Source organism: Gigantopelta aegis, chromosome 15, assembly GCF_016097555.1.
Source record: "Gigantopelta aegis isolate Gae_Host chromosome 15, Gae_host_genome, whole genome shotgun sequence".
NCBI classification, from domain to species: Eukaryota; Metazoa; Mollusca; class Gastropoda; order Neomphalida; family Peltospiridae; genus Gigantopelta; species Gigantopelta aegis.
In genome coordinates, this window is record NC_054713.1 from 1929550 (window position 1) to 2001638 (window position 72089).

The 72089-nt window shown below is 39.7% G+C and overlaps 1 protein-coding gene across 1 annotated transcript; it reads left to right on the top strand.

Moving 5' to 3' along the window:
* Positions 1-8840: 8840 nt before the first annotated feature.
* Positions 8841-53195, top strand: LOC121390580 (vigilin-like). The gene is made up of 25 exons (XM_041522430.1): positions 8841-8909; positions 9001-9075; positions 11470-11693; positions 15704-15812; positions 16243-16358; positions 19579-19785; positions 21557-21772; positions 24105-24311; positions 25882-25989; positions 26380-26484; positions 27036-27114; positions 29512-29651; positions 30095-30313; positions 31369-31455; positions 31910-32041; positions 35576-35794; positions 36963-37049; positions 37664-37798; positions 39256-39474; positions 41757-41898; positions 43117-43256; positions 43673-43912; positions 46883-47104; positions 49449-49667; positions 51325-53195. The coding sequence occupies exons 3-25, from the start codon at positions 11511-11513 to the stop codon at positions 51550-51552; spliced, it is 3759 nt and encodes a 1252-aa protein (XP_041378364.1). The 5' UTR covers positions 8841-8909; positions 9001-9075; positions 11470-11510; the 3' UTR covers positions 51553-53195.
* Positions 53196-72089: the final 18894 nt, after the last annotated feature.

Sequence of the window (72089 nt, forward strand, 5' to 3'; positions counted from 1 at the left end):
TCATTAAACAAAAGAAAATGCTCTGAAATTTGAATGCATTTACAGCAAATAGCAATAATAGCAATAATATGATCTAGTCATTAAACAAAAGAAAATGCTCTGAAATCTGAATGCGTTTACAGCAAATAGCAATAATATGATCTAGTCATTAAACAAAAAAAAATGCTCTGAAATCTGAATGCGTTTACAGCAAATAGCAATAATATGATCTAGTCATTAAACAGAAGAAAATGCTCTGAAATCTGAATGCGTTTACAGCAAATAGCAATAATATGATCTAGTCATTAAACAGAAGAAAATGCTCTGAAATCTGAATGTGTTTACAGTAAACAGCAATAATATGATTAATTGGTCTTCCTCTGTCTACCTTTCTATCTTGTCATATATTATTTGTTGTTCATAAGCTGACATACTCATTTTACTTCTGACTTTCTACATGTTTAGTATACCTGGTTGTTCATAACCTGGCATAATTATTGTATTATACATGTTTACTGTATTGTTCATAACCTAACGTAATTATTATATTATACATGTTTACTGTATTGTTCATAACCTGACATAATTATTATATTATACATGTTTACTGTATTCTTCATAACCTAACGTAATAATTATATTATACATATTTACTGTATTGTTCATAACCTGACATAATTATTATATTATACATGTTTACTGTATTGTTCATAACCTGACATAATTATCAGTGGCGTAGCTTGGGCGGGGCCACTGGGGCAGTTGTCCTGGGTGCAAAATTCTGGACTGATGGAAGGTGCTAACTGTGCACTCGTTAGGGGGCGCAATACTTGCCTTGCCCCGGGCGCTGACAACCCACGCAACGCCATTGATATACAGTGATAATTATTATGTTATACATGTTTGCTGTATTGTTCATAACCGGAGATAATTACTATATTCTGCACATTTGTTATATTGTTCACAAACTGACATAATCATTGTATTATAATTACAAACATCTCACCGTTGTACGATTCACTCTATTCTGATTGGACGACGTTGCTATAAAACTTAATGTTATCCTTGATAAACCTCATAAAATTACATCGTTAACGTCAAATGGGACGTCATTACGTAAAACAGGCCATGGAAAGGATGTTAGAAACTGATTTATGTGTATTTTTAACTAAATAATTCTTGTTGTTTGTAATATATCAAAGGCTGTGGTATGTACTACCCTGTTTGTGGGATGGTGCATATAAAAGATCCCTTGTTGCTAATCGAAAAGAGTAGCCCGTGAAGTGGCGACAGCGGGTTTCCTCCCTCAATACGTGTGATCCTTAATCATATGTTTGACGCCATATAACTGTAAATAAAATGTGATGAGTGCGTTGTTAAATAAAACATTTCCTTCCTTCCTTCATATGAGACATGGGGGCAGGGTGGGGCAACTGCCCCCCTAGTGCTGGAGCAAATCCTCAAATTCGGGCAAAATCAGCTGGTCTGAAACAATTTCACCATGCATTTGCATCAGTCTACCCGCAACATTAGTTGTAATACAGGCTAAGATATGTAGGAATTCGTTTGCAACCTGAAATAGCTTTTTCTGTGTTTGGCAGTATTACTGTTTAGTATGAATAAATATTGTTATCCAGATTCGGGCATTTCCATTAATTAGGGTAAAAGTGAGGTTCTTTCCACCTATGTTAGGTGATGAGTATGAGGAGACAAGCCAACCGTACATGTGATATATATATAGAGAGAGAATAATACATAAATGGCCGTTAGATACCATTAAATTTTATCTCATGAATTGTTTTAAAATCTGTCTTAACGAGCTAAAGCAAGTTTGATACGTTTTTAAACAACAAGTTGTGAGATAAATGGTACATGTATCTAACGGACATGTATATATTATTCTGTTTCTTACATATCCTCAATTTTTTTTTTTTAATCACTGATTAGACACTTACCCCAAGGTCAGGGCTGCTTTAACTATAACCCTGGGATAGGGTATATTTAACTCAAGCTTAACGCTAACCAATGTTCGAACAGTGCAATTTGTAATTAGTGATTAACTTTAACCCAGGATTAGGCATTTAACTCAGGGATTAGGCATTTAACCCAGGATTAGGCATTTAACCCAGGGATTAGGCATTTAACCCAGGATTAGGCATTTAAGCCAGGATTAGGCATTTAAGCCAGGGTTAGTGCTAACTCAGGCCCCCATGTTTGTGTCATTGCAAGTTACAATTCCATGTGCACTGGGTACCACATAGATCTCTGTAAGTTTAACCTGACATAATAATATTCACTGGTGTAGGTGATTCAGTAGCAGCAATGGTTTATTTATATATATATATGTGTGTGTGTGTGTGTGTAACCCCCCCCCCCCCCCCCCCCAACTTTTTAGCACCTTCCTACATCACTATTATACTGTTTTATTTGTACACACATAATTATATCCATAATAGATCTATGTAAGTTTAACCTGACATAATATGTTTTTTTAATTAATTAATGTATTTATTTATTTTATTTAAATATATATATATTTTTTTATTCCCAGCCCCTTGTTGACAATTAGAACAACACATGCCAAGGGTAAAACATGGGTTGTGTACATAAAAATAATAAAACAACACAATATAATAAGTTAGGGTACTGGCTTCCAGTTTAAATAATAATTCCAAAAGTTCTGAACAATTTTACATTACCAAAATAAATGTACTGTAGATTATTTTCCTTCATGATAAAAAGTAGATGTTTCACTGTCAATTAATTTTAATTTATATGTGAAACTATTAGTAGTTAATATTCTATGAAATATCCTATACTGGAACCATCTAAGTTTTATTTTGTGTGTGTTTACAAATGGTTTTAAATAGTGTGGAAAATAAGGTCTGACGTAGTAATATACTGTCATTTTATTTGTAAATACATTTTTAAATGTGTACATTCATGTTATACCGCTTATGAACTGATACAATATTATACAGTCTTTGTTGTATTTGTACAGTGTACATGCATAATTACGAGTATATACATAATAGATGTGTGCAAGTTTAACCTGACATAATGTTATTCTGTCATTTTATTTGTTTATACATTTTTAATTGTGTACATTCATGTTATACTGTTTATGAACTGATATGATATTATACTGTATTTACTGTATTTGTTTAACCATAATAATGTTATACTGTCGTTTTATTGGTACACAACATATTAATTAAATATGTGCATGCATGTTATGCTGTTTATAACCTGACATAGTAATACGCTCAGACAGAAGAGTTCAGCAATTTGGTGTCATGTGTGGGTGGGTAATTGGTTGTATGCTTCCATCATAGTGCTGTTCAAGCACGCCTGTCATGGGTAGAGAGTTTTGGCCAAGACAGATAGGAGAGGATGGGGGAGATTTCAAGCTATGGCTTTAAGCTGCCGTTTAGTAATGCATGATTGATAGATAACACAAAATATAGATATACATGTGTAACAAAATAAGTAGATAGAAGCACAAAAAAAACCACACAAAAAACCACACCCACCCAACAGATCAAAAAACAACACAAAAAACTCCAGCAATTTGGTTCTGCTGCGTTGTTCTTTATAATGCAAGCTACATTCACCGACTGAAAATCTCCAGTTTCTTTTACTCAAATATGATGTTCCAATTAAAGGTGATATGTCCAAGTTGCGATAATGGCAGTTCCTGCAAAACATATTTATTAAATTTTGCATCGAAACATAAGGTTTATACCTTATACCTATAACAGGGCCGTACCCTCCACCCACCCACCCACCCACCCCAGAATCTCGCCCTTTTTTTTCACTCCAGAAAATAGCATACACATCTCAGGGTTTAATTTGTATAGTGTTTTATTTGTTTATAAACAGTATTGCCCCTCACCCCCCCCCCCCCCCACCCCCGGGATCAGGGTACTGCCCTGTGTAACAAATACAACCAAGTACATATTCAACACAGCACATTTACTCAGAATTATTTGCGGTCAGAAAGAAATGTTTTATTTAACGACGCACTCAACACATTTTATTTACGGTTATATGGCGTCAGACATATGGTTAAGGACCACACAGATTTGGAGAGGAAACCCGCTGTCGCCACATATGCTACTCTTTTACGACAGGCAGCAAGGTATCTTTTATTTGCGCTTCCCACAGGCAGGATAGCACAAACCATGGCCTTTGTTGAACCAGTTATGGATCACTGGTCGGTGCAAGTGGTTTACACCTACCCATTGAGCCTTGCGGAGCACTCACTCAGGGTTTGGAGTCGGTATCTGAATTAAAAATCCCATGCCTCGACTGGGATCCGAACCCAGTACCTACCAGCCTGTAGACCGATGGCCTGCCACGATGCCACCGAGGCCGGTATATTTGCGGTCAGCTGACAAAAGAAACAAATATGGTGGCCATGCTATATTTAGCCACACATTATTTGGGAAAACCCTCTTGTCCCGGACAAGACTTTAAAAAAAATATTATTCCAGAATTAATTATGGGAAGATTATTCAAGGGATCGATTAATTTGTAGTTCTTTATGACAAATAAATGTAAAAATGAAGAAATATTGTACTTTCAACTTTAACATAGGACCGTTATATCCATTCGTGGGCGGATCCAGGACATATTTTTAGGGGGGGGGGGGGGGGGGGGCAAGAAAAAAGGGTCACATTGGCTCGTTAAAAGGGCATCTTAATAAAAGTTTTAATATGTACAGTTAATATGAATGCGGTTGTGTATATATCACAGTGTACGAACTAAATGACTAGCTGCGGTTTTCTGTAGCGCTAGCTGCATTAATAAAGATTATTATATGAGCTTTGAGGACCGTCGGAGCATTTGGTTTTGTTTTTTTTAAAGTGGGAGGGGCTAATTATCAGGATCGTTGTTGAGCATGGCACGAGATGTGTAGGGGGGGCTTTTAATGCCTTTTCTTTGCATCTGAATCGCAAAATTAGCTATTTTTAAACAATAATTTTAAAACTATTTTAAGCATTATTTTGCAGCGTACACATGTATTATAACCCAAGAATGTGTTGTTTTTTCCCTTTGGCATCTTGATAGCAAAATTGCCCATTTTCAGACAGTGATCACTTCCTCTTTTGGAGTTTTATAGCCCAAACATTAATTAGAAGAGTTCAAATCCGTTACTCTTAGATTTCTCAATCACTAAATCGTGAATTTTAGTGTGACGGGGGGGGGGGGGGGGGGGGGGGGGGGGAAAAAAGCCATAGAATCACCTTTGCTTCGTATATAAGTATGACTATCATATATATTTCAAAGTAATTTGGCTTTGATAACTTTTTTTAAAAGGCACTATTTTAGGGACGGCTCTGTCTAGGTAGGGCAGTTATACATTTTAAAAAAAAGACTATACAAAGGAGCATTTGTAAATTATAGCTGTAAGGGGCACTATTCTAGAGACAGGTGTCTAGGCAGGGCAGATATACATAAAAATGAAGGAGCCTATTGCTCATTAGTAATTTTGAAAATCTATACAATTTCAAAGCAAGAACTATTAGGCTATCATTATTCAACTTTGATCACGCAACTTTAAGGCTCTCATTACTCGCGTTAGACAATGTGGTGAACCCCATGTAGACTCGCTAACACAGACACACATCTGCAAGCTTGCGCATACATGCATAACTTAACTTCTTGCAGCTAAAAATGCTTACGTGCAAAACAATTTTTATGTAAACGGCATTTGAACATTATAAGGGCACTTGAAAAATTGGGGGGGGGATGCGTCACCCTGCCTCCCTCCTTTCTCTCCCCCCCCCCCCCTCCTGGATCCGCCTCTGCCATTGTCTTGGTTTCAATTTGCAGGTCTACGGTTTTCGTTTATTTAAGCATCTTTACCAAATTACTCAACCTTTTTTGTCTTTCTTAGAATACTATACTGTCTTTGTTTTGTGTTAATGTTTGTACACGGATGCTGGTTAAATGTGTGTGTGTTGACAGTGTTGTTCACTTCAAGCTGTTAATTAGACTGCCCTGTATATGATTTTTTATTTCCTATTGGACAGAATAAAAGTATTGTAATCAACTTGGCTGGCGGTGTTGATTTGATTTTTAATGTCGGCATGATGATGATGACACTGCAGTGACATCATTTAAGATGTGGGATATGTAGTCCTATGCTATAGCGCTCATGATATGGTGGGTTTCAGCATCGATGTCTCCTGGTAGCCTCGGTGTTTTTGTTGAGGGGTTTGTTTGGGTTGGGTTGTTTTTGTGGGGTTGTTGTTGTTTTTTTGTTTTTTTGGGGGGGCGGTCTTGTTTTGGGGTGTGGGGTTTTTATTTGGGGGGGGGGTTGGAGGGGGGCATCGCAAATCAATCAGTGTACAAGGCTGGACATAGCCCAGTGGAGAAGCAATTGCTTGATGCCCTGTCAATAGGGCCCATCAGGCTATTTTTCGTTCCTAGCCAGTGCTCCACGACTAGCGTAACAAAGTTCAGAGTATGTACTGTCCTCTTAGCTCGGGTGTTCTGTAGCCGTCCCCTGTTTATTATGCTGTCTCCCCGACAACCTAATAAAGAGAGGAGGGCTAGAGGACACACGAGCTACTGTCCTGTCTGTGAGATATTGCATATAAAAGATATCTAGCTGCTATTTCAGAGCCGGTTTAAGGATCCGCGGGGACTAGCACAGGATATATATTTTGCAACCCCGGGGCCACGTAGCACGTGCTACATGTGCTACTATGATAAACTGGCTCTATGCTAATTGGATAGACTAGCACATTGCAGGTTTCCTCTCCCATTATGTGTGTTTTCATTAACCATATGTCCAACGCCATATATCGGTAGTATAATGTGTTGAGCGTGTCGTTAAATTCCTTTCGGGGCGGAACGTAGTCCAGTGGTACAACGCTCGCTCGATGCGTGGTTGATGTGGGATCGATCCCCGTCGGTGGGCCCTTTGGGCTATTTCTCGTTACAACCAGTGCACCAAGACTGGTACATCAAATGCCGTGGTATGTACTACCCTGTCTGTGGGATGGTGCATATAAAAAATCCCTTGCTGCTAATCAAAGAGTAGCCAATGAAGTGGCGACAGCAGGTTTTCTCTCAATATCTGTGGTCCTTACCCATATGTCTGACGCCATATAACCGTATATAAAATGTGTTGAGTGCGTCGTGAAATAAAACATTTTTCTTTCTTTTTAAATTCCTTTATTCAGCCACAAATGTAACAACAAAGACATGGTATGTAGTGTCCTGTCTATGACCAAGTGCGCTGAATTTACCTCTTGCTGCTTACTTGGTGACAGTAACCAGGGTCTGATTACCCCCGCACCACCCCCACCCCCCACAATATAATTCTCAAATAAAAAATATTATTGATATTAAATCTTAAGGCAGAGATGAATTGTACTTGTAGAATGCAGGAAATTCCATTTCAGGGCATCTAGTTTTCATTTTTGTTTTACGGGGAAACATAACCCCGAACTTTGCTTTGCACCCTCGGTCTCAGTTATCCCAAGTACTAGAGTACTCGGGATAGGTCTCAGTCAGATCGATCCCTGTCGGTGGGCCCATTGGGCTATTTCTCCTTCCAGCTAGTGCACCACGTCTGGTATATCAAAGGCCGTGATATGTGCTATCCTTTCTGTGGCATGGTGCATATAAAGATCCCTTGCTACTAATGGAATTTTTTTTAGCGGGTTTCCTCTAAGACTAACCTAGGCCATATGTCAAAATTACCAAATGTTTGACATCCGATAGCCGACCGGCCTCGGTGGCGTCGTGGCAGGCCATCGGTCTACAGGCTGGTAGGTACTGGGTTCGGATCCCAGTCGAGGCATGGGATTTTTAATCCAGATACCGACTCCAAACCCTGAGTGAGTGCTCCGCAAGGCTCAATGGGTAGGTGTAAACCACTTGCACCGACCAGTGATCCATAACTGGTTCAACAAAGGCCATGGTTTGTGCTATCCTGCCTGTGGGAAGCACAAATAAAAGATCCCTTCTGCCTGTCGTAAAAAGAGTAGCCTATGTGGCGACAATGTCAGAATGACCATATGGTTGACGTCCAATAGCCGATGATAAGATAAAAAATCAATGTGCTCTAGCGGCGTCGTTAAATAAAACAAAACAAAACTTTTTTCCGATAGCCGATTAATAAATCAATGTGCTCTAGTGGTGTCGTTAAACAAAACAAACTTTAATTTGTTGTGCAAAAATTTGGGAAAAGCCCGAGGAGTAGGCTATGACATGATTGCGGAGAACAAAAAAAAAAAAAACATACATTGGGGGGGGGGAGGGGGCAACTGTTTTCCCACCCTTGCCGGACTTATAATAGGGCCTACTATGTTTAGGACATCCTACGTAGACGTTGAAACATTTATTTATTTTAATTTGCAAAGTCCTGCTATCAACAATTAAAAATCCATTGGCTAAATTGGTTTGATTGCGAAAACATTTGATTAGTTATAGATGGGGGGGGGGGGGGGGGGGGGGGGGGGGGGGGGGGGGGGGGGGGCACCCCACGGATGCCCACGATGGCCAGGGAGAAAGGTCACTACAACTATGAACTTTGAACTTTGGATAAAGTATCTCCGCCATAAAAATAACACTAGATCTTCAAAGAAGGAAACAAATATGAACATTATAAACAACAAACTTAGCTAAATATGCGTGGACGATAAGTATTTATTGACCAAAAAAATTATGATCACTCGAGATAAAACATTCGGTTCTTAAAAAAGATGAAACATGTCACCGTCCCTAATACCTCACAAAACACAATTTATCATTGGTTTGTATTAACCGGATGTGCTAGAGTTGGCACATTCCAGCCAATCAACATTAATCTTTCATTTAAGGTGTGTATTGGCGTATGAATATCGCGCACCGCCTGTCACGGTTTGACATCGAATGGGATAGCCTTCTTGTAGTTCTTTGATACGTGGTTTGTGAGTAGAGCATTGGCTATTTTTTACTGTCTGCGATTTCGATTAAATTGTCTCCTTATACATGTATGTCATAAATTTATTTTTCTTTCAGAGCTTACACTAGCCACATTGGAACCAAAGGAAGACAATAGGATTCCCTAGGACGGAACTTTGCGGACGCAGTACGGTAAGGTGGTCGGTAGTATAGGCATTGACACGTCGACTGGTTTTGTCAGTTTATAAAATTAATAGACGTGTTACGTGTAACCGAACATACATGGCCACGAAAACATGTTGACACAAATAATGTACATCATTAACTGCAGATCAATGGGAGGCAGTGACTACAAATCAAGAACTAAAATTATTTGAAAATAAAGTGTGAAGAACATTGGAATGTTGTGAATTCCACAAATGGTTTTAGAATCGAGCAATATGGCATTGCATTAGGGTTGGTGTCGACTGTGAGACAAACCCAAGCATTCTTGTAAAACAGGCATTTTATTGCTTTGAATAATTAATAAAGTGTTATGAATGGATAGAATCAATGGCAAGACTTCCGAATGTTTCAGCATTCAGTTCATTCAGGCTTAGGTTTACAGTTTGGGTTAGTGATTGTACATATAATATATTAGCATACATGCCAGAATGTTTGGAAGTCTTTCCCTCGCATAGTATAGTTTTGCATTTTTTCATTTGCATATCGAATTTATGACATCATTTACATTGTCATGATGGGTTATTAAAGGAATGAGTTTGACCTGTACCCCTCTGTATCAAAGGCTTTAAAGACTAACCCTAAAACTACCCTAACCAATGAAAGGGGGTATGGGTTGAACTCGTGCCTATGATAAAACCAATCATATGTTTTTGCAGGCTTACACAAATTTCAATTCTCAGAGGTGTATTAACTATTTATAAGTGTTAAAACATAGTACATTGTAATGTTACCTGTTCTACTGCAAGGCAGAATGTTTGGAGTAATGTTTCGCATGAGTTTTCATCAACTTTGTCACTGAAACCAGGCCATAGGATTTCAAGTTTCATAGGAAACACTTTTACGGTTCCGTACCTTGTGATCATGGGAACCTATCGGAATGTATTATTTTCGTTGAATAGTTGTACTCGATATAATAATCATGGAAAATGAAATTTTGGTTCCATGATTTCCAATATTTGCCAAATTCAACTTTAAATCACCTTAAACCAGGCCTTGTGATTTCACAGAAACCATCGTTTCCGGTACAATGATGGTAGCGTGTCTGTAAAATCACAGAACCGAATGTTTGTTTCCCATGATTAGTATATCGAGTACAATTATTCAAAAGAATCTAAAAACAGTTTCCGATCGGTTCTCATGATCACAAGGCACGGAACCGAAAAGGTGTTTACCATGAAATTTTAAATCATATTGCCTGTTAAACTCTGGGTTATCCAGTGAACAATTAAAAAGTATACCTAGAGAATTTAACTAGTTAATGACGTAGGATATCAGCTTTATCCTGTGACGGTAAGAATGGGGAAATTACACACGGCATAATTAAACTAATTTCCCATTCTGGCTGAACAGGATAAAGCTGATATCCTACGTCATTAACTAGTTATTATTTTTATCCTGCAGACCATATACATTAAGGGGTAAAGCTATCATTTCTGTTATTTCGGCTACATTGTACAATGTCCTAGAGGTTAAATGAGCGATTTTTGTAATGTAGCTATGCATCTGATGTCGAGAGTCATAATCTGCTAGTATACATAAAATTTATGACTTTGCTTTAATCAGTCATCCTAATCGGCCAATATAAACCATAGTTGCAGGATAAAAAGAAGTATCATAATTTTGTAGCAATTGTGTTACTTGAATAAAACAACGAAATTGGTGGTATTGAACTGCAAAATGCAGTACAAATATCGTGGGTTGGGAGGTAAACAGTCTTGATGAGTCCAGGCTCGTAAATATTCATAATTAATACAGATACATTTTATTTTGTTTCATTTTAAAATGTAATAGTTGCCAGTTTTACCATAAATGTGAAACTTAAAGCCAGTTTACTTTGATTTTGTGAATTAATTGATTATATCATTTATCGGTAATGTGACACAATGGAAACCTGTTGAGACGATTAATCAAACTAAAACATATATTAATTAGGTGTAAATTATGAAATACTTCGCTTAAAATTAATTTTATATGACAAAACAAAAACATTTCAAAATTGCTGTAGGTACCAAACTAATTTCTTAAGTTTGATTCAGTGTTTGTAACATGCTGGGGTGTTGTTAAACATGAATTCATCCAGTGTTTGTAAGGTGTGGGTTTTTTTTTCTCTCTTTCAGTAATTTACTGTTGACAGCCAATAGCCAATGTGTATATATGTTTGTGCTGGGGTGTCATGAAACATTCATTCAATCAGTGGGTTTTTTTCTTCTATTTTGGTAATTTACCTTTGTTTGACGGCCAATAGCCGATGTGTATTTTTTTATTCTGATTGATTTATCTTTTTTAGCCACTAGCCAATGTGTATTTTTTTGTGCTGGGGTGTCGTTAACATTGATTCATTGATTGATTTCTCTCTTTCAGTAAGTACTGTACGACTCGGATCTGTCTACTGACTTCTGAACATGGACACGGCAACAAACTCCGAGGTGGTGCCGAATGTTGAGGACGAGGCTTTCGACGCCGAGCCTCCGACCTACGACGATGCCTTCCCCGCCCTGCAGACCTCTGAGAAACGAACCGACCCCATTCTCAATCAGTCGTCATGGCAACCGGCTAAATTTGTCAACCGATCAAAGTGTACTCAGGTCAGTATTTTCACTGGGAACATTTTACCGGCCTCTGTGGTGTTAAGCCATCGGACATAAGACTGGTAGGTAGTGGGTTTGCAGCCCGGTACTAGCCTCAGTGGTGTCATGGTTAAGCCATCGGACATCAGACTGGTAGGTAGTGGGTTCACAGTCCAGTACCGGCGTTGGTGTTGTGGTTAAACCATCAGACATAAGACTGGTAGGTAGTGGGTTCGCAGCCCAGTACTGGCCTTAGTGGTGTCGTGGTTAAGCCATCGGACATAAGACTGGTAGGTAGTGGGTTCGCAGCCCAGTACTCGCCTTAGTGGTGTCGTGGTTAAGCCATCGGACATAAGACTGGTAGGTAGTGGCAGGGCTCGCGCTGTCGGTAGCCAAATTAGCCATTGGCTAATTTTTACAAAAAATGGCTAATAAAATTTGCAAGTGGCTAAAATTTTGGCTAAGCCATTTTCTGTCTTCTGATGTGAACAAACGGTTACATAATCTATCCGACACCTCAAACATAATAATACTACCAAATATTCAATTAGCGTAATAGCGATCTCGTGACCGGTAACGAGAAACAGTGTCATGCAGAATACAGCGTAGGACTTATTATGTTTGCTTATTTTAATAATCACGGTTATTAATTTTAACGGCATGCATTCAACATGTATGACAGCAATGTCTGGAAAATCTGTAACTTGTTATTTTTACGTTATAAAATCTTTGAACCAAAGTAGGCTAATGAAAACAGACCGACAATGCGTGTCAATTTGAATACACATGCCAGTTCAGGGCCGAAAGACATGTAGGCCATCTCAAGGTCCGAGTTCAGCCAGACCGAGCGAAAACAAAACGTTCGCCTGACTGGTTTGTGCGCTTCATGTTGAACCAAATGGACACGACGAACACCAATCAAATAGTTCGCGAACGTTAGGAAGAACGTTCGTTGGCTGAACTGAACAGCTCTCGGTGGAATATACGTCACGTCTGTCAGCTGACACCCGAGTGTCAAGAGACATCGTTGCGGACATTAAACAGTACGATTACGCAAAAGTAAATCTTGATGTAAATTTGTAGAAAAACAATAGTTATTTGCATCAATGAATACCTAACTGCAGTTTTTGTTTATTCCTTTGTCTTTGTTAATTTCGTACCCATGTTCAAGAGCATGCAAGCAGATCGCCGGAAATAAACATGCAGCATTTAAATTATACAAATTGCAGTTAAATGTACACTGAATAAAATTAGTTTACAATAATCATATTTGTTAGATAATTTTAGATATAAATTGTTAGACGGATTTTAAAAAGACCGTAAATTTGTATTTTATTAAAGTTTTTATTTTTTATTTTTTTTATTTTTTATTATATTATAAATGGAGTATACTATGAAGTCGGCATTCTTAGCCGAGGTATTTTGTAAGCAGAAATCACAACAAGCATTTAACACGACGCTGAAATCAACCGCAACAACATGACACAAATTATGAAATTATTTGTGGTGGGGAATTAATGGGTCACTTAAAAAAAAACAGAGAGAGAGAAAAAAAAGCAATTCAAACTAACATAAATATTGCTATTTAAAGAAATAATGAGCTCTATATATATAAAAAAAAGCTCTCGAATTTTTATTTGGAAAAAAAGGAAGAAAAAAACAACAACATCCATAAACATCCAACCCACCCCCATATTTCTGTATGTTTGTTAATTTAATGCCATATGCCTTAGAAGTGGGGGTGGGTGTATGGGGTACTGGCTTCAAACTCTGAAGATATTGCATAACCCCATCCCAACCCCACCCCCGCTGAAAAATCGAAGTAATATATTAACTGCCCCTACCCTCATTGAGGTTTTGTTATTCCTATTTATTCCAGTTTGTACACAATTAGCTGAAAAATAAATATTTTCATATTCATATATAAATACTCTATACAGTACTGCGTAAAACAAATTTGGCTAAAGCATTTTCAATATGGCTAATAAAAATTCCATTTGGCTAATATTTTGGCTACAGGTATTTTTGATCCAGGGTGAGCCCTGTAGTGGGTTCGCAGCCCAGTACTGGCCTTAGTGGTGTCGTGGTTAAGCCATCGGACATAAGACTGGTAGGTAGTGGGTTCGCAGCCCAGTACTGGCCTTAGTGGTGTCGTGGTTAAGCCATCGGACATAAGACTGGTAGGTAGTGGGTTCGCAGCCCAGTACTGGCCTTAGTGGTGTCGTGGTTAAGCCATCGGACATAAGACTGGTAGGTAGTGGGTTCGCAGCCCAGTACTGGCCTTAGTGGTGTCGTGGTTAAGCCATCGGACATAAGACTGGTAGGTAGTGGGTTCGCAGCCCAGTACTGGCCTTAGTGGTGTCGTGGTTAAGCCATCGGACATAAGACTGGTAGTAGACTGGTAGGTAGTGGGTTCGCAGCCCAGTACTGGCCTTAGTGGTGTCGTGGTTAAGCCATCGGACATAAGACTGGTAGGTAGTGGGTTCGCAGCCCAGTACTGGCCTTAGTGGTGTCGTGGTTAAGCCATCGGACATAAGACTGGTAGGTAGTGGGTTCGCAGCCCAGTACTGGCCTTAGTGGTGTCGTGGTTAAGCCATCGGACATAAGACTGGTAGGTAGTGGGTTCGCAGTCCAGTACTGGCCTTAGTGGTGTCGTGGTTAAGCCATCGGACATAAGACTGGTAGGTAGTGGGTTCGCAGCCCAGTACTGGCCTTAGTGGTGTCGTCAAGCCATCGGACATCAGACTGGTAGGTAGTGGGTTCGCAGCCCAGTACTGGCCTTAGTGGTGTCGTGGTTAAGCCATCGGACATAAGACTGGTAGGTAGTGGGTTCGCAGTCCAGTACTGGCCTTAGTGGTGTCGTGGTTAAGCCATCGGACATAAGACTGGTAGGTAGTGGGTTCGCAGCCCAGTACTGGCCTTAGTGGTGTCGTGGTTAAGCCATCGGACATCAGACTGGTAGGTACAGCTCCCACCCAGAGCATGTAATGACTTGATGATACAGTGTAAAACCACCACTCCGACTTCTCACACACTAACAACTAACAAACTAAACCACTGTCCGGGACAAACAGCCGAGATAGCTGAGGTGTGTGCCCAGGACAGCGTGCTTGAATCTTGATCGGATATAAGCACGAAAATAAGTGAAAATGAAATGAGAATGTTTTGTTTTCAAAATTTTGATTCTAAACGCACAGCTGCTGATTAGTTTGAGAATTGTTACTTAATGCTTTAGGATTGTATAGTGATCTCTGGAACTCCATATAGTAAATTACAGCCTGGGCACCACGACTGGTACATCAAAGGCCATGGTATGTGCTATCCTGTCTATGGGATGGTGCATATAAAAGATTCCTTGCTGCCAATCGAAAAAGGTAGCTCATGAAGTGGCGACAGTGGGTTTCCTCCCTCAATATCTGTGTGGTCCGACGCCATATAACCATAAATAAAATGCGTTGAGTGCATCGTCAAATAAAACATTTTCTTCCTTCAGGGGTGGGAATTCTCCTCTGATCAGCTGTTATCCTCTCATGGAACATTGCATTTCCTCGCATTTTAATCGTCCTTTCCTCCAAAATGTGTCAGATGGCACAGATTTTTAACCTAGGATTTCAAGAATTTCAGGGACCCCTCTAGAGATTTCCTTTTTTTAATTTTTTTTATTATTATACAGTTCACCAATTCCCACTCCTGTTCCTTCCTTGTTATTTCTTTAATGGCAGCAGCTTTTTTGTTTTATCTCAATGTTATTTTTACGTTTAACTATATTTCTCACAAACTGTAAGTCCTGGATCAATGAATCTTGGTTTATAGTTGTACCTATAGATGTTCACCACAATGAAGGGGTGGGGGAAGGCAATGTAAACATTTAATAGATTTTGTTTTGTAATGGAATTTAACTCTTCTTTTTTATCCCCTCCGTTGTTTTAAACATTGATTGAGATGAACATGTAACGATGATATACCCGTCACATTGAATAAGTTCATGGTAGGCAAGCCATCTAATTGTGTGTGATTGTTGTTGTCAGGTGTTCACAGTCCCTCTCGAGGAGCGGCGGTTCAAGGAGATGAAGGAGTCTCAGTTTGGTGACGAAAGTGAACAAGCGAAAATCTGCAAGGACATCATGGCCAGGAAAAGTAAGCACTCTCTACATTGTGTTTGTTGTGGAAAAAAAATACTATTAAAATGTCAGGACAGCGTAAATTGGTCTACAACATACACATACAGGCCCTTGAATATTGCGAGAACGATAATTCCGTTCTCGCGTCGCTCACACAAACATAATTTTGTTAATGTTCGTTTTTGTTTGTGCAAGACTAGGTTTGCATGACTAATTTTTAATATAAAAAAAATTGTGCATTAAATTTGGAACATCATGGTGCTTAGACTTGATGCCAACGCCGATGGAAATGATTATCACTGAAATATGAAGGCACTGTTCACTTTAATTTAAATATGCATAATAGATTAGTGGTTGTTGTGAATTTAAATTGCGACTTGTGAACGGGAGCGAACGTTATCGTAAAATATGTCGACTTCTTTATAGATTAATATTTTCTTGTTCAGATGTGACTATTGAGATCAGTTTGGCTCGAGACCAGAGTCTGACGGTTGTGATTCACGGCAAGGCTGATGATGTGATGAAAGCCAGACGAGATGTGGTCACCAAACTTCAAACACAAGTAAGGAACCTTTCAATCCTCGCTCAGACCAAACCGGAATAAATGAGCCGGGGTCCAGTCTTTATCAATCCTCGAAATGAGCTGTAGTCGGCGTAACCGATGAGCTGCAGTCGGCGTAACCGATTAGTAGGTTGCTTGGTATTTTTCACTTGTAACTGATTTAGTTACTACAGTGAAACCCGCTTAACTGCATACCCTAATTGCCCAATAAAAAAATGTTAATATCCGGGCTATGCTAAAAGCTGGGCTGTAATAAATTCAAGGGAAGTAACTCTTGTAAACAAACCCGACAATTTTATTATGAAGTTGCAAGTACATATGCATGTATAAAGAAAACAAAGCATCAATAAAACGTTTGTACATGTAATAAACAAGGTATTTTACAACTACATGGGGTTAATATATTGCTTGCACGTTTACTACTTGCTAAAAAAGTCATTTATTTTCTTCTGGCTGACTGAATTTCTAACAGTTTCCTGAATGTGTGTTTCGTATGCATAAAAAATGTCACAGTTCAGCGCACCATGACACTCCAAATATCGTCTCAGTGCCTTTACTCCCATCAGTGCACCGGATGCAGTAAGCACAGGTTCGTCATCGTCATCGCTATCTTCTGGCACTTCAAGCTCACACGGTTTAGCCTGCAAAACATCGGCACAAATCTCCTCGTCGGCTCACATTCCAAAACATTGAAGGTTATTGTCAACGTTCACATACGTGTCCAACTCTGATTGGTCGATTCCGTCTGGCGGTGTGATGTCACTCGACGTTTCTTCGTTCCCGCTGTTACAATCAGCTGACTGGAATCCGGCTTTGTGATAACAGTTCACTAATGTTGCTTTTTTCACTTGACCCCATGATTTGTTCAGCATATGTATTGCGTCTAAAACCACGATTTTCTTTACAAACGTATTGGTCTTTATGTCTTGACCACTGTCAATTTCCGTCACAATGCGATTCACGATCTGTTGTCTGTAGAAATACTTCAGGTTGCGAATGATCCCTTGGTCACACAGCTGGATGCATGATGTAGTGTTGGGAGGCAGGAAAATAAGTTTCAAGTTTTTTAGCTTTGCATCAGCATCTGCTGGGTGCGCAGAACAGTTGTCGACAATTAAGAAAAAAATTCTCTTTTCTTTTCGGATGTCTTTGTCCAAATCACAACACCACTGTCTAAATAAGACCCCCGTCATCCATGCATTTGCGTTGCTTTGATAATCAACAGGAATGTCTGTTACTCCACGAAAACAGCGTAGGTTTTTACTTTTCCCGATCACCATTAAGCGTCTTTTATCTGTCCCAGACATGTTACAGGCGACAAGAGCTGTAATTCTTTCTTTCCCACCACTTAATTTTTGACTTTTGTAAGTTAAGGTGCCCTCTGGAATTGCTCAGAAACATATTCCAGTCTCATCGGCATTGTACACATCGTCTGGACTGTACCCTTCAAGCAATTTTGGAAGTTGTTCTTTCACCCAATTGTCTGCGGCTGGCAAATCTGCATCTTTTTTCTCTCCATGAGCTTTTTTGTAAACTATGCAGTTTCTTTCCTTCCATCTGCATAGCCACCCATTCGTTGGTTTGAAATCAGGTTGTTTCAGCCAGTTTCATTGCTTTTTCTTCCAAAATTGGTCCTGAAAGTGGAACATCGTGACTGCGAGCTTCTGTAAACCATGTTTTTAAAGCTGTTTCTACATCGGCATCTTTTCCGGTACGACGTCTTTTTCTGTCCGGATTTTCATTCCGTTCCCACTGCAAACAGATTTTGGATTTCTTTGCTGCTATGCGTGAAACCTGGGACTGTGAAATTCCAAAACGTCTAGCGATGTCAGATTGAGAAACATTTTTATCAAGCTCTTCGATAACACCTATTTTTTGGGAGAGAGACAAATCAGTTCGTTTTCGTTTCACACTCATTTTCGTAATGAATGCATTGCGTGCGTTGGGTCTAACACGTTCATTACAGACTGCGCAACCGATATGATAGGTCTACTCATTATGTAAGTGTTGTTTATTAAGTAATAAACATCTAATTTAAACAAGACACTTGAGCAGACAGAGAGATAACGATATCTATCGCATATGTTAGTTTCCCTCCTCACAATAAAGGTTTTAATTAATCGAGAGTGATCGTTTCCGCTACAGGTGTAAACAGTCGTGCCTGCTATTATACTTGCGGCAATGTATTCAGCATGATCACGGTGCGGTCTTGGCTTAAAACAATACGACTTGTTATTCAAGGCCAGTTGGCAGATAAGCCACCAGTTAATCAATTAACTGTGTTTGGCACGTGGAATTCAGTGTTTTTGCTATGACAATAAGCAGGATATGTTAATAACAGGTAGTCGATTATCCGGGTGTTTTTGTACAAGCGGCTATGTAAACGGAACGGTGCAGGGACTTCCTATGTTTATAGCAGGGCTATTCTATTAAGCAGTATGCAAATAAGTGGGTTGCACTTGCACTGTACTCTTATTTTCGAAATTTCAACCTGAAGGCAACATAGGCTGCACCTCGATGTTTGGTAGGACCCGTTTAATTCCTGCAAGATGTTGATGCAATTAAAATGATGTCATTTAAGGATTTTCAGCACCATAAGAAATATAATTGGAAAGATTATTTCGTTATGGGTATTATTTTTACAGTAAGCTCCATCATAAAAACTTAATTGAAAACGAAGCATCAGTTACGGGAAAAGACCTGACCATATGATATTGGAATTCTTTTTTAGTACAGATCATTAGTCATGTCAAAAGTTGTTATTAAGACTTTTATGGAAGCCTTGTTGGCAAACAGAAATAGTGCTAACGTTACTTCATTTTCCAATGTTGGCAACTTTGGCTGTATTTAGATAATATTTTGTTTTCAAAAGTTTTGATTAAAAACAGTTGTTAGTTGATTGAAAATGGATTAGCAAATACTATTTAATGTTTACAATTGTTTAGCGATCTCTCAATTTTGCATAGCAAATTGATACAGGATACTGAACAAAATGATACCTGGTATTTATAAAATAATTCTTTTAGGTGAATATACAGATCAAAATTCCATGTGGACATTTTGCAGTTTTATTTATTGATTTTATGGTAGAGTATATTACACACCACTTTCTGTTAACTGTCATAACTCTGATATTGAATTTGGTATTCTTACATTGCAATTTATAATTTTGACATTTCCTGTGTGAACATATCTTTTTGACAATAAATTATTGTTTCAGGCAAACGTGCAGATGAAAATTCCGCGAGAACATCACCGATTCATTCTTGGCAAAAGTGGCAAAAAACTTCAGGAACTGGAACTTGCGACTGCGACAAAGATTTCCCTGCCACGGCCGGAAGACGGTTTAGACATTATTAGGATCGTGGGAACGAAGGACGGGATAGACAAGGCACGCCACGAGATCCAGTGCATCTCTGACGAACAGGTAGGTAACACTGCACAACAGTATTACACAGGTTGTCGTGAGATCCAGTGTATTTGAGACGAACAGGTACATGTGTAGGTAACACTGCACAACAGTATTACACAGGGTGTCGTGAGATCCAGTATTTGATGAACAGGTACATGTGTAGGTAACACTGCACAACAGTATTACACAGGTTGTCGTGAGATCCAGTGCATCTCTGACGAACAAGTAGGTAACACTGCACAACAGTATTACACAGGGTGTCGTGAGATCCAGTGCATCTCTGACGAACAGGTACATGTGTAGGTAACACTGCACAACAGTATTACACAGGTTGTCGTGAGATCCAGTGCATCTCTGACGAACAGGTAGGTAACACTGCACAACAGTATTACACAGGGTGTCGTGAGATCCAGTGCATCTCTGACGAACAGGTACATGTGTAGGTAACACTGCACAACAGTATTACACAGGTTGTCGTGAGATCCAGTGCATCTCTGACGAACAGGTAGGTAACACTGCACAACAGTATTACCCAGGGTATCGTGAGATCCAGTGTATTTGACGAACAGGTACATGTGTAGGTAACACTGCACAACAGTATTACACAGGGTGTCATGAGATCCAGTGCATCTCTGACGAACAGGTAGGTAACACTGCACAACAGTATTACACAGGGTGTCGTGAGATCCAGTGTATTTGACGAACAGGTACATGTGTAGGTAACACTGCACAACAGTATTACCCAGGGTGTCATGAGATTTAGTGCATCTGACGAACAGGTACATGTGTAGGTAACACTGCACAACAGTATTACACAGGGTGTCGTGAGATCCAGTGTATTTGACGAACAGGTACATGTGTAGGTAACACTGCACAACAGTATTACACAGGGTGTCGTGAGATCCAGTGCATCTCTGACGAACAGGTAGGTAACACTGCACAACTGTATTACACAGGATGTCGTGAGATCCAGTGCATCTCTGACGAACAGGTAGGTAACACTGCACAACAGTATTACACAGGGTGTCGTGAGATCCAGTGTATTTGACGAACAGGTAGGTAACACTGCACAACAGTATTACACAGGGTATCGTGAGATCCAGTGCATCTTTGACGAACAGGTAGGTAACACTGCACAACAGTATTACACAGGGTGTCGTGAGATCCAGTGCATCTTTGACGAACAGGTAGGTAACACTGCACAACAGTATTACACAGGGTATCGTGAAATGTAGAAATATTGATGTATTGCAGACCAAATTCTGAAAATGTAATAATAATGTCTGTATTGCAAGCCTAATTGTTGGTGGAGGGACTGTCAGTTCTGAAAGTCTTCCAGCCATTTATCCGAATCCTGATTAATATTTTACAATGAAATCTGGCATTTCGGGCCAAGTTGTCATTTGAACGACTGACTGTTACGAAAATGTTTTAACATTGATGTCTGTATTGCAGGCCAAATTGTTCATTTAGCATCTGACTGGTCTAAGGGTGTTTCGACCCATTTTACTGTAATTTCCTCTTTTTTTTCGAAATTGTCGTTTAAGTTGCTGCCAGTTCCAAAGGTGTTTTATTATTGAATTGTATATTTCAGGCGAAACTGTCATTTTGGGCGACTGTCCGTTCTGAATGTTTTAGTATTAAATTCTATATTTCAGGCGAAACTCATTTGAGCGACTTACCGTTCTGAATATGTTTTGATATGAAATTCTATATTTCAGGCGAAACTGTCATTTGAGCGACTGACCGTTCTGAATATGTTTTGATACTAAATTCTATATTTCAGGCGAAACTGTCATTTGAGCGACTGCCGGTTCTGAAGGTGTTCCACCCATTCATCTGTGGGCCGAACAACGTGACGATCAAACAGCTGATGGAGGAGACCGGGGCGAAGATAAATGTCCCACCGCCGAGCGTGATGAAGGACGAGATCGTGGTGTCGGGCGAAACGGAGGGGGTCAATAAGTGCAAGGCCACCATCATGATGATTTACGAGGAAAAGGTCAGTGCAGGGGCAGGGCTCAAACTTAACAATTTGTCTCCCACGGCAATTTTATTTTTTTAAAGTGACATTTGTAGAAAATAAATATGACTAAAAGGTTATTTTGCTGTATGTAAACATATTGCAAATGTGAAAGTGTTAAATATTGGCAGATTATGTACACCAGGTGTATATATTTTGCCATTGTTGAGGAGTTTTACCGACGGCACAAAAATGCCATTTCCAACAGAGGGTATGGAAGGTAAAATTGCTTGTAGGTGGGTGGGGAGAGACGTCAGGAAGTGCAGCGCTTTGTTTTGATTTGATTTTTGTATTCACAAATAATTTTTTGATAAAGCATGGCAAAAGGTAAGTACAGTTGGTTACTGTCAAAAGTTGAAATGTTGTGGTTATTTGTCAGTGGAGTATAGCACCTGTTGATGCTCAGTCGGTCTGGGATCAAATCTCGTCGGTGGGCCTATTGGGCTATTTCTCGTTCAGCCAGTGCACCATGACTGGTATATCAAAGGCCGTGGTATGTGTTACCCTGTCTGTGGGATGGTGCATATAAAAGATCCCTTGCTACTAATGGAAAAATGTAGCGGGTTTTTCTCTCTAAGATTATATGTAAAAATAACCAAATGTTTGACATCCAATAGCCAATAATTAGTAAATCAATGTGCTCTTGTGGTGTTGTTAAACAGAACAAACAAACTGTTTGGTTCTTAACCATATCTGTCTGATGCCACAAAACCATAATTAAAATGTGTTGTGCATCATTAACTAAAACATTTCTGCCTGCTTTCATTCAGATAGGTAAAACCTTGCTCATAATTACCAGCTAAATATAACAGTTCTGTTCGTATTGATTAAACACTATACTTGGATAATAAATATGCTATTAGCGTGTGACAGATGGGCGTTTGTATTTCTCTCGGTAAATGAATTTGATATCAAATGAATGTGATCTTGGTTGTGTATTAAAGGGCGGGACGTAGCCCAGTGGTAAAGCGTACTCACGATATGCGGTCGGTCAGGGATCGATCCACATCAGTGGGCCCATTGGGATATTTCTCATTCCAACCAGTGCACCACGACTGGTATATCAATGGCCGTGGTATGTACTACCCTGTCTATGGGATGGTGCATATAAAAGATCCCTTGCTGCTAATCGAAAAGAGTAGCCCATGAAGTGGCGACAGCGGGTTTCGTCTCTCAATATCTGTGTGGTCCTTAACTAAACGTCTGACACCATATAACCGTAAATAAAATGAGTTGAGTGCATTTCTTTCCTTTTTTCCCCCGACAGCAAGGATGTTGGATTAAATTTATTGCTGTCAGTAACAGGATACGTTTTTACTTTTTTTAAGTTGTATTTATTTCTTGCAAATTTATGTTACTGATTTAAAATTACTGTAGGTAGGCTCATACCTGCTGTAGGTCAACATTTTGCATAAGGCAAAACATAAAAAGTCAAATATCAAATTTTTAAACTAACGGACCCTATTTTTTAAACACTACAACATATGTTTCACATAGATTAAGGCGGGTTTTGATCATTTAAATTAGAAGTACTCACTTTTTATTATTTAAAATATTCATTTACGTACACCTGAAGTGGTTCTGTTCTTTCAGGTTTTGGTAATACCCCAAAATGCATTTGTCATAATTCTAAAAACACATCTGAGAAGTAGCTGTTGTCGAGACAAGCTCTAGTCCTTTTTAGACGGTATTTCCCTATTTAAACATCAGACTTGTCTCTATTATAACTTTATCCAAATGTGTTTCAGATTTGTAGATGAACTAAATTTATAGAGTTCACGAGATGATACTAGGGTCTGTGCCTTTAAGCCCTGTAATTACCACACCTGTAATTACCTTACCACACCTGTAATTACCTTACCACACCTGTAATTACCACACCTGTAATTACCTTACCACACCTGTAATTACCTTACCACACATGTAATTACCACACCTGTAATTACCATACCACACCTGTAATTACCTTACCACACCTGTAATTACCTTACCACACCTGTAATTACCTTACCACACCTGTAATTACCACACCTGTAATTACCTTACCACACCTGTAATTACCACACCTGTAATTACCTTACCACACCTGTAATTACCTTACCACACCTGTAATTACCATACCACACCTGTAATTACCACACCTGTAATTACCTTACCACACCTGTAATTACCATACCACACATGTAATTACCACACCTGTAATTACCATACCACACCTGTAATTACCTTACCACACCTGTAATTACCACACTTAGACTATGTAAATGTTAGCCATGATCATCTTCTAACGACGGCATCGTTTGTGTTTCAGAAGCGGAAATGCCAGACGGTGTCTGTGGAGGTGGGCAAGTCTCAGCACAAGTACGTGATCGGCCCGCGCGGCAGTGGCCTGGCGGAGATCCTGGCAGCCACACAGGTGTCGGTGGAGGTGCCCCCCCTCGACAGCCCCTCCGAGACGATCACACTGCGAGGAGAACAGGACAAACTCGGACCTGCGCTCACCATGGTCTACTCGAAGGTAAGCGTTTTGGATGTAGAATTTTGTATGGAGCACTTTCATTAGCCAGGGATTTATCCAGGCATTCTATGAGTCCAGAGCCCTCAAAAGTACCCGGTCTCCGGCGGAAAATCGCCGCCTGAAACAGCTTTTGCCGCCGCCTACTTTTCGTTGATGGTAAAAAAAAGTGCTTTCTCTTCTTTAATAAAGTCTCGGAGGTTCGATTTTTCAAATGTTTCTTGGGGAGGGCCCCCAAACCCCCCGCTTTGCCCCCTGCTATCATCACTGTTGTAGCCTGCTACTTCTTAAACTATTGAGGGCGCTGTGAGTCCCAAAAGAAAGTGGTATTGTAAATTCCCAATTTCTATGCTACAAATTCCCAATATGTATACAGTTGAATCCCGTTGGCTGGAATCCTGTCGGTGCTTGAGAAAATGTTCTGCCTAACCATTCAGTCAACAACATAATTCGGGACTTTTTGATTCAAGCGTTGCAGTGTATTTGACCCTTCCAAGTTCGACCAAACGAGATACATGTACTGTGTGTGTGTGTATATATATATATATATATATATATATATATATATATATATATATATATATATGTGTGTGTGTCTCTCTCTCTCTCTCTCTCTCTCTCTCTCTCTCTCTCTCTCTCTCTCTCGATCGATGTGTCTGTTCCAATAAGTTAATTCAGCAGTGTTTACTGCATCATTCAGTGGTGTGAAAAAATATCCTATGATTTACTAATTTCCCAGTCCCATCAGATGTAGGACCCTTGCAAGAAAAGCTTGCATAAATCCCTGTTAGAGGTAGTGGGGGCAGGATTTAGCTAGTCGGTGAGCATTGACCTGAGAACCTTAGGTCATAGGATCCAATCTCCTTGGTAGATCAACTGTTTTGTTTTCCCCAAATCTCCACCAGTTTGTCAAAGGCCATGGCATGTGCTGTCTTGTCTGGGAGAACATTGTTGCTTATTGAAAAAAATGTAGCAGGTTTTATTACAAATACGTGTAAAAAAAAATAGTGAAATATTTCAAATTATGGAACCCACTTTTTAGTATATTTGCAATTCATGTGACACTAATTTCTCGGGATTTTAATATTTTTATTCCAATCTCTGATGGTAATTTGTGTAAACTGTTTCCTGTAAATCATTGTTCTTTAAATGTCTGAACTAATAATGTCTGTCCTAAAGCATTTAAAAAATATATTATTTACGGATTGTCAGTTATTTCTTTGCATTCATTGGGGTATGAACAAAACAAATAATCCGCAAAGTGTGAATCGGCGAAGCCGTTGTCACATAAGTTTGCGGATGATTTTTTTTTTTTCATACCCAGATGAACGTAAAAGAAATACCAGACAATACTTATAATTAAATTTGAATCATACTTGCTAATAATAACACTAAAACTTCATGCTCAATAAGACAACATGCCCACATAAAATGACGTTCCCTGAAGACGTAATTTTTACTTTTATTGATAAATGAACAACCTCCTGTTGCTATGTCTAGAACCATTGTGATGACATTTTGTTGTGATGGAAATTTAATTATAATGTAATGTGCTTGTGTTTTTCTGTTACAGGCGAACAGTGTTGTGTTTGCTAGTGTTATGGCACCACATTGGCTTCATCGATTCATCATTGGCAAGAAAGGACAAAACATTCGAAACGTCACTGGCGAGTACACAAAGGTAATGTCTCCTCCTAATTCTACACAATAGTAGTCACCAGATTACATGTTTATCCAGTTTGGTGGTGAAAACCTACAATTGATTAAAACTGTATATGTGTTTTTTATTTCGATGGTATGATATATGAAGTGAGATTGTGAGTTTATTAAAATTGAAGGTGTGGGTGTATTTTTACATTAGTAAATGATGGTATGCTACATGAGGCGAGATTGTGAGTTTATTAAAACTGTAGGTGTGTGTGTTGTTTTTACATTAGTAAATGATGGTATGATAGTGAGGTGAGATTGTGACTTATTCAAACCAGATGTGTTTGTATTTTGCATTAGTATATGATATAATGTTGTGAGGTGAGATTATTTAAAATTAATTTTGTTTTGTGTGTGTCAACAGGTTCACATTGAGTTCACTGAAGGCCAGGATAAGATCACCGTGGAAGGACCGCCGGAAGAAGTTAGCCTGGCCGTCAAGGCTCTCGAAAACATAGTCCAAGACCTGGTGTGTATTGACCCCTTTCCTTCTCATTTTACCCAGCATGCTCTCGTTCTTTCTCAGTCAGGTCAGTTCAGGTCATAGTGTTTAATATGCACATTCAGAGCAAGCTGTTGTAGCACACTCCAGTCGTGGGCACAGGAGTCGACTTTGTCAGATCATAGGGTTTAGTGTTCACATTCAGAGCCAGCTGTTGTAGCACACACCTGTCATGGGCACAGGTGTTGACTTAGTCAGATCATAGTGTTTAATGTGCACATTCAGAGCAAGCTGTTGTAGCACACACCTTTCATGGGCATAGAAGTCGAAAGGGACTGGTGGGAGAGGGACTGCTCACGCTTGCTTGTGCAAGAGAAGACCAGCAGCCCAACTAGGGTCTGTAGTGGGTGGGGTGGTTTGAGGTGCTATTGAATTTGGAACTGTCCTGTACAATTAAGTGTAATAGGAATTAGCTTGGACTGTGGGCAATAAAATAAGTATCTGCATATTGAACAACAATCAAAACAATATCTGTAGATGTTTATAGAAATGTTACTCAAACACTGTTATATTTTCAGAAAAGTCGAATGGACTTCACTGAAATTAAGGTTGACCAACGATTCCACAAACATATCATAGGCAAGGGTGGATCAAACAGTAAGTAGTTTTGGTTTTTGTCTTAATTATTTTAATTATTTGTTGATACTATCGATCAAAACTCAATATATATATATATATACATACACACACACACACGCACACACACACACACACGCGCGCACACACACACACAAACCTCTCAAAACCGCATCCTCTGTAAACAGGAATTCCCTCAAAACTGGATATTTTTTGTGGTCCCTTTATAAATAACGGTGCAGAAGAGAACCTCTGTAAACCGGACACCTCTTAATACTAGACTTCTTACTTGGTCCTGAGGGTGTCGGGTTTAGAGGAGTTGCACTCTGTGTGTGTGTATAAATCAGGGTTGAAAATTAACATGAAAACCATGGCCGCCAATAGGGTCAGTTGAAGACAAATCTTACTGGACCTTCTCAAATTCAACTAGCCCTCCAATTATCACATTGAAATTTAACTGCACATGTAAAATTAATACTATAATGTTGAATAATAACTGTTTGCGTGGAAGAAGAATGATGAATTGACATTTAACTTCATAATGAATAAAGTACAAATTGATATAAAAACATGTTTACCCATACCAACTCAAATAAAAAAAAATTCAAAAAGAAATCCAGTATAAATAAACATGTTTCTTTACAAAGTACCATTAAATTAAACATACAAACTCATTTTCAATACAGCGTAAAATGTAATGCAGTAGAAACAGACTAAATGTAGAACTGCCCGTGCTTTAGTAAACTAGTCTTGGAGTGGCAGTCCTCTGGCGATGCAAGAGGGATGGAATAAACTGTGTAGTGATACACGAGGGTTGCAGTTCCCAGCAAACGATTTCCTCGAGAGTGGCCGTTCTCCTAGATAGAGATCCATAGAATCATTCACTGTTTCGACAAAAGCCCATTCGACTCTGCTTTGTGCAGAGATACGGCCCTGATCATGTATTACGGTTGTGTCATTCAGATTACCTTGGATGTTCCATCAATTGCCTTAAAACATGTATCACAAAACAAAAGTTAACCTATGCAATTAGATGGTAATTTGTAAAGATTTTTTGTTTTAATTTACACTGCATTTTTACCCCTAATAAAATGTTATTTAATTTTTTTTATCTTTATTCATCATGTTGGCGCTGCCAGATCAGTAGTTTGTGCCAACATAAGACACAGTGTGTTTTGTCACATTCGATTCAGTATCAGTGTGTGTCGTTTTTAACTAGTACTATACTCGTGAGACACTAACATTGATGGTCGCCCAACGGACTACCTTTGTAAAATTCTTAGTCGCCCTTAGCCAATAAAAAGTTATGGGCGATTGGGCGACTGCTAATTTTCAACCCTGATACATACATATATATATATATATATATATATATATATATATGTATGTATGTATGTGTATATATATAAATACATTTCCTAAGTTGTTTTTAAAACTGGAAAAGCCAGTGTTCTTCATAGGTTCTCCATATTTTGTAAATTATAAATAAACTGCCCACTGGCTGAGGTACTGTTGAACAAGTCCCGGTTCCACGAAGCGATAATAGTGCTAAGATCACAGGAGTTATGCACTTAACGTTGATCTTAGTGCTAAGGTCGTCTTGTAGAATGGGGACCTGTTCATTTGGTCTGTAATATGAACATCAAGTGAATATGTAACTAAATTTTATGGTGGCATATGTATGTACACATATTTATTGTGGGTATTATGTAAACATTGATATATTTATTTATGTCATTTGAACATAACGGTAAACATATTCATTTCATTTCAACTTATTTTTCATGCTTATATCCAAATATGGTTTAAGCACGCTGTCCTGGGAACACACCTCAGCTATCTGGGCTGTCTAGCCAGGACAGTGGGTTAGTTAGTTGGTTAGTGAGGAGAAGAGGGTATAGTGGCCTTACACCTACCCTATGAGTTGTTAAAACATTATCTGGGTGGGAGCCGGTACCAGGCTGCGAACCCTGTACCTACCAGCCTTATGGCCGATGGCTTAACCACTGAGGCCGGTAAACATATTCGATAATTTCCACACAACCACTGAACTATAAGGGAAGTAATGCGGTATTTAGTGTAATTAGAAGTAAAGGGAAGTAACTATATTTTGTGTGATTAGAACGGAAGAGAAGTAACTGTATTTAGTGTAATTTCATAGAACATGAGGCAAGAAAACAAGTTCAACAGCTTTAATTGGAACATCATTAGCTGTATGGTAATGTGGGGTGGGGGGTGGAACAGACTAGTTTAGAAGTTAGTAAGTTTTACAAAACAAATTAGTGTCGATGTTTATTAGAAATACCACGCAGTGTGGAATATAGAACCAGTGAGCTTCAGGCTTTGATAATCTGTTGAGAACTCCCATCTTGTAATGATTTAGCATGTGCACTATCAACCATTGTGATCTTGTTTCAGTTACGAGAATTAAAAACGAGACTGGAGTAGCAATTCGCATTCCATCGGATAATGAGAACAGCAACATAATTCGGATTGAGGGCGACCCAAAAGGCGTCATACGAGCTAAGGAGGAGCTGATGGAGATGGCACACAGAATGGTTTGTATTTGACGATGTTTAAAGTTTATTCACTTAGTCTGCCTATAATTTAGCCAGTGTTTATACAAAAATTTGTCACCAAATGAAACGTTCCATGCAGATTGTAATATTTTAAAAACATTAATATCTTTTTCTTTCTCAGTAATATAGAAAGGTGAGATAGTTGTTACTTTTCTGGTGACATGGTATCAATTGGGGTTTTTTGGGGGAGTTTTCTTGTTTAATCTTAGTTGCGTTTCTATACACCCTGAAACAAACCAAAAATGTCAATGAAATAATTTTAAATATTTTTTTTTTACTTTTTAACTTTAAAAGGTAAATTTAGCTTGGTGCATTCTTAAGGGGTTTGAAAAATATCATTTTTTGCCAATTTCCTCTCAATCTACAATGCTTTGTTGTACTGAAATTAGTAAATAAAAACCTGAATTATTACACGTCTCTAGGAGAACGAGAAGACAAAGGACATCATCATAGAGCAGCGTTTTCACAAAAACATCATCGGCGCGAAGGGCGAGAAGATTCGCGAGATCCGCGACCGATTCAACCAGGTCCAGATCACATTCCCGGACCCCGGCAAGAAGAGTGACGTGGTCACACTGCGTGGACCAAAGAACGACGTGGACAAGGCCCACAAGTTCATGCAGAAGATGCACGAGGACATGGTACAGTGATTTTTATGTCTCGGTACAGTGATTATTACGTCTCGGTACAGTGATTATTACGTCTCAGTACAGTGATTTTTTTTGTCTCGGTCCAGCAGTTCTAGTTCATTTGTTTACATAGAGAATAATTAGTTAATCAGCTTATCCTGTAAAGGTGTGTTGAGTGTATCGTTAAATAAAACATTTATCCTGTGAAAGTAAGAATGGGAAATTCTGCGAGGCTCATCCAAGCATAATTTCTCATTCAGCCTGAACATAATAAATCCGAAAAATTATGTCATTAACTTGTTATCCTGCAGACCATAACTATTACGTGAAAAGCTATTATTTCTTTTATTTCAGCTATATTGTACAATGACCTAGAGGTCAAATGAGCGATTGTGACATTAAAAAGTGATAATCTGCTAGTGTATGTTAATCACTTTGCTTTAATCAGTCGTCATAATCGGCCAATAGATTTCACTGGTTGCAGGTTAAATATTTCTAACCCTGGATTTTAAACTAATTGGTTGGTCAGTCAGGAAAGATGTTATTCAGTATCGCTTTGTGATTCATGGCACAGGTTTCAGTTTCAGAAAGTAGTGTCTTGCTGGGATTTATCCAGGCATTCTATGGGTCCAAACACAGGCCCATTTCCAAAAGAAAGTGGCACCGAAAATTCCCAATTTATATGTTAAAAATTCCTAATATATACATTTAATTATGTCTGTTGTAATTAATTTAACATTGGTGTACTGCATCATTCAGTGGCCTGAAAATATGTCCCAAGTATGATTTACTCATGCTAATGTTTTCAATCCCATCGTTAAACAAAACAAACAAAACTGTTTTCTACTTAGCATAACCAGTCTCCTGTGTAATGGACATCTTATTGCATTAATTAAGAGCCTAGAGATAATATCCTCCACATTTTAGCCCATTCCCCCAAAAGTTTTGGTTCTTTTTCTTTGATGTAAAGCTCTAAATAACTCTGTACGTCTGTAACCTGCAGACTTTTTCCTTTGGTTCTGTCTAGTGAATCATATTTCACATTTAGTGTTTTTTGTTTTTTCTAGATTGAAAGTAACTTCCAAGCACAAGTCCACATCTTCAAAGGATTCCATAAAAATATTATTGGCAAAGGAGGCGCCAACATTAGAAAGGTTTGTATGCAGATGTTTTACAGAACGTGAGATGAAAACTTTAGAGTTGGACCACGGAAAACTATTCCTCTCCTTGGCTTTTGATGAGAAACTAACAGTAAACCCATATTGTTCAAGACCCACCAGAGTTTTTCTAATTTTTTGGTCCAGATTGTTTTTCCCCCTCTTTTTCTTCATTGTAAGTTTTTCTACCAAATATAGTGTATCTGTTAACATAATGAAGTTAATTAGTTATTTTTGTAGTAGTATTTAGGAATATGTTTGTCAGCTTCACTTAAAAAATTGTATTTTAAGATTTGTTGATCAACAGCAAAAAGCTGCTATTTTTGTTTTTTTAGAAAGAATGATAAGATGTAGTGCTAGATTAATTCATCTTCTTTATTTGTGGGTTCTGTTTTGTATTTTCTTCATCGTTTGTTTCCTGTCTTTAAACATTCAGCTGTTTTGTTTTCAGATTCGCGATGAAACGGACACAAAGATCGACCTTCCCAGTGAGATAAGCGAGTCGGACGTGATCACGATCACTGGAAAGAAGGCCAACGTTCAGAGTGCCAAGACGAAGATCGAGGCCATACAGAAACAGCTGGTGAGTGCTCCTACTTTCCTTAATGACGGCTGGGATGTAGCCCAGTGGTAAATCGCTCGCCAGGTGCATGGTCGGTCCAGGATTGATCCCTTTCAGTGGGCCCATTGGGCTATTTCTTGCTAGTCTAACTTTGTCACGTGACATCCTAGAATTTGTAATACAAACAGAATCAACATTTCTTAAAAATGTAGCTGGTGTAAATATTATGATGAGAGTAATCTCGGGTTTTCATATCAGAAATAATAAACCTGGAATCTGTTCTCTCGGTTAACATTTGTAAGATGGAGTTCTCTCTGACTGTGTTTAAGAAAACCAGCACACAAATGAGCCGTGTTGTACTGTAGATCTGCCTGACAACCCACACCATGAGTCAGGTCCCTTAATGTTAAAAGGGACACACCCTAGTTACGGCTAGTTGTTAACCATTACGGCGTTGTTTTTCGCTATTAAACCCATTTTTTTCACAAATAAAATTGCACTTTACTTACCGTTTATTATTTAGAATATACTTTTCCATTCACCTGAAGTGTTTTTTGGTAATCCTGGTTTTTGTAATACCACAAAATGCATTTTTCTTATTTCTTAAAAACGCACGCATGTTTGAGAAAAAACCGTTGAGCAGACACGGTCTAATCTATTTTTAGACGGGATATTTCCATTTCAATGTCACATACGTTGGTATACCACGTGACCATTATCATTTTGGTTCGGTTTGTTTTCTCGTGCACGGTTTGCGCAATCAACATCCGATTTGTTGTTCATTTGTGAGATTTTTCTTCACAGTTCGTGAACATTTTCAGTAACAATAAAGTTCAGACAAGTAAGTGTCTCAATACAAAACGTTACAAACCCTTAAAACCAATAATTTTGCTAAGTCTTACGATATCTGGAGAGGGGATACAACCAGGACAGAACAGTTGGAACATGTCCAGGAGAGGTGAAAAGAACGCACCCCAAGTCTGTGCGCACTCTGTGAAATTTGTCGTGAAGTTAGGCATTGTTGTGCTTCGAACGACATCTACCGGTGACATCAGAATACTAACTTTCAAAATTATTTCAAGCAATTGGAACATGGGGATTCCCATGGTATTTATCGATATAAAACCTGCTTTTTCACTCCATTTGATAAAAACGTGATCTAAGTGTGTTACAGTTTTGTAGATTAACCAAATTATAATTTATTTTCGGCGGCTTTAACAACCAGATTGTATTTCTCATCTTTGATCAGCTGTATGGGATGAGCAAACTCTTCATCATATGGTGACGTCACAGCTACGACGGTCTTTGCTACTGATGACCCTTCGATTAGTTCATCTGTTGTCGCATTGGTTAGGAAGGCTGTGACGTCATAGTTTGGAGTAGTATTGTAACAGGCACCATACAGCTGAAATCCTCGCAGTGACGCATTTTGGTTTACACAGAACATAATTGCATTGTCACAATCACCTGAACACGACCAGTCCCACCCGTACTTCTGTAATCTGTGTATTGTTACAGGTTGTGTGTGAATCTCTGTGGTTGTCTGTTCTCTCTGTATCATACCAGTCTGCTTGCTTTCATTAAACGGGCAAACATTTTCATCTGGACACACCATATACTGGAATATTTACTTTCTTCAGAACCTTTCAATAATTTTATAGGTATGATGTTTTTCACGAAATATAGCGGATAGTGCACATGCGTTATGACTTCTCCGAGTACTTCTCGTCTGGTTTCCGGACTTAAATCTTTGTTTTGTTTCCTGCACACGCTCTCACTCCAGACCACAGCAGCTTCAAAGACGGATTTTTCATCTGGCTTCAGTTTGTCCGCTTTTACGATCTTAGCAAGCATTCGTGGCAAAGAGAAGTAACTCCAGCTGACTTCAGAGCGGCATCCCCATTTGATAAAATATAGCTGTAGGCTTTCTCCATCAGCTGAATTTCGTCATAAAGATGGGCTTGCTCCATTACGGAGCAAGCGTTGTCTGACGTCAACAATGACGACAAATACATCGGACACAGCTGTTCCAGGGTACTGACGTCATATTTCTTGGATACATACAGCAAGCCGATTACATTGTCACCACTGATCGTGACGTCATCTGTATATAGAAAGCTGTGAATTAAAAAAAAAAACCCATCATATAATTTCCTTCAATAACCGGCATGTGTCTATTTACTAACCATTAAGAATAGAAAAAAAAGAAGTTTGTTTTATTTAACGATGCCACTAGAGTACATTTATTTTTTATCTTATCATCGGCTATTGGATGTCAAACATATGGTCATTCTGACACGTTTTTTTTAGACAAAACCCGCTGTCGCCACATATGCTACTCTTTTATGACAGGCAGCAAGGGATCTTTTATTTGCACTTCCCACAGGCAGGATAGCACAAACCATGGCCTTTGTTGAACTAGTTATGGATCACTGGTCGGTGCAAGTGGTTTACACCTACCCATTGAGCCCTGCGGAGCACTCACTCAGAGTTTGGAGTCCGTATCTGGATTAAAAATCCCATGCCTCGACTGGGGTCCGAACCCAGTACCTACCAGCCTGTAGACCGATGACCTAACCACGACGCCACCGAGGCCGGTCCATTAAGAATAGAGTGGAAGATGTATATAGTATACACAGTTGTCTTTTTGTTTTTATTTTATTTTACAGTAAAATGGATTGAATTTGAAAATGATACTGACAACAATGTAACATTTAACATTTATATAACAATAACCTAAAATTTGACATTGCATAACAATAAGACATAAACTAAGTTATTTTTCCAAACAAAACCATATTTTACAATAAAAACATTGGATTTTTTGACAACATATAACAAAACTACAAAATGAATGTAACATTGAAACAAATATTAAAATACTAGTACTAAAACGATACAGACTAATATATTAGTATTAGTAGAGGTGATAGTAGTAGAAGTAGTAGAGGTGGTAGTAGTAGAAGTAGTAGCGGTAGTGGTAGTAATAGTAATAGAAGTAGTGGTAGTAGTAGTAGTGGCAGTGGTAGTAGTGGTGGTGGTAGCAGTAGTATTAATATTAGAAGAAGAAGTAGTGGTGGTGGTAGTAGTGGTGGAAGTTGTTGTAGTGGTGGTGGTAGTAGTAGTAGTGGTAGTAGTTATATTAGTAGTTGTTGTAGTATTGGAGTGCAACGGTAAAACATCTCCTTCCTTTGGTGCATATAAAAGACCCATTGCTACTAATAGAAAAATGTAGCATTAACATTGTAAAGAAAATTACCAAATGTTTGACATCCATTAGCTGATGATTAATAAATCAATGTGCTGTAATAGTGTCGTTAAACAAAACAAAACTTTTATTTTGTTAATAGTTCAGTGTAATAGGGATGTGGTTATTAAGCTTTTTGACATAAAATAGTATTCACAAAGTATACCAATTTAATCTTTAAAAAAAAAAATAAAAAATACTGGATGTTTGACATCCAGTAGTTGATGATTAATAAGTCGATGTGTTCTAGAAGTATCGTTAAACAAAACAAACTTTACTTTACTTTTTCTTGTTATTGTTTTTTTCAGGCGAATATCAAGGAGATTTCGGTTGACATCCCTCACCGGCTGCACAATTCGATCATCGGTGCGAAGGGCCGGTTGATTCGTGCGATCATGGACGAGTGTGGTGGGGTGATCATCCGGTTCCCCAACGAGAGCTCCACCAGCGACAAGGTCACGATCAGGGGCCCTGTCGAGGATGTCGAGAGTGCTAAGAAACAGCTGCTCGAACTGACCAGTGAGAAAGTAGGTGGCTTATCTCCCCTAGATTTCTTGTTTGTCTCTTGATTTTTTTTTGTGTGTTTACACTTTAGATTTGCCTTTACCAGAGTTTGACACCCAATAGCCGATGTATTTTTTGTGCTGGGGTGTCGTTAAACATTCATTCATTTTAAATTTTTTGTGTTTACCTCTCTTTGATTTTTGTTTTAAGTTTACCTCCCTTGTTTGTCTTTTTGTGTTTGCCTCCCATGTTTGATTTGGTTTTTAAGTTTACCTCCCTTGTATTTCTTGTGTTTATGGACAGAAGAAAGAGAATTACAGCCCTATTATAATCTTTACAATTAATACAGTATTTTACATGACATGGGGCCTATTTCACAAAACATCTTAAGTTTACGTTTGAAGCTAGCAATTATACCGGTCATTCATTTACATATGTTTGATATCTATTTCATGCAAACAATTACATCATTAAGGAAGATGGGGCATTTTAAGGACAAAATAAAATGAAATATGTGTATTTCGAACTATATTTCTTGTAATATAATAGTAATAAGAATTGTGGTCGACTTGTACAATTACGTTTACGTGTAAAACTAGGCTTACTATGTTTTGTGAAATTGGGCCCAGTTATTGTGTTCACCTGTCGGATATATGCAACTTTATTTCATGTCAGCCAGCAGTTAACTTTTAACACCGTAGTCCATTGATATTGTCCTGTGTGTTTTCATCCTTTTAGATGAAATGATGGACTTGACATCTGTGGTGGCCACCAGTGGGGCAGGATCTGCTCATTGTTTACAAAAACACCTGATACCATCACTGTTTTGACCAGTGTTTCATGATGTACTTATTCTAATGAGCACTGTCCTCTGCTAGTTTTGACGGATCGATTCCTGTCGGTGGGCCCATTGGGCTGTTTCTCATTCAGCCAGTGCACCATGACTGGTATATTAAAGGCTGTCGTATGTACTACCCTGTCTGTGGGATGGTGCATATAAAAGATCCCTTGCTGCTAATCGAAAAGAGTAGCCCATGAAGTGAATATCTGTGTGGTCCTTAACCATATGTCTGACGCCATATAACCGTAAATGAAATTGTTGAGTGCGTCATTAAATAAAACCTTTCTTTCTTTTGGTCAAAATCGGTTGTGTATAATGTTTAAATAATTTATTTTTTCTCCCCCCAACAGCAACTCTCGAGTTACACTGCTGAGGTGCTGGCCAATCCACAGTACCACAAATTTCTCATCGGCAAGGGCGGATCAAACATCAGAAAGGTAAATCTCATATTCGTTTATTAGGCAGTTTATTATGGCCGTTATACAAGTGATAAAAACCCTCTAAAATAAGAAATCTATCCCATGTGCCGAGTCAGAAGCGTAAGATTGTGTCATAGAATTCCTATATATTTGGGCGGGATGTAGCCCAGTGGTAAAGCGTTCGCTCTATGCGTGGTCAGTCTGGGATCGATCCCTGTCGGTGGGCCCCATTGGGCTTTTTCTCATTCCAGCCAGTGCACCATGACTGGTATATCAACAGCTGTGATATGTACTACCCTGTCTGTGGGATGGTGCATATAAAAGATCCCTTGCTGCTAATCGAAAAGAGTAGCCCACAAAGTGGAGACAGCGTGTTTCCTCTCTCAATATCTGTATGGTCCTTAACCATATGTCTGATGCCACATAACCGGAAATAAAATGTGCTGAGTGCATTGTTAAATAAAACATTTCTTTCTTTCTTTCCCTAAATATTTATATTACATCCTTCTAACGATTCCGGCAGAATCCTAAAACCCCCAAACATTCCCAGATTTTGTGCCTGATTTAGATTCTTGTCTGTGCAGTGTGCCAGGTGTCGTAGCACCAACTTAATACTGTTTTGTTTCTTTCAGGTAAGGGAGAGCACTGGTGCTCGAATTATCTTCCCGACGGATCACGACACCGACCAAGAAACGATCACCATCGTTGGCAAGGAGGAGAATGTGAAGAAAGCGCAGAAAGAGATCGAGCAACTCATTAAAGACCTGGTACGTTGCGGTCGTCCCTGATTACATGTCACTCACAAGCCAGCCAGGCTGGTCGTAGTCCCAGTGATTACATGTCACTCACAAGCCAGCCAGGCTGGTCGTATTCCCAGTGATTACGTGTCACTCACAAGCCAGCCAGGCTGATCGTAGTCCCAGTGATTACGTGTCACTCACAAGCCAGCCAGGCTGGTCGTAGTCCCAGTGATTACATGTCGCTCACAAGCCAGCCAGGCTGGTCGTTACTAATTTGGCCTCATTGTGTGTGAAATACTATCACCATTGAAGTGGAGACTCCCACAAGTTCAAGGGGCTGGTCGTAGTCCCAGTGATTACATGTCGCTCACAAGCCAGCCAGGCTGGTCGTAGTCTCAGTGATTACGTGTCGCTCACAAGCCAGCCAGGCTGGTCGTAGTCCCAGTGATTACATGTCGCTCACTAGCCAGCCAGGCTGGTCGTAGTCCCAGTGATTACATGTCGCTCACTAGCCAGCCAGGCTGGTCGTAGTCCCAGTGATTACATGTCGCTCACTAGCCAGCCAGGCTGGTCGTAGTCCCAGTGATTACATGTCGCTCACAAGCCAGCCAGGCTGGTCGTAGTCCCAGTGATTACATGTCACTCACAAGCCAGCCAGGCTGGTCGTTACTAATATGGCCTCATTGTGTGTGAAATACTATCACCATTGAAGTGGAGACTCCAGCCAGTGCACGGTGATGGGTATATAAAAGGCTGTAGTATGTGCTATCCTATCTGTGGGATGGTGTATATAGAAAAATCCTTTGCTACTAATAAAAACTTGTAGTAGGTTGACTATGTGTAAGAATTATCAGATGTTTAACATCCAACAGCTGATGATTAATAAATCTGTGTTCTAGTGGTATCTTTAAATAAAAACAAAATTTAAAAAATAAGACCACCATTGAAGTGGATTATCATCTTCAGGTCACAGGAAGCCTTTTTTTTTTACTATTCACTAATAGTCGGTGAGGAGATAATTATTATCTAAAAATGTAAAATGTGTTTTCTAAGTTAATAGAAGTTGTAGCTCAAATTGCAGATTCAAAGGGCCGAAATTTACAAACACTGTTTGTTGTACCTGCGTGTAACTACATACATTTTGAAGCCTATGTGGCGACAGCGGGTTTCCTCTAAAAACAGTGTCAGAATGACCATATGTTTGATGTCCAATAGCCGATGATAAGATAAAAAAATCAATGTGCTCTAGCGGCATCGTTAAATAAAACAAACTTTACATACATTTTGAATGCTTAAACACCTGCGTCTAAGAAAAAAACTTGTTTCATAAATTCATGTCCCTATTTTTTCTTTTCAATTAAATAATTATTGATGTGAACAAATTCTGTATCTAAAATTAAATGTTCTGTCTAACATCAGACGCCATATAACCGTAAATAAAATGTATCGTGTCGTTGAATAAACCATTTCCTTCTGTCTACCAGGACAACATAGTGGAGCTGAAGTTCAACGTGGACCCGAAACATCACCGCCACTTCGTGGCTCGTCGCGGAGAGGTGCTGCGACACATTGCAGAAGAGTATGGGGGGGTGACGGTCAGCTTCCCCCGCAGTGGGGTCAAGAGCTCCGAGGTGATCATCAAGGGACCGAAGGACTGTGTCGAGGGCGCAAAGAAGAAAATACTCGACATCGTCGCCGATCTCGTGAGTACAACAAAGCTTTACTCAAATAGTGACCGTGGCGGACTGAGTTTCATAACGATCAGGCCTCCCAGACCTCCTATATTTCCTATATTTTTTATAGGATCCTATAAAACCCCTATATCGAGATTCATTTCCTATATTTGACTCGCTTGTTTTGCAAAATGCTGATGAATAAAATGTTACCGAGTTATATTCGCAGCCTGTCCAAAATTCAAAAGATGCTTTGAATGTGGGAGATCTGTATCAAGTGCCCATCAAGATGTATTACTGATACAAGATTCACCAACTTTCAAAGTATCCTGGATATCGGCATGGACTGCTGGCAAGCCTTGGTATATATTTGTTGAGGTAGTAGATGGTATCTTGTGTATATACGCAAGGTAAGAACATACCATTAGTAATGTAAATGTCTTTATAAATCTGTGTGAAATACCTATAATCATGAAAATCGCTCCACATTTTCCTATATGACTCCTATATTTGACCTCAAAATTCCTATAAAACTCCTATATTTGACCTCAAAATTCCTATAAAACTCCTATATTTGACCTCAAAATTCCTATAAAACTATATTTGACCTCAAAATTCCTATAAAACTCGTATATTTTGGTAGCTGGGTGGCCTGAATGATATTAACAAATTGAACAATTTGGCTCATGTGATGGGATAATTGATTGGTAAAATCATTAATCGATTGAAAAAAAAATCATAATTGATAGTGTGGGAAAAGTTTAACTGTATGGAGAATGGAATTCATGTAAATATGTTGGTTTTGTTGCTTGATTTCATGTGTGCATAAAGAACTGAAGGAAGATATTAAATATTTATTAAAAGTAAAACTAGTAATTTGTAGTGTCTATTATCTTGAAAACGACAATTGGTGAATGGTTCTTTTAAAGGGACATTCCTGAGTTTGCTGCACTTTTTAAGATGTTATCAACAAACAGAGATTTTTTAACGATTGTATTTACATACCAATATATTTTTCTGCATAAAATATTAGTGGCTGTATATTAGACGTGTTTCTGGTCGTTCTAATATTTGTACTAGGTTAAATTTCATTTTATTTCCTAAAATATAGTTTTTTCATATGTACTAAATTTATTTGAAGACAAAATCCAGTTTGGGCTTCTTACAAATATTAAGACGAACAGAAACACATTGAATATACAGACACTGATATTCTAAACAAGAAAATATATTTAATATGCAAGTTTAATCGTAGAAATAAAATATAAGTCAAAACATCTTACAATGCAGCAAACTCAGGAATGTCCCTTTAATGTAAGTCCTTATATTCACATATTCTAAACGATTGTGTAATCAAAAGTTGATTGGTTGGTGCAAACTGAGTATAACCGATGAACTATGATGAAATTCCACCCAATCCTATCACTAGTTTTAATTATCAGTTTGATGGTGGAAAGCTACTGATCTATATTTACACTGAATTTGTTTTCCATAATAATGGAGAAACACCGATTTAAATTTTGATTGAAGAAAGTTTTCCATGTGGCAAAAAATCTGTTTGGTTGCGAATACAAACTATATAGTCCAACTCCAAGAAGAAAAATCAGTTTGGTTGCAAATACAAACTATATAGACCAACTCCAAGAAGAAAAATACTGCATGTTGCTGGGTTTCTAGAATTTTTACACAATCTACTAGCCATGGGAATTTACTAACCCTACTTTACCTTCAAGTTAATACAGTTTTACTGATTGTAATAATCAGATCATTATGTCGCCTAAAGAGGGAGATAGGGCTTTAAAAAAAACTAAGATTAGGGTTGCGGGGGGTGGAGGGGGCAGGATATTCAAATTCACAAAATAGACCTAAATGCAGCCTCTGACCAGTGTTTTTTATCTAGCCGTCGGGCACGCCGATAGTAGTTATATATATTTACTAGCCCAACATTGAATATCACTAGCCATGGGAGTGGGGCTACCATAACTGTGTTTCAGCCAGACAGATATTTGTGGGTATGGTGCTATGGAATTGAATGCAGCCACAGTCAACAGGGGGTATGGGGGGAATCCCCCAGAATGAAAATGGGATAAGTTTAGGGTTGGGGTTAAGAAAATCATACAGTAATGATAAGAGTAATTAATTTTGTGAAAAAGTTAACTTAAAAATAAAATTTGGGTATAGCGCCATACCAGTTTTAGCCTCTGGCAGAAACCCTGCATAACCTGGAAGGCCTGATATTGTCATAGATCTTGTTGATTTATATTGTAAGTTTTTTTATTATTGATATTTTTTATTTTTTTTTCTTCCCTCAGGACGCTCAGGTGACCGTGGAGTGTGTGATAGAACAGAAATATCACCGCACTGTGATGGGCTCGCTCGGTTCAAACATCAAGGAGATCACTAAAACACATGACGTCCTCGTCAAGTTTCCAGACAAGCCAGTGGCCAATGGTGGTACGTCTTTCATCTGGGGAGGGATTTTGTAGGCAATGGTGATACATCTTTCATATAGGGAGGGACTTGGTAGCCAATGGTAGTATGTCTTTCATCTGAGAAGAGATTTTTCAGCCATTTGTAGCCAATTGTGGTACGTCTTTTATTTGGCGATGGATTTTGTAGCCAATGGTGGTATATCTTTCATCTGGGGAGAGACTTGGTAGCCAATGGATCAATGTGCTCTAGTGGCATTGTTAAATAAAACAAACTTTACTTTTACTTTTTGGTAGCCAATGGTGGTATTTCTTCCGTCTGGGGAGGGATTTTGTAGCCATTGGTGTACATCTTTCATTTGGCAAGTGAATTTGTAACCAATGGTGGTACATGTTTCATTTGGCAAGTGAATTTGTAACCAATGGTGGTACATGTTTCATTTGGCAAGTGAATTTGTAACCAATGGTGGTACATGTTTCATTTGGCAAGTGAATTTGTAACCAATGGTGGTACATGTTTCATTTGGGGAGGGACTTTGTATCCAATGGTGGTATGTCTTTCATCTGTGGAGGGACTTTCACCTGGGAAAGGACTTGGTAGTCAATGGTGATATCTTTCATCTGGGAGGGATTTGGTAGCCAATGGTGATATAGTAGCCAATAGTGATATTTGTTTCACTTAGGGTTTGGTCATAATAGCCAATGTTTGGTATGTCTTTCCTAGTACATGGTCTATTTGGGATGGGATTTTGTTGAGTGGTTGTGTGTTTGCCAAACACATGATAGGTTGTTACTCATAGGATCGGTCATCTTCAGTGGATTTATTGGTCCACTATTGGTCCAAAAGGAGGGAACTGCAGGGTTTGTCTCAGTCTGTATGTCCGTCCATCTGTCTGTCACACATACAGCATTCCAGATTTTCTTTTTGCAATGCCTCAAGATTTTGAGCTGAAATTTTGTGTACACCTTTATCATGTTGAGTTACAAATCAAGAATTGTATGAACATTTTTTGGGCCTAGTAGGTGAGGTGTATTGGTTTAGCAGTACTCTCAGAATACTTGAGGTTTTTTTTGTTTTCAACCCAACCAGAGCCACACGACTGGTACATAAAAGGCTGTGGTAAGTGCTGTCCTGGAACTGACCACCTTGGACAGGAACAAACTTTAAGTGTTTTATGAACAGCAGACCAAACCGTGAACAAACTACAAACTGACATTAATTGTTTTTTGTTTTTCCTCTCAGCTGCCCACCACGAGGAGGAGCCTATTGTGAATGGTGAGGTGATCACTGACAACGATGTTGAGAAACTTCCCAAGAAGTGTGACACAATCCTCATCACAGGGAAACCCGAGAACTGCCAGGAGGCCAAGGCTGCCCTGCTGGTAAGAGAATTCAAGTAGCACTTGTCTCAGATATATATATATATATATACAGCAATGTGAGAGCTATGCGGAAACGCGTATTTCCATTTCGTCTAAAAAGAACAAAAACATGATGTTCAATATTGTTGACCACACAAGGTTTATTTGCATGTTTTCACAGTTTCAAGTTTATAATATAAGTTATAAACAGTTTAGATTTGTCAGCATTGAATGCAATTTTTGGCTTGTCTTGTAGGATGGTGCATATAAACCATCCCTTGCTGCATTAGGAAAAACGTTGCAGTTTCCTCAGATGACTACGAATCAGAAATTACAAAATGTCTGACATCCATTAGCCAATGATTAATTAATCAATGTGCTCCAGTGGTGTCGTTAAACAAAACAAACTAAGTGTTTTTGTTGTTTTTAAATTACAGGATCTGGTGCCAGTGGCAGAGGAGGTGACCGTGCCGTATGACTTCCACCGATTCATCATCGGTCAGAAGGGTCGAGACGTGCGCAAGATGATGCAGGACTTTGACGTGAACATCTCAATTCCGCCCGCTGACGAGAACAGCGACCAGGTGCGCGTGCTGGGACCGCCGGCCAACGTGAAGCGAGCAAGACAGGCACTGGAGGAGAAGGTCGAACAATTAGAGAAAGAACAGGAAGATAGGGTAAGATAGGAGAGACAGACAGAGGGAGGGGGGTAAGAGAGGGAGGGGGGTAAGAGAGGGAGTGGAGAGGGGTGAAACAAGCCAGACAGGCACTGGAGGAAAAGGTCAAACAGCTAGAGAAGGAACAGGAAGATAGGGTAAGATAGGAGAGACAGATGGAGGGAGGGGGGTAAGATAGGAGGGAGGGAGGGAGAGGGGTGAAACAAGCCAGACAGGCACTGGAGGAGAAGGTCAAACAGTTAGAGAAAGAACAGGAAGATAGGAGAGACAGATGGAGGGAGGGGGGTAAGATAGGAGGGAGGGAGGGAGAGGGGTGAAACAAGCCAGACAGGCACTGGAGGAGAAGGTCAAACAGTTAGAGAAAGAACAGGAAGATAGGGTAAGATAGGAGAGACAGACGGAGGGAGGGGGGTAAGATAGGAGGGAGGGAGGGAGGGAGAGGGGTGAAACAAGCCAGACAGGCACTGGAGGAGAAGGTCAAACAGTTAGAGAAAGAACAGGAAGATAGGAGAGACAGATGGAGGGAGGGGGGTAAGATAGGAGGGAGGGAGGGAGAGGGGTGAAACAAGCCAGACAGGCACTGGAGGAGAAGGTCAAACAGTTAGAGAAAGAACAGGAAGATAGGGTAAGATAGGAGAGACAGATGGAGGGAGGGGGGGTAAGATAGGAGGGAGGGAGGGAGAGGGGTGAAACAAGCCAGACAGGCACTGGAGGAGAAGGTCAAACAGTTAGAGAAAGAACAGGAAGATAGGGTAAGATAGGAGAGACAGACGGAGGGAGGGGGGTAAGATAGGAGGGAGGGAGGGAGAGGGGTGAAACAAGCCAGACAGGCACTGGAGGAGAAGGTCAAACAGTTAGAGAAAGAACAGGAAGATAGGAGAGACAGATGGAGGGAGGGGGGTAAGATAGGAGGGAGGGAGGGAGAGGGGTGAAACAAGCCAGACAGGCACTGGAGGAGAAGGTCAAACAGTTAGAGAAAGAACAGGAAGATAGGGTAAGATAGGAGAGACAGATGGAGGGAGGGGGGTAAGATAGGAGGGAGGGAGGGAGAGGGGTGAAACAAGCCAGACAGGCACTGGAGGAGAAGGTCAAACAGTTAGAGAAAGAACAGGAAGATAGGAGAGACAGATGGAGGGAGGGGGGTAAGATAGGAGGGAGGGAGGGAGAGGGGTGAAACAAGCCAGACAGGCACTGGAGGAGAAGGTCAAACAGTTAGAGAAAGAACAGGAAGATAGGGTAAGATAGGAGAGACAGACGGAGGGAGGGGGGTAAGATAGGAGGGAGGGAGGGAGAGGGGTGAAACAAGCCAGACAGGCACTGGAGGAGAAGGTCAAACAGCTAGAGAAAGATAGGAGAGACAGACGGAGTGGCGGTAAGATAGGAGAGACAGACGGAGTGTCGGTAAGATAGGAGAGAGAGACGGAGTGGCGGTAAGATAGGAGAGAGAGACGGAGTGGCGGTAAAATAGGAGAGACAGACGGAGTGGCGGTAAGATAGGAAAGAGAGACGGAGTGGCGGTAAAATAGGAGAGAGGGAGGGAGGGAGAGGGGTGAAACAAGCCAGACAGGCACTGGAGGAGAAGGTCAAACAGTTAGAGAAAGAACAGGAAGATAGGGTAAGATAGGAGAGACTGACAGAGAGAGGGGGGATGAGGAAGGGGGTGAAACAGCCAGACAAGCACTCCAGGAGAAGCTTGAACAACTAGAGAAAGAACAGGAAGATAGGAGAGAGTGGTGGGAGGGTGAGAGAGAGACACACAGATAAAGACAGTGAGTGTGTGAGAGGGTGGAGGGACGGGACAGAGATGGTGAGAGATGATAGCATGTAAGAGTTGAGGTGGTTTCAGCAAGTATTACCCTGTAATGTATTTTTATTACCCATGTTGTTAAAACTATCTTGGTTCACATCAAAGTGATATGTCCCACTAGAACTCAAGAGTGGAACGTAACACTTCAACCTCACATAATGACCTTACAGGAACGAATATGTTTTGTTCTACCTAGTACACCACAACTGGTATATCATAGGCTGAGGTATGTGATGTCCTGTCTGTGGGATGGTGCATATAAATGATCCTTTGCTTCTAATGGAAAAATGTAGCGGGTTTCTTCTCATAGCTGATGATTAATAAATCAAGGTACTCTAGTAGTGTCGTTAAAAACAAAACAAACTTCTCCTCTGCTGGAATGGAATTTCACATCTATATTTGCATGTTTGAAGTTAACTTGAGTTTTAAATTTTCTTTAAATCTAAGTCTAAATCTAAAGTTAAATTATTATTTTAACAATACCACTAGAGCACATTGATTATTTAATAAATGGTTATTGGATGTCAAACATTTGGTAATTCTGGCATATAGAAAGAAAACCTGCCACATTTTCCCATTGGTAGCGAGGGATCTTTTATATGCAGCATCCCACAGACATGATGGTACATACATAATTAAATTTCCATTACATTCATTACCACCGTCCATTGGTCATCCCATGGGTCCAGACGTAGCAATGGGAATTTGTTCAATTCTCGATAAACGTAAAAATTACGTCGTCATGGGAGCTTCATATCTGATGACGTCATTTTATATGGGCAAGTTGTCTTTATTGAACGCTTTTGTTCATAAACCAAAAATAATTCAAAATAAAGTAAGAAGTTATAGTGTTATTATTAGCAAGTATGATTCAAATTTAATTACAAGTATTGTCTGTTATTTCTTTTACGTTCATCTGGGTATGAACAAAAAAAAATCACCCGTAAACTTATGTGAGAACGGCTTTGCCGATTCACAAAGTTTTTGTTGTTCATGCCCTGATGAACGTAAAAGAAATAACAAACAATCCTCAACTCAACTTTTGATATACCAGTCGGGGTGCACTGCCTGGAATGATCTTTAAATCTTGACTCTTTATTTTTTTATTTTATTATTATTATTATTATTTTTTGTCCTTGACCTTTTTTCCCTTATTGTGTCAGAGGCTGCAGAGTTTCGAGGTGATGGTTGAGGTCGACCCCAAGTACCACCCGAAGATCATCGGGCGCAAGGGTCTGGTGATCAAGAAGATCCGCGAGGAATATGGTGTGCGCATTCAGTTCCCCGAACGCGGGGACGAGAACCAGTCACAGATTCTCATCCACGGCTACGAGCAGAGCGCCATCGACGCCAAGGAGGAGATCCTCAAACTCGTCCAGGAATACGTACGTACACGCGATGGGCTGATTTATCTCGGCTGTAGATCTCACTGATTTGGACACAACAGGTTTCTCATCTATTCTGAGCACACCCTCAGGTCTTTTTATAGATGATGGGTTTCTTTTTTTAAATATCATTTCAGCTTTTATTTTTAAAATTGATATACTGGATCACTGCAATTAGGGAGAAGTGCTGTAAGAACAGTCCATTTTCTTAAAATCTCTCGCTGTTGTACCTCGATCAATTAAAATGGATATACTGGATCACTGCAATTAGGGAGAAGTGCTGTAAGAACAGTCCATTTTCTTAAAATCTCTCGCTCTTATACCTCGATCAATTAAAATGGATATACTGGATCACTGCAATTAGGGAGAAGTGCTGTAAGAACAGTCCATTTTCTTAAAATCTCTCGCTGTTATACCTCGATCAATTAAAATGGATATACTGGATCACTGCAATTAGGGAGAAGTGCTGTAAGAACAGTCCATTTTCTTAAAATCTCTCGCTCTTATACCTCGATAAATTAAAAACCAAACAAATTTTAAAATTTCTGAGCTTTATCGAAGGTTAAAATTCAATTTTTTTTTAGTGAAGTCATCCAATCAGAATAGAATAAACCATAACGGCAGGAAGTTTGTAATTATGAATAATTGTCTTGAATGACAAAAAGATGCTGTGAACTAGAGGTAAATAATCCGTGTGTGAAGATAAAGTTAATTTCCCGTGTTCCCCGTCGGTCGGCCCATTGGGCTGTTTCTCATTCCAGCCAGTACACCACGACTGCTATATCAAAGGATGTGATATGTGCTGTCCTGTCTGTGGGATGGTGCATAAAAAAGATTCCTTGCTGCTAATCAAAATGAGTAGCCTATGTGTTGAGTGCGTCATTAAATAAAACATTTCCTTCCAATACTTAGATATCCGTTCCTCGTCGTTGATTGTGTTGAACTTCATCTCCTGTCTCGCAAAAACATGTTCCATTCACTGATTTTTTTCTCAGCATTAATTTAAGATCGCGATCTTAGAGCTTAAAACAGCTGCAGACCTATTGTAAATATTGATAGTAACTTAAGGCGATTGTAAGCAAAGGTCGTTAGTAAAATGGGCTGTCAATTGTAGGAAAAAGTTACGGTCGTTACCGTAGGCACTTAAAGGTAGAGTAAACTCCAACAAGAGCCTTATGTGTTGGAAAGATGCATACCCGGACCACCAACACATACTGACACTTTAACAAATGAAAAACACGTACTTCTAGAATTAAATAAAAAAACGTGATTATTCCTGGTAACTGGGGGCAGCCATTTTGTTTCGTTTTTGTGACGTCCGGTGGTATAGCTTGGGGCGAAGTAACGTCAGCTCAGATCCAACTTCTCTATTATACACAGTGTGAACAAATGCTCTAATTTACGATAAGGTGCTTCACTTTCATCAACCTGACTTGTAAAACAACATAAATGACTTGATAGTATAATAAACTATTTAACTAACTATATTTCAATTTGCATCAATATAACGAAATGGAGTTATAGTATTTTTTTATCTTTTAAAAAACCAAATAAAAAATGCATATTATTAGGCCTATTGGTAGGATACGTTTGAGCAAAAACGACCCCTCACGATACCCAAATGATAATTTTCTTTTCTCTGGGACTACGTAATTGGTCAGTTTTGTGATTTTAGATGGGAAAGTTAGTAGAGGTTTTACAGAATTACTTACAGTGATAAAGCTGGTAAAGTCCATTACGATTTGAGGTTATCACACAATACCCTGTGATCTTAATAAAAGAGGCACGTCTTTTTAGTGTGTCTAGACAGTGTCTAGGGACCGTCTAAATATACACCTGCCAATCAAGAACCACAGGTACAGGCCACAGAAAGAAAATACCAATGAAGCAAGAAAACACTTCGACTATTATTTCAGTACGTGGGTTCATTTATATACAAAATATAATAGTTATTTCAACACTTTGACAATGGTGGTTTATTTTGTATTGAAAAATAAACCACATATACACGTTGCTGTGTTACTTGGACATATATTATTACAGAACATTGCGATGCATCCGCAAAAATCAGGTATGTTTTGTTTCTTCAGTTCGAAGACTAATTCCTGAAGTGACACGTTGGGTTATTACGTAACCACCAGCTCGCCAGAGGGCGTATTCACTGGGATGGTACAAAATGGCTGCACCCGTTATATATAATAGCTGTCACATTTAACCGTTTTATTAATTAACTATACGATTGTACTTATTAAGCAATAACGTGCATTATGTATCGTTGAATATGCACACCAGTCCAAAAGCCTTGCTTTAGCATTCCTTTAATGTGCCATGTATGTTGTTTCAGGAGGACATGGTGAGCCTGGAGGTTCGGATTGACCGCCGCATCCACCCGCGCATCATTGGGGCCAAGGGCCGCACACTGCGCCGCATCATGGAAGACTTCAGCGTGGACATACGGTTCCCGCGCGCCGAAGACGCCGACCCCGACATCGTGACGATCACCGGCATGGAAGACAACGCCCTCGAGTGTCAGGACCACCTGCTCAACCTGCAGGAGGAGTTTGTAAGTTGCTCACTGTTCTCGGGGGGGGGGGTTGTCCTGGTCCAACTAGATCTGACTTGGTGCTCATAAAACTTGATCCGTGGTCGGTCTGAGTTTGTGAGTCACTTGCAATTCTTTGAGGTGGGGGGGGGGGGGGGGGGGGGTCGTCCTGGTCCAACTAGATCTGACTTAGTGCTCATAAAACTTGATCCATGGTCGGTCTGAGTTTGTAAGTCGCTGACTGTTCTTTGGGGCTGGGAGGGGGTGATGGGGGCGTCCTGGTCCAACTAGATCTGACTTGATCTGTGGTCTGTCTGAGTTTGTGAGTCAGTCGCAGTTCTTTGGGAGGGGGGGGGGGGGGGCATCCTGCTCCAACTAGATCTGACTTTGTGCTCATAAAACTTGATCCATGGTCAGTCTGAGTTTGTAAGTTACTCACTGTTCTTTGGGGGTGATGGGGGGCATCCTGCTCCAACTAGATCTGACGATGCTTATAAAACTTGATCCGCGGTCGGTCTAAGTTTGTAAGTTCTCACTGTTCTTTGGGGGTGATGGGGGGCATCCTGCTCCAACTAGATCTGACTTGATGCTTATAAAACTTGATCCGCGGTCAGTCTGAGTTTGTAAGTTACTTGGTTCTTTCTCCTGTTCCAACCAGATCTTCATTTAGGTGCTGGATATAGCCGTGAGATAAAGCACTCACTTGATGCACGGTCTGAGTGTGGCCTACTCACACTTCTTTTTCCTCGTCCAAGTTTGCTACCATTGTTGATATATTTTCAGTTATGACTAAAATTACATAGGAAATACATTTTCCTGTTTACAGTATCAATGTGTGTATCTGTGGGTTTCTTGTTGTATCGTTGTTTGTAGTACCTCAAACTGTTTTATTTCAGACATTTTCTTTTCAGTTTTTTTTTCCATACAAAATCCAGTTGGGGTTACTACAGACATTAGGACGACAGGGAACACATTGGATATACAGAAACTAATATTCTGAACAAAAACTGTTTACATTTAATAAGTAATTGTGATCGGTAAAAAGACTTTACTTCTCTTTTATCAGACTTACAGGATAGTTATAAAAAGAAGAGAGTTATGGCCCTTAGTTCATTGCTCAATACATGCCACTGATTCACTAGTGCCTTTTTAATGGACTGGATGCTACCTAATGAAATAATATAATCAACAAATGAATCGGTCCACAAAAAGACCAAAGAAAAACAAATCCAAATTGGGGGTTTATCCAGGTGTTCTGTGGGTCCAAACAGGCCCCTTCCCAAAAGAAAGTGGCTCTAAAAATACACAATTTCTATGTTAAACTTTCCCAATACACATATTTAATTATGTCTGTTACAATAAATTAAGTTAACACTGGTGTACTGCATCATTCAGTGTCCTGAAAGAAGATTCCAAGTATGATTTACATGCGCTAATTTTCCCAATCTCATCGGACATGTCACCCTGATGAAAAATACGGAATAAGTTTTCTTTGGTTAGCACATTTTGTATAGCTTTATGTAAATAAAATATTTATGGATTTTTTTTTTTTTTTTTGTATACTTATATTTATTTATATTTATCATTCATATATTAATTAATTAAATTTACTTTCTATGTATTTGTTTACTACTAATTAATCCATTATTTATTGTAATTATATTTTCTTTGTTTGTAGCTTCAGGACGTCATTGACCAGGAGTATCTTCAGCAGCTACAGAAACCGCCGAGCCGTACCCCGGAGTCTGGATCAGCCGACCACCAGGACGCGCGCGGCTTCGTCGTCAAGAACGCACCCTGGGATCGCGCCCCCGACACGACCAGCACAGACGACTTCCCGGCGTTTGGCGGGGGAGTGGTCGCGCCTAGAACCAGCCAATCGTGGGGCCCATTTCGCCGTAATTAAAACATCTGATGCTGGCTATTCGTCGTGAGGGTGGATATGTCTCTTAACGCCATTCTCTTTATGACTTTTGGTCTTTCACAGCTGTGTGGACTTTTTTTAACCTCCCATTGATATAATAGTACTTTATAAATTTGTGATTGATACCAAATTTTGCTTCTGTTTTTTATTTCTTCTTTTTTTTTGAGTAAATCTTTGTCTCATTCCAAAGGTCTGATTCGGCGTAATTAAGCATCTCTGATGCTGGCCATTCCTGAGGGTCGACAAGACATTTAATGCCATTAATGTACTTTTTTTTTTTCTTTTTTTTTTGACCTGAGTCTCACAGCTGTGGACTTTTTTGAACCTGCCATTGATATAGTTGTACTTTTCGATTTTGCGATTGCTACCAAATTGTGCTAAAAAAGTTTTTGAATATGCCATTTTATGTTGGTGAACCACATTTTTATTTGTACCCACTTGATAATGGCTTTCAGTTGTTTTTTGTTTTTTGTCAGTCGTGTTATGTTAAACGACCAATGCCCTTATATATTTAAAAGATATATATATATATATATATATATATATATATATATATATATATACACATAAAACATTAATTAAAAAAAAAAAAACCGGCCAAAAAAAAGTGGCATTGGAGTATTGGTGACATTGAGCTGTAGACGCACGTACAGTTTGGGTATTTGTTACGGCTATTTTAAGGGGAATTTTTTTTTATATATATAAATTATTATCCTTTCTGTTTTTGATGATGGTGGTTGTTGAGGGAGAGTACGTTTTTAAGTTGACGGTTTGAACATGTACAAAACCATTTTATTTTTTTAACCTCCTAGTCAGGATTGACAAACAACCCTGTACCATTTGTTTGTGTCCCTGCGTCCAAGATCAATTGTAAATAATAGTTACTAATAGTTGCAATATTTTTGTCAAGATGTGTGTGCTAAATTAATATTGTTGAATGTTAAAAAACACAATTATGCAATATGGTGTGCAGAAGGGGGAAAGCACGAAAAGAAAACCCAAGATATTTAATATATAATTATTATTTTTTTTAACCTCTGCGATGCCATGTTTCATTCCATTTAGCAGCTCATGAATATGCATGTGACCACAGATCTGCAGATAGTCACATCAATTGGTAATTAACAGATATTCTTTGTTGACCTATATATTACTTTGCTGTTAGATTCTGTCTTGTCTCCCCCCCCCCCCCCCCCCCCCCCCCCCCCTTTTTCTTTTCTTTTTTTTGGTGAAAATTCATATTGACAAATTATAAACGATGATGTTTTATAGTTATTTTATCATCAGAAAATATGTATATTGTTTTAGCTACGAATGAAATATTTGCCCAAATGAGTGTTGAAGATTTTTACATTGTAGCTATAATGTTGTGGCCTACAAAAATATTGCAACCGAAATGATTGGTTGTAGTTGTTATGATTATGATAATGATGATGATGACGATGATGATGACGATAGTGGTGGTGGTTTATTTGTGGTACCATTATGCCATGTAATCATTGAATGAAATAAATGGGTGCTAGCCCCGTGTGTGGATGATGTATGACGAGTGTGAACATTCAAGTACATCTATTGTCTCTAAAGTCATCGGTGCAATTCTCTAAATAAACTGATGATGAGACGATGCTTATTGTGTTCTTGTCTTTTGGTTTTCTTTACGTTTTTTGTCTATTTTTTAAAACGTTATTTGTCTGCTACCTGTCCAACTGGAAGGAAGGAAATGTTTTGTTATTTGTCTACTACCTGTCCAACTGGAAGGAAGGAAATGTTTTATTTAACAACATTCTCGACACATTTTATTCAGTTATATGGCGTCAAACATATGGTTAAGGACCACACACATATTGAGGGAGGAAACCAGCTGTCGCCACTTCATGAGCTACTCTTTTCGATTAGCAGCAAGGGATCTTTTATATGCACTATCCCACAAACAGGATAGTACATACCACGGCCTTTGTTACACCAGTTGTGGAGCACTGGCTGGAACAGTCCAACTGGAGGTGACTATAGGTTTTGTCCTTGTCACCCGAGGGACGGGACATGGCCCAGTGGTAAAGCGTTCACTTGGTGTGTGGTCGGTCTGGGGGTCGATCCCTGTTGGTAGACCCATTGGATTATTTTTTGTTCCAGCCAGTGCTGCACATCAGGTGTAACAAAGACTATGGTATGTACTATCCTGTTTGTGGAGTGGTGCATATAAAAGATAATCGAAAAGAGTACCCTATGAAGTGACAGTGGGGTTTCTCTCACAATATCTGTGTGGTCCTAAACCACATGTCTGATGTCATATAACAGTAAATAAAATGTGTTGAGTGCGTCGTGAAACAAAACATTTCCTTCTTTACCACTCCCAGACTAGTTTACTAAATTAAAGCTAGCACAAGACCGAATTCATTAGAATAATATTGCTGTGATGACATGCACTCGTGAATCGCAAAACATTTCCTTCATTGTCCATCTGTCCCACATACATATTTTACTAAATTAAAGCTAGCACAATACCGAATTCATTAGAATAATATTGCTGTGATGACATGCACTCGTGAATCGCAAAACATTTCCTTCATTGTCCATCTGTCCCACATACATAGTTTACTAAATTAAAGCTAGCACAAGACCGAATTCATTAGAATAATATTGCTGTGATGACATGCACTCGTGAATCGCAAAACATTTCCTTCATTGTCCATCTGTCCCACATACATAGTTTTCCGGACATTTTTTCTCAGTGCCTCGAGATATGGAGCTCAAATTATGTATATATGTTCAGGGCTCTGAAAAATTGCGTTGCTCGCGCAAATTTAATTTTGCGTAACCCATTATATTTATTTTTTTGCTCAAAATTTTGAGCCCCATTTACATGGATATAACGGGTTACACAAGGAAATGGGCTACCTGGATTTATTTCTGCGTAACAGTTAAATGGGTAACGCAGATTTTCATTTCTCAGAGGTCTGAGACCTAATTTGCTAAACTCTCGCAACTTTGCCATCTGGCAGTGCAATGCAAAAAGACTTTGAAAGTATCCTCCTTGTAAGTCTTTTAGCATTGCACTGCCAGATCGCAAAGTTGCGAGAGCTCTGTGAATTAGGACCCGATGTTTATCATGTACTGTACAGATCATGTTTGACTTTGTTGACAATTTGGGTCAGGACTGTAGCCCAGTGGTAAAGCACTCGCTGGATGCGCGGTTGGTCTGGGGTTGATCCCCGTCTGTGAGCCTATTGGGCTATTTCTCGTTCCAGGCAGTGCACTACGACTGGTATAACAAAGGCTGTGATATGTGCTATCCTGTCTGTGGGATGGTGCATACAAAAATTATCTTACACATAATGCAAAGATGTAGTTTCTTCTAAGACTATGTCAAAATTACCAAATATTTGACGTCCAGTAGCCGAATAAATCATTGTGATTGGAGGGGATTTCTAGGATATTAAATGAGCGTCCATTTCATACCTTGTTCTAGAGTGCAATAATTTTCATTTGTCACGAGCTTTAGCGAGTGACATTGAAAATTATTTCACCTCGACATAAACATGATATGAAATGGTAGCAAGTTTAATATCCTATTTATTATCCACAATCGATTTTAATTTATATCACTGATCACGTTTGTTTGATGTTTTAACTTTGATGATCGGATATTGAAATTAGCTCCAGGGATAGGGTTAGACAATGGTTTAAAAGAAAGGATCCCATTCAGATCTCGTTTGGCTGACGTTCGGGTGAGGTGGTTGGGTAAGTGAACGAGACGGGAAGGGGGGGTGGGGGGGGGGCACCTGTTCTTCTTGTGCGGGAGAAAAACCTCAAATTCGGGAAACAATTGTACAGATATTCGGGCTAAATGTGCTAACCTGAGTCCTTTTTACCATGTATTACCATCTTTCTACCCTCAAAATTAGTTGTAATCCATGTAAAAACACCTTTGTGTGCCAATCAATGACGTCATAATTGGTGATTCTGGCTCTGTTCTGGGTACAGGGCTCGGTAAAGTGAGCTGCCTGTCCAGAACAGCGGGTTGACTAATGAGATAAAAATCCCTATAGTCGTCTTATCGTCTCTGGATGGGAAGACAAGAAAAGACTAGATTTTATTTACACTCGGGCCGCTGCACAACGCCATAGGAGGAATATATATGTATGTATGTGTGTATATATGTATGTATGTGTGTATATATGTATGTGTGTGTGTATATGTATGTATGTATGTGTGTGTGTGTATATATGTATGTATGTGTGTATATATGTATGTGTGTATGTATATATAGATACATATATATAGATAGATATTTATATACTCTTCAAAAGAAGAAACGCAAAACCACATTGTCGTAACATTTGGAGAATTGATTTAATTATTGAATGGTGAGTCCGATAATTACCAAATGTTGCAGGATTGTTCACAATTCACTCTAGTCCATTGTGAGTAAGTGATAGGACACACCACCAAGGTCAAGGTCATCTGGAGTCAATACCGGGTGTGGCCTCCGCGTGTGTTGACAACTGCCTGGCACCGCCTGCCCATTGAAGCAACCAGAGTACGGATGATGTCCCGGGGGATGGTGGCCCACTCGGTCTGCAAGGCTGCTGCCAGCTCGGGCAGGGTCTGGGGCTGTGGTTGTCGCTGTCGGAGGCGTCGGTCCAACTCGTCCCATAGATGCTCAATTGGGTTCAAATCCGGTGATATCGATGGCCAAGGAAGGACATTAATGTTGTTGTTCTGTAGGAAAGCCGTTGTGAGACGTGCTGTGTGAAGCCTGGCGTTGTCATGTTGGAACACTGCGTTGGCGTTGGCCATAACTGGAACGATGTGTGGCCGGAGGATCTGGTCAATGTAGCCCTGTGCATTCAGGTTGCCCTGCACGTGGACCAGGTCAGTTCTGCCAGTGTGTGAGATGGCTGCCCACACCATGACACTACCCCCGCCGAATCTGTCCACTTCCTGCACGCAGTTTGCCGCATAACGTTCACCACGACGCCTATACACGCGACATCTTCCATCATGACGTCGGAGCAGAAATCGGGACTCGTCACTGAACCACACCTGTCTCCATCGCAGTTGAGGCCATTGTCGATGAATCTGGCACCACTGCAGTCGGAGTCGACGGTGTTGTGGTGTTAAGATGACACCTCGAACTGGACGTCTGGCACGAATTCCTACCTCACGTAGGCGGTTCCGTACGGTCTGGTCGGATATCCTGCGCAAACCTGGTATTGCTGCGGCTGTGGAGGTGGCAGTAGTCAATCGTTCCCGAAGGTGGCGTACCCGGATGTAGCGGTCCTGCCCGGGGGTAGTGACCCGTGGTCGACCGGATCTAGGGAGGTCACGTGTTGATCCATGTTGCTGGCAACGGTCCCACAGTCTGGAGATGGTGCTTGGGGACACATGGAATGCCCTGGCAACGGCCGTTCTGGATTCGCCTGCGTCTAGTCGGCCGATGGCATTGTTTCTCTGCGGTTCACTGAGACGTGGCATGTCCTGGATTGTCAACTGTCGGCCAGATACAGAGGCCAGGCAAGCGAACACCCTGCACTTTTATACTGTCGGTGTTCATGTTGCATGTGCAGACAACGCACGTGCAGTGGTGACATGGTTTGCACGTGGCTGCGTTTTTGCGAATATTCACATTTTGGAACTTTATTGTACAGTAGCTGCGTTTTATCGAATGTGACCGTGGGAATGTGTTTGGGACATGCAATGACCTTATATTCACAAAGCATGAACCGGTAGGAAACATAAAATCGGAGTTATAACCCATTTGTACCCTTTTGCGTTTCTTTTTTTGAAGAGTATATATTTATATATATTAATGTATATATGTGTGTGTGTGTGTGTGTGTATATATATATATGTGTGTATATATATATATATATATATATATATATATATATATATATATATTTATACTCAAGAATTTAAGGGTCAGACGATATTTTCGACATTATTTTCTGAATGTCAGTTATATTAGCTAGACCATAATGTCAAGCATGGTATTGTTCCATTTTGACGAAAGTGGGTCTAAGCAACCCATAAACGAATTAAAATCCACTGTCATTGACACTGTCGACTAGTTCTAATGGCGAAAACATGCTTACATTTGCACGTAAATTAGGGCGAAAGCGAAAGGTCTGCTAAGTGCCCACAACTTGCTTTTTCACAAAGCGCTTCATTTGCACGCTTTGCACGTGTATTCTATGTTCCCAATGCTGAATTTCCGTATAATTGGATCTAGCGTTCGTGTACGGTGCACACTCCAAATTCGACAATGGTACGAAAGAAAGAAAAGTGTTTTATTTAACGACGCACTCAACACATTTTATTTACGGTTATATGGCGTCAGACATATGGTTAAGGACCACACAGATTTTTTTAGAGGAAACCCGCTGTCGCCACATAGGCTACTCTTTTACGACAGGCAGCAAGGGATCTTTTATTTGCGCTTCCCACAGGCAGGATAGCACAAACCATGGCCTTTGTTGAACCAGTTATGGATCACTGGTCGGTGCAAGTGGTTTACACCTACCCACTGAGCCTTGCGGAGCACTCACTCAGGGTTTGGAGTCGATATCTGGATTAAAAATCCCATGCCTCGACTGGGATCCGAACCCAGTACCTACCAGCCTGTAGATCGATGGCCTGCCACGACGCCACCGAGGCCGGTCACAATGGTACGACTTCAACTGACTATCGAAGATCGAGGAAGGGCTATTGCTTGGCTTCAGGATGGCAGTACGCAAAGAAATGTTGTTCTGAGACTTGGTGTCAGTCAGAGTGTCGTTGGCCGACTGTGGCAACGGTACCAAGCAACGAATTCTGTTCCAAATCGTCCACGTTCGGGAAGACCCCGAAGCACTACAAATAGAGAGGACCGCTACATCACCAATATGGCTCTACGTCAACGCACAACCACTGCACGCCGATTACGTGACAATCTGCGGACTGCGACTGGAACTCGAGTGTCTGATCAAACCATACGCAATCGTCTGAGAGCCAATAATCTACGCTGCCGTCGCCAGGCTGTTCGACCACCACTCCTACCACGTCACAGAACGGTCAGACGTCACTGGTGCACGTTTCATCTGCGGTGGCAACGTGTTCAGTGGGGTCGAGTGATGTTCACTGATGAGTCCAGGTTTAGTCTCCAGTTCAACGACGGTCGGGTTCGTGTCTACAGACGTCCTGGGGAGCGCTTCGTTGACGTTAACGTTAAACAACGTCACCGGTTCGGTGGTGGCAGCGTCATGGTGTGGGGCGGCATCTCTATCCACCACAGGACCCCCCTCTATGTGGTGGATGGCAATCTGAATGGAATCCGCTATCTGAATGAGATTATCCGGCCGTTGGTTCTCCCAGGCCTTCAGCAGATTGGCGGCGGGGCAGTTCTGCAGGATGACAATGCCAGACCCCACCGCGCCAGGGTGGTAACGGACTTTCTCAGACAACAAGGTATCGCCAGGATGGATTGGCCAGCATATTCGCCTGACTTGGCCCCAATAGAGAACGCCTGGGACGAATTAGGCAGGAGAGTTCGGGATAACCATGCCCCTCCGGCCAACCTTCATGATCTGGGTCAACTTCTTATGGCAGAGTGGCAGGCCATTCCCCAAGAGTTCTTCAGACGTCTGATCAACAGCATGAGGCAACGATGTGTCGAGTGTATTCGCGCCAGGGGTGGATTCACACACTATTAAACGAATGTTCTAATGTGTAAAATCCATGTTTGACAACCTTCAACTTTGACAGCATGTCATGTGACTTTCTTGTATACAGTGACGTTTATTTGTGTCTTTTTGTAAATATGGAACAATAAATAATTTTTTTTGTGTAGTTTACATCATCAATCTAATACACTCTGAAACTTATTTGGTTATAAATTTTTGACCCTTAAATTCTTTTGAGTAGTATATATATATATATATATATATATATATATATATATATATATATATATATATATATATATATATATATACACACACACACACACACACACACATACATACACACACACATATACACACACACACACACATATATATATATATATATTTACATACATGCATACATAAACATTTTGTTATATATGTGACAAGAATTAATGTATATATGTGTATATGTTTATATATGTATGTATGTGTGTACACACACACACACACACACACACACACACACACACACACACACACACACACACACACACACACACACGCATACATACATACATACATAAACATTTTGTTATATATACGTGACAAGAAGGTCGACAGTAAATACATTAATCACAATACATACACACATGCAAACCCATTACCTATGGCCTAATCACCACACCACCGAGGCCGATTTAGTCTCTTTGTGGCCGAGCATCACTGCCTTTAATATAAGCGGAGGGGGCAGGGGAGGGGCGGGGGTGATCCATCTCGGTCGATAGAGTGCTCATCAGAAATCACTTTAGTCGCAGGATCAAACCTTAGTGGATCAATTATTTTATTGGGTTTTATATCTCCGACCCAATCAGTGCCCCACGACTGGTATGTTAAAGGCCGTGGTATGTGGTGTCCTGTTTGGAAACGTGCTTTTATTTAAAAAAAAAAGATCCCTTGTTTCTAATCGCTGAAAGATTCGGCTTTCCTCTTAGATTCACAACTGCCTTTTTTTTTAAATTCAGTAGACGATGAATAAATAAATCAATGTCCTCAGCAGGGGTGGGAATTCTCCTCGGATCAACTGTTTTCCTCTCATGGAACATTGCGTTTCCTCGCATTGTAATCATCCTTTCCTCCAAAATGTGTCAGATGGCACAGATTTTAACATAGAACTTCAAGAATTTCCGGGACCCCTCTAGATTTCCTCTTTTTTTCTACAGTTCACCAATTCCTACCCCTGCCTCGGTGGTGTCGTTAAACAAAACACACTTCAAAGACACTCATACGGATACCCAGTTTTGTAGGCGCAGACTGATTTCTGCTCGAATTAAACGAAAATGCCAAAATCTGGATATCAACTTTTATTCATATTATTATTACTGCCAATCAGGTTTATAGGTTCCAGACGAATCGCCACGCATTTCAACATGGATTACAACTAATATTGTGGGTAGAATGAGGATGGAAATACATTCTGGAAAAGCTTCAGGCAAGTTCATTTTGCCCGAATATCTCTCCAATTTCCCCCCGGATTTGCTCCAACACTGGGGGTGGGGTGGGGTGGGGGCTTTGCCCATGCTTCCTGTCTCATATGCTTATGCTCAAAGGGACTGTCCTGAGTTTGCAGACATTGTTTCGGACTAACTTAATCTTTTAGGGTATATACTACCAAATCAAATCCCATAGACGGCAATAGTAACATATGCAGCGTATCAATCGACATAAACGCGACGGATATATAATAAATACTACCCACTGGCGTAGGAAGCGGGGATGGATGTGCCCCCCCCCCCCCCCACACACACACACTTCAGATATTTTGCTTTATATTTGCTTTATAATAGTGTAAAAGTGTATAAATATAAAAGTGTGTCCCCCACTTTTTGGCACCTTCCTACGCGACTGCTACCACCCCTCGCCCTTAAAGTGAATAAGAAAAAAAATCCCTGGGGGTCAAGCTGCTCATTTCTGAGATAACGGGTAGCGTCTATGACTATCCTTGTTCCGCACAAAATTCGAGTACTTTTTTTTTTAACAAGTACCCCATACATGTTTCAAGCACAAGGCTACTTGACACAGTGGTACTAGATAAAATAAAATTGCATACATGTTTTGCCCAGATGAAACCTTTTTTTTTACAACCAACACACTCACATTTATCACCAATCGCAGGACTTCTGGTGTTCACTTCTCTGTTAAAACGTAGGTGCAACTTTTACCCAGCCGGAAGTTATTTGGTTTAGTACTACCTATACTGATAACATACATTTTTCAAAAAGTGTCCAGCTATGTGTTTTTATGACAACCAGGATCTAGTGTATTCTGACATAAACTGACAGTCTCACTGAAGCTGTTGTTTCTACAGTGCAACCTAATATAATGTACACCTCATAAGGTATATATATTGCATTAATTTTGTACAAATGCAATGTGTCATATTAAATAACAAAATGTTTTAAAATAAAACTCCTGAAGATATTTACTGTCAGTTGTGTGTGTGTGTGTGTGTGTGTGTGTGTGTGTGTGTGTGTGTGTGTGTGTGTGTGTGTGTGTGTGTGTAGAGACAACACAGATAGTCAGAGTACCTCTACTCCTTTAAAGAATTCCATTAAAACACGGTCTTAAAATGTCAGTGTGTGTTGATATGCATCTTTCCAACACATACGGCCCATGTCTGACTTTACTTCCCCTTTAACTGACAATGGAATTAAACTCGGTACAGTCGCTTTAACTGCAATCTACAGCGGCCATTAACCTGGCCGTGTTCGGATCTGTGGAGAATTTCCTTGAAGCGTGACTTTTGATAGGTATTTTCATTAAAGCGACTGGACACGTGTCTGGGTGAGGGATCGATTCCTCGTTATCGGAGAACAAACTCCGTCTCTTAATGGAATTACTCTTCACATCAATCGCAGTTAGTTAATCTCGACCCGTCCGAGACCGATTGTGCCCATTTCCTATGTTAAGTCCGTCTGGGGCCGAAAGTACGTATTAAATGTCGTTATTCGTTGGCGGCACCGGCCTCGGTGGCGTCGTGGTAGGCCATCGGTCTACAGGCTGGTAGGTACTGGGTTCGGATCCCAGTCGAGGCATGGGATTTTTAATCCAGATACCGACTCCAAACCCTGAGTGAGTGCTCCGCAAGGCTCAATGGGTACGTGTAAGCCACTTGCACCGACCAGTGATCCATAACTGGTTCAACAAAGGCCATGGTTTGTGCTATCCTGCCTGTGGGAAGCACAAATAATAGATCCCTTGCTGCTAATCGGAAGAGTAGCCCATGTAGTGGCGACAGCGGGTTTCCTCTCAAAATCTGTGTGGTCCTTGGCCATATGTATGACGCCATATAATCGTAAATAAAATGTGTTGAATGCGTCGTTAAATAAAACATTTCTTTCTTTCATTGGCGGCAATAATAGGTGGGGACATGGGACACTCCTCCCAAAGTTTTTTGTCTTTTTATTTTTTGTTTTGTTTTGTTTTTATTTTGGTTTGTTGTTTGTTTGTTTTTTGTTGAGGTTTATTTTTGTCTGGGGTTTTTTGCTGGGTCTTTTTTGGTGTTTTATTTATTATTAGGTTGTGTTTTGTTTGTTTGGGTTTTTTTTTTGTTTGGGGGGGGGGGGGGGGGGGGGGGGGGGGGTGGTGGTTGTGGATGGGTTTTTTTGTGTAAATGAGCTCGACTCTTTTAATCCACGACATATTCCTGTCTCCTTTTTTTTTCTTCTTGTATATTTGTCGGCGGGACCATACACCCCCCCCCCCCCCGCGCGCACACACACACACACATACACACACACACACACACAATTCCACTAACTCACGCAATAATGGCCTAGCCCGAGTACTCTGACCGTAAGAGAGCAAGACAGACATTTGGACAGTTATAAATTATAGTGCTGTCTGTAACTGTCCCGAAACGACCGCCTTGTTCTCTGACGGTCAGAGTACTTGGGCTAAACGTGCCCCAGCTCTCTGTGTATTATCTCTTTCTCCACCTGTCTTCAAAATTAATAGTTCTTCCGTCACTGATGTGTCGGTGATATGCTACGTGATTAATACGTGGTATTCACCAGTGAGATTGTTGTATATTACGTTAGTGATGTGTCGGTGATATGCTACGTGATTAATACGTGGTATTCACGTGTGAGATTGTCGTATATTACGTTACTGATGTGTCGGTGATATGCTACATGATTAATACGTGGTATTCACCAGTGAGATTGTCGTATATTACGTTACTGATGTGTCGGTGATATGGTACGTGATAAATACGTGGTATTCACCATTGAGATTGTCGTATATTACGTTACTAATGTGTCGGTGATATGGTACGTGATTAATACGTGGTATTCACCAGTTAGATTGTCGTATATTACGTTACTTATGTGTCGGTGATATGGTACGTGATTAATACGTGGTATTCACGTGTGAGTTTGTCGTATATTACGTTACTGATGTGTCGGTGATATGCTACGTGATTAATACGTGGTATTCACCAGTGAGATTGTTGTATATTACGTTACTGATGTGTCGGTGATATGGTACGTGATTAATACGTGGCATTCACGTGTGAGATTGTCGTATATTACGTTACTGATGTGTCGGTGATATGCTACGTGACTAATACGTGGTATTCACGTGTGAGATTGTCGTATATTACGTTACTGATGTGTCGGTGATATGCTACGTGATTAATACGTGGTATTCACCAGTGAGATTGTTGTATATTACGTTACTGATGTGTCGGTGACATGGTACGTGATTAATACGTGGCATTCACGTGTGAGATTGTCGTATATTACGTTACTGATGTGTCGGTGATATGCTACGTGACTAATACGTGGTATTCACGTGTGAGATTGTCGTATATTACGTTACTGATGTGTCGGTGATATGCTACGTGATTAATACGTGGTATTCACGTGTGAGATTGTTGTATATTACGTTACTGATGTGTCGGTGATAGGGCCTATGCCACGTGATTAATACAAGGTATTTACGTGTGAGATTATTGTATATTACGTTACTGGTGTGTCGGTGATATGCTACGTGATTAATACGTGGTATTCATGTGTGAGATTGTTGTATATTACGTTACGTTATACGATACGCATTCGTCTGGCGTATGATACGAGCTGTCATAACGCTCAATCGGACTATGTTTTAATACCCTACCACTCATAAGCGTACGAGACGGGGTTAGGGGTGGGATCCAATTGCCCCTATCCCCAAACCCCATAGTGTTGAAGCAAATTCTCAAAATCGGGAAAATATGATAGATATTTGGACAAAATGTGCTAACCTGAGATATTATTATCATGTATTTCCATCATTCTACCCTCAAACATTAGTTGTTATCCATGCAAAAAAGAAAGAAAAAAAAGCGTAGTCAACCCAATATAGCTGTTCAAAATAGTAGTAATGCTAATATGAATAACTGTTATTATGCAGATTCGGGCATTTTTGTTTAATTCGGGCAAATTCCATGGCGTCACCCCGTGTAATATGATATTTACAGGAATCGAGGTTGGGGTGGTGTGGGGTATGAGGAAATTGCGATTTAATATAACAAGTTTTGACAATTCTCGGCGGGACCATGCCCCGTGCCCCTCTCGAACTGACCCTCGTACAAATGTTCATTTCAAGTAATTATTTCATTTGATATAACAATTTGAGGTCAGGTCAGGTCAGATCAGGTCATAGGGCTTTACGTGCACATTCAGAGCAAGCTGTTGTAGCGCACGCCTGTCCTGAGCACAAGAGCCGGCTCCTCCGTCCAGGACAAGAAAGGTGGGGGTGGGAAGGGAGCGCCAGCAGCCCGACCATGGTCGGTAACAGGCGGGGGTAGTGGTGCTATGGAATTTTGAAGGAGTAAAGAATAATGCCAAAGAGAAAAGATGCGTAATTTTAATTAAGGGAATTTGGTGCAATTTTGAACTGTCGATCAAAAAGAAAGATCAAGAGCCAACATAGGTTTTGATTTTGGTGAGTCGAGAGTAGCTCGTTAATTAGACCTCTGTGTTGCTGGGGTGTCTCCCTAGGTTGCCCATAGGGCCCTTAGAAAGGACCTGACCGCTTCTGGTCGTGGCATGACAACCCAACAATTTGACTGTGGTCTTTATATATATTCAGAGTTTACAAATGTACCCTTGCATACACACATATTACACATCGTGAACAATTAATTTAAAAAGTGTTGCATTGATCAGAATTGTACCTGTAGAATGAAGGAAAATGCATTTCATAATATCCTGTTTTCAAAACGTTCGGTGGAGCATGAATACAGAATACTAAACAAGAAATGAAATTCAGCAAATCAGAACTATACCGTTATTGGCTGTTGGTGTTGTAATGTCGCTGAATGATTTAAAGGGACATTCCTGAGTTTGCTGCATTGTAAGATGTTTCCGACTAATAAAATATTTCTACGATTAAACTTACAAATTAAATATATTTTCTGGTTTACAATATCAGTGTCTGTATATTCAGTGTGTTTCTGGTCGTCTTAATATTTGTAAGAATCCCAAACTGGATTGTGTCTTTAAATAATTTCTTACGTACGAAAAAAACAAAACAAATATAGGAAATAACATGAAATTTAACCTAGTACAAATATTAGAACGATCAGAAACACGTTTACTATACAGCCACTAATATTTTATACAGAAAACTATATTTGATATGTAATCACAATCGTTAAAAGGTCTCTGTTAGTCAATAACAACTTAAAAATGCAGCAAACTCAAGAATGTCCCTTTAAAGGTCGTTTTGTTAACCGACACCTCGTCGAGGGTAATCATCGGCTAGTATTGGAATCTATCGCGAATGACAAAATCGGAATGACAAAACTGATTTCATTAACTAAAACTGTATCTCTGCAAAAGGCAGATTCGAAATGGGATTCGGACAAAGTCGTGATTGATTTCATGGGTTGCCATCATGATCCTCGTCAGTAGGATCACTTCCATTTACAATAAGATTTAAAAAACCCCGGAAACTAACGAGCAAAAACAAAGAGGCAAGATACACCACAAGCCTATTCTGTAAATAGAGGATAATAAACGAGTTTCCGGTTATTATTAAATTTATGTCCAGAGTAAAATAATTTTCACTTGTCACGAGCTTTAGCGAGTGATAAATGAAAATTATTTCACGAGAGACATAACTTTGATAATAACTGGTACCGAGTTTGTTATTCTATTTATTACCTGGGCTATTGTTTTCTTTAAAAGTCTTTATTTTCGACACACATGCACGTACATGTATAGAAACGATGTAAACCACTTAATGCACTGTTCTGAGTATTGCTATAACTTTGTTATTTAATCACGTTCATATATCATTTTCAAAAACAAAAGTTCTCTTTATTGTGGTACAAAATCTATAATAAATTGCATTAAAATGACATTTTTGTTTTAAATTTAACACCAAAACTCTTTAAACTACATGACGTCATTTTGTGTTAGCCAAATCGTGAAGAAGAAGAATTTATTTGCATAACACACGCATATACTAGAAACTCCATTTTATATGATGTTTACAATATTTTAAGAGTAGACGCAAATAACAATATTTCATATAACAGATTGAACTGGGCGTATGGTGTTAAATGCCTGGTCCCCATGGTATAGAGATTTAAGACAACAGTATATAAATAAGATTTACAATAGATGGCCAAATATCCAAAAGTTTTATAGGCTAACGTCTTGTGATACCCCATAAATGGTTATTAATTTAACAAAATATGTACATCTTGCTATGCAGAGACGCCGGTTATTGTTATAATTGGTTTCTTATCTGTTCCTCACAGCTTTATACTTCCATGTGTTTTCTTCAACTAGCCTTTTCACTTACTGAGTCACTGACTCTACATTTAATTTGTATTTTTCATTGTATGTTTGCTATAAGTGTTATGTAATACTTCATGCAATAAACATGTTCAGTTCATTAAGACCCGCATATGGGCAGAGCAAAAATAACAATATAATATACATTTATCTGCAGTAACAATAACATAAATATACATGAATTACATGAACTGCATCAACAAATACATATGTAATTTAAGCCTTATTACTAATGATAATAATATTTAGGTAAAGCAAAGATTGTCAGAAGTGTAGAGCCATGAAAAACGATCAATTCGCCCCTATGTGGTTCGTGAATTATTTTTCACGAATCCACACATCCTCGTACATTTAGTACCGACGAGGTCATTGGTTTGTTAGCGTCAAATCGTCCAGTAGTATTGTTCATTAGACCAATGCAGAATATTTCCCACTGAGAAAATATGGAAACTATTTTCCCTGTTATGAGTGGTCACTGGGGTAATAATTGGTAATCGCTAACGTCACTACTACGACAATAACACGTTCTACTGTGACATCTTTTGAGTTCTATTTCCTCTGGAAAGTGACTAATATTTTCTGATGAAGTTTACTTACTGAGTAGCACCATAGGCACTTGACAGAATAATTTAATTATTCTCAATATACCACAATATACCCCCTACCCCCCCCCCCCCCAAAGAAAAAAGAGAAAAAAAGAGAAAGGAAAACCCTCTAAGGCATGCACTAGCCTACATACAAACCCCTGAAAGTATTGTTATTGTCAAAGAGAAAGAAAACCTCTAAGACATGCACTAGCCTACATACAAACCCCTGAAAGTATTGTTATTGTCAAAGAGAAAGAAAACCTCTAAGACATGCACTAGCCTACATACAAACCCCTGAAAGTATTGTTATTGTCAAAGAGAAAGAAAACCTCTAAGGCATGCACTAGCCTACATACAAACCCCTGAAAGTATTGCTATGGTCAAAGAGAAAGAAAACCTCTAAGACATGCACTAGCCTACATACAAACCCCTGAAAGTATTGTTATTGTCAAAGAGAAAGAAAACCTCTAAGACATGCACTAGCCTACATACAAACCCCTGAAAGTATTGCTATGGTCAAAGAGAAAGAAAACCTCTAAGACATGCACTAGCCTACATACAAACCCCTGAAAGTATTGCTATTGTCAAAGAGAAAGAAAACCTCTAAGACATGCACTAGCCTACATACAAACCCCTGAAAGTATTGTTATTGTCAAAGAGAAAGAAAACCTCTAAGACATGCACTAGCCTACATACAAACCCCTGAAAGTATTGTTATTGTCAAAGAGAAAGAAAACCTCTAAGACATGCACTAGCCTACATACAAACCCCTGAAAGTATTGTTATTGTCAAAGAGAAAGAAAACCTCTAAGACATGCACTAGCCTACATACAAACCCCTGAAAGTATTGCTATTGTCAAAGAGAAAGAAAACCTCTAAGACATGCACTAGCCTACATACAAACCCCTGAAAGTATTGCTATTGTCAAAGAGAAAGAAAACCCTCTAAGGCACGCACTAGCCTACATACAAACCCCTGAAAGTATTGTTATTGTCAAAGAGAAAGAAAACCTCTAAGACATGCACTAGCCTACATACAAACCCCTGAAAGTATTGTTATTGTCAAAGAGAATGAAAAACCCTCTAAGGCATGCACTAGCCTACATACAAACCCCTGAAAGTATTGCTATGGTCAAAGAGAATGAAAACCTCTAAGACATGCACTAGCCTACATACAAACCCCTGAAAGTATTGTTATTGTCAAAGAGAAAGAAAACCTCTAAGACATGCACTAGCCTACATACAAACCCCTGAAAGTATTGCTATTGTCAAAGAGAAAGAAAACCCTCTAAGGCACGCACTAGCCTACAAACAAACCCCTGAAAGTATTGCTATGGTCAAAGAGAAGGGAAAACCCTCTAAGGCACGCACTAGCCTACATACAAACCCCTGAAAGTATTGCTATTGTCAAAGAGAAAAAAACCCTAAGACATGCACTAGCCTACATACAAACCCCTGAAAGTATTGCTATTGTCAAAGAGAAAGAAAACCCTCTAAGACATGCACTAGCCTACATACAAACCCCTGAAAGTATTGCTATTGTCAAAGAGAAAGAAAACCCTCTAAGACATGCACTAGCCTACATACAAACCCCTGAAAGTATTGCTATTGTCAAAGAGAAAGAAACCCTCTAAGACATGCACTAGCCTACATACAAACCCCTGAAAGTATTGCTATTGTCAAAGAGAAAGAAAACCCTCTAAGGCATGCACTAGCCTACATACAAACCCCTGAAAGTATTGCTATTGTCAAAGAGAAAGAAAAACCCTCTAAGGCATGCACTAGCCTACATACAAACCCCTGAAAGTATTGCTATTGTCAAAGAGAAAGAAAACCCTCTAAGGCATGCACTAGCCTACATACAAACCCCTGAAAGTATTGCTATTGTCAAAGAGAAAGAGAAACCCTCTAAGACATGCACTAGCCTACATACAAACCCCTGAAAGTATTGCTATTGTCAAAGAGAAAGAAAACCCTCTAAGACATGCACTAGCCTACATACAAACCCCTGAAAGTATTGCTATTGTCAAAGAGAAAGAAAACCCTCTAAGACATGCACTAGCCTACATACAAACCCCTGAAAGTATTGCTATTGTCAAAGAGAAAGAAAACCCTCTAAGACATGCACTAGCCTACATACAAACCCCTGAAAGTATTGCTATTGTCAAAGAGAAAGAAAACCCTCTAAGACATGCACTAGCCTACATACAAACCCCTGAAAGTATTGCTATTGTCAAAGAGAAAGAAAACCTCTAAGACATGCACTAGCCTACATACAAACCCCTGAAAGTATTGCTATTGTCAAAGAGAAAGAAAACCCTCTAAGACATGCACTAGCCTACATACAAACCCCTGAAAGTATTGCTATTGTCAAAGAGAAAGAAAACCCTCTAAGACATGCACTAGCCTACATACAAACCCCTGAAAGTATTGCTATTGTCAAAGAGAAAGAAAACCCTCTAAGACATGCACTAGCCTACATACAAACCCCTGAAAGTATTGCTATTGTCAAAGAGAAAGAAAACCCTCTAAGACATGCACTAGCCTACATACAAACCCCTGAAAGTATTGCTATTGTCAAAGAGAAAGAAAAACCTCTAAGACATGCACTAGCCTACATACAAACCCCTGAAAGTATTGCTATTGTCAAAGAGAAAGAAAACCCTCTAAGACATGCACTAGCCTACATACAAACCCCTGAAAGTATTGCTATTGTCAAAGAGAAAGAAAACCCTCTAAGACATGCACTAGCCTACATACAAACCCCTGAAAGTATTGCTATTGTCAAAGAGAAAGAAAACCCTCTAAGACATGCACTAGCCTACATACAAACCCCTGAAAGTATTGCTATTGTCAAAGAGAAAGAAAACCCTCTAAGACATGCACTAGCCTACATACAAACCCCTGAAAGTATTGCTATTGTCAAAGAGAAAGAAAAACCCTCTAAGACATGCACTAGCCTACATACAAACCCCTGAAAGTATTGCTATTGTCAAAGAGAAAGAAAACCCTCTAAGACATGCACTAGCCTACATACAAACCCCTGAAAGTATTGCTATTGTCAAAGAGAAAGAAAACCTCTAAGACATGCACTAGCCTACATACAAACCCCTGAAAGTATTGTTATTGTCAAAGAGAAAGAAAACCTCTAAGACATGCACTAGCCTACATACAAACACCTGAAAGTATTGCTATTGTCAAAGAGAAAGAAAACCCTCTAAGGCACGCACTAGCCTACAAACAAACCCCTGAAAGTATTGCTATGGTCAAAGAGAAGGGAAAACCCTCTAAGGCACGCACTAGCCTACATACAAACCCCTGAAAGTATTGCTATGGTCAAAGAGAAGGGAAAACCTTCTAAGACATGCACTAGCCTACATACAAACCCCTGAAAGTATTGCTATGGTCAAAGAGAAGGGAAAACCCTCTAAGGCACGCACTAGCCTACAAACAAACCCCTGAAAGTATTGCTATGGTCAAAGAGAAGGGAAAACCCTCTAAGGCACGCACTAGCCTACATACAAACCCCTGAAAGTATTGCTATGGTCAAAGAGAATGAAAAACCCTCTATGGCATGCACTAGCCTACATACAAACCCCTGAAAGTATTGCTATTGTCAAAGAGAAAGATAAACCCTCTATGGCATGCACTAGCCTACATACAAACCCCTGAAAGTATTGCTATTGTCAAAGAGAAAGATAAACCCTCTATGGCATGCACTAGCCTACATACAAACCCCTGAAAGTATTGCTATTGTCAAAGAGAATGACAAACCCTCTAAGGCATGCACTAGCCTACATACAAACCCCTGAAAGTATTGCTATGGTCAAAGAGAATGACAAACCCTCTAAGCCATGCACTAGCCTACATACAAACCCCTGAAAGTATTGCTATTGTCAAAGAGAAAGGAAAACCCCCTAAGACACGCACTAGCCTACATACAAACCCCTGAAAGTATTGCTATTGTCAAAGAGAAAGAAAAACCCTCTAAGACATGCACTAGCCTACATACAAACCCCTGAAAGTATTGCTATTGTCAAAGAGAAAGAAAAACCCTCTAAGACATGCACTAGCCTACATACAAACCCCTGAAAGTATTGCTATTGTCAAAGAGAAAGAAAAACCCTCTAAGACATGCACTAGCCTACATACAAACCCCTGAAAGTATTGCTATTGTCAAAGAGAAAGAAAAACCCTCTAAGACATGCACTAGCCTACATACAAACCCCTGAAAGTATTGCTATTGTCAAAGAGAAAGGAAAACCCCTCTAAGACATGCACTAGCCTACATACAAACCCCTGAAAGTATTGCTATTGTCAAAGAGAAAGAAAAACCCTCTAAGACATGCACTAGCCTACATACAAACCCCTGAAAGTATTGCTATTGTCAAAGAGAAAGAAAAACCCTCTAAGACATGCACTAGCCTACATACAAACCCC

What these genes read in the sequence shown, in the direction of transcription:
- LOC121390580 (XM_041522430.1), top strand. Translation starts at nt 11,511, where the DNA reads ATGGACACGGCAACAAACTCCGAGGTGGTGCCGAATGTTGAGGACGAG. An exon ending in AGAAAGAACAGGAAGATAGG is followed by an intron (nt 43,913 to 46,882) that starts GTAAGATAGGAG and finishes TTATTGTGTCAG; the next exon opens with AGGCTGCAGAGTTTCGAGGT. An exon ending in TCAAACTCGTCCAGGAATAC is followed by an intron (nt 47,105 to 49,448) that starts GTACGTACACGC and finishes ATGTTGTTTCAG; the next exon opens with GAGGACATGGTGAGCCTGGA.